Here is a 63,097-nt window from a genome sequence, read left to right as displayed (position 1 = left end):
AGTCGTCCCCTTCTCCTCCTGCTCCCAATCCCTCCCAGCATCAGAGTCTTTTCCAATGAGTCAACTCTTCGAATGAGGTGGCCAAAGTACTGGAGCTTCAGCTTTAGCATCATTCCTTCCAAAGAAATCCCAGGGTTGATCTCCTTTAGAATGGACTGGTTGGATCTCCTTGCAGTCCAAGGGACTCTCAAGAGTCTTCTCCAACACCACAGTTCAAAAGCATCAATTCTTCGGCTCTCAGCTTTCTTCACAGTCCAACTCTCACATCCATACGTGACTACTGGAAAAACCATAGCCTTGACTAGATGGACCTTAATCGGCAAAGTAATGTCTCTGCTTTTGAATATACTATCTAGGTTGGGCATAACTTTTCTTCCAAGAAGTAAGCATCTTTTAATTTCATGGCTGCAATCACCATCTGCAGTGATTTTGGAGCCCAAAAAAATAAAGTCTGACACTGTTTCCACTGTTTCCCCATCTATTTCCCATGAAGTGATGGGACTAGATGCCATGATCTTCATTTTCTGAATGTTGAGCTTTAGGCCAACTTTTTCACTCTCCTCTTTCACTTTTATCAAGAGGCTTTTGAGTTCCTCTTCACTTTCTGCCATAAGGGTGGTGTTATCTGCATATCTGACGTTGTTGATATTTCTCCCGGCAATCTTGATTCCAGCTTGTGTTTCTTCCAGTCCAGCGTTTCTCATGATGTACTCTGCATATAAGCAGGGGGACAATATACAGCCTTGACATACTCCTTTTCCTATTTGGAACCAGTCTGTTGTTCCATGTCCAGTTCTAACTGTTGCTACCTGGCCTGCATACAGATTTCTCAAGAGGCAGGTTAGGTGGTCTGGTATTCCCATCTCTTTCAGAATTTTCCACAGAATAGCTTTCTTTTAAAAATTCTTAGTAATTTTATTGAGATATAATTCACATACCATACAGTGTACCCATTTAAAGTGTACAGTTCAATGGATTTTGTGTATACACAGAATTGTGCAGCCGTTACATTACCAGAAGATTTTCACCACCCCAAAAAGAAACCCTGTATCTATTAGCCATCACTCCATACTTCCTCCCAACTCCTAAGCAACTACTTTATTTCTCTACAGATATGCACATTCTAAACATTTTTTTATAGCTAGAATCATACAATAAGTGGTCCTTTGTGACTGGCTTCTTTCATTTAGCATGTTTTCAAGGTTCATCTGTGTTATAACATGTAATATTTTATTACTGTCTTTTATTACAAATAATATGGTGGACAGATTACCACATTTTATTTATCTATTTATCACTTGAGGTATTTTTGATTATAACAAATAATGCTGCTTTGGACAGTCAGATACAAGTTCTTTTGTGAATATAGGTTTTTATTTCTCTTGGGTATATACCTAAGAGTTACATTGCTAAATTATATGAAAGGTCTATGTTTAACAACTTGAGATTGTCTTCCAAAGTGGTGGTATCATTTTTATATTCCCTCTAGCAGTGTATGAAAGTTTCATATTCTTCTCATCCTTTATACATTTATTATTATCTCTCTTTTTGATGATAGCTGTCTTAGTGAGTGTAGAATTATATCTCATTGTGGTTTTAATGTGCATTTTCCTGATAACTAATGATGTTGAGCATATTTTCATGTGCTTATTGGTTAATTGTTTATTTTATTTGGTGAACTGTCCATTCAGATCAATTTTCTATTAACTGGCTTGCCTTTTTGTTATTGTGATGTAAAAATTATTTATATATTCTAGTTACAAGTACCCCTATCAGATACATGATTTGTAAGAGTTTGAATCCATTCTATGGATTGCATTTTTACATTCTTGATGGAATTTTTAACTTTGCTGATATCAGATTTCTTTTGTTGCTTATGCGTTTTATCTAAGAAACCATTCCCTAGTCCAATGTAATAAAGATTTATGGCTATGTCTTCTTCAAGGATTTTATAGTTTTAGTTCTTACTTGTAGGTGCTTGATCTATTTTGAGTTAATTTTGTATATGAAGTGAAGCGGGTAGGGGAGGCGTCCAACTTCATTCTTTTGTATGTGGATACCAGTTGTCCCATCACCATTTACTGAAAAGACTATTCTTTCTCCCCATTGAATTGTCTTGCCCTCTTTGTCAAAATGAATGTACTGTAAACGTGAAGGTTTATTTCTGGACTTAGAATTTGTTTTCGGTTGATCTATATGTCAATACTTATGCCAGTACTGTGTTGTATTGATTGCTACAGATTTGTGCTAAATTTTGAAATCAGATAGTATGAGTCCTCCAATTTCATTTTTACTTTTGATATGGTTTCAGCTGTTCTGAGTCACTTGCATTTCCATATGATTTTTAGGGTCAACTTTCCCATCTCTGCAAAGAAGCTTGCTAAAGTTGTGATTAGGGTCTATTTCTTCTTAATATAGCCTTCCTCATTTCTCAGAGAGAAGGTTCAGCTGCTGTGATATAACTTTTTATTCTACTTTCATAGTTGCTTCCTAAACTTTCTTTTCTGTTGAAATTCTAATGTTAGCTATTATGTTTTTTTTTTAATTTCTGAGTTCCTTCTTGTTCTCTTATTGTTCAATTTCTTCAAAGCATTGTGGTCTTGTTTTGTAAATGTAATAAATTTTCTTAACTCTCAGTTCAGTTCAGTTCAGTCATTCTGTCGTGTCTGACTCTTTGTGACCCCATGGACTGCAGCACACCAGTTTTCCCTGCCCATCATCAACTCCCAGATCTTGCTCAAACTCATGTCCATCAAGTCAGTGATGCCATCCAGCCATCTCATCCTTTGTCGTCCCCTTCTCTCCCTACCCTCAATCTTACCCAGCATCAGGGTCTTTTTCCAAAGAGTCAGTTCTTCGCATCAGGTGGCCAGAGTATTGGAGTTTCAGCTTCAACATCAGTCCTTCCAATGAATATTCAGGACTGATTTCCTTTAGGATAAACTGGTTTGATCTCCTTGCAGTTCAAGGGACTCTCAAGAGTCTTCTCCAACACCACAGTTCAAAAGCATCAGTTCTTCGGTGCTCAGCTTTCTTTATAGTCCAACTCTCACATCCATACATGACCACTGGAAAAACCATAGCTCTGACTAGATGGACCTTTGTTGGCAAAGTAATGTCTCTGCTTTTTATTATGCTGTCTAAGTTGGTCATAACTTTTCTTTCAAGGAGCAAGCATCTTTTAATTTCATGGCTGCAGTCACTATCTGCAGTGATTTTGGAGCCCCCAAAAATAAAATCTGACACTGTTTCCCCACCTATTTCCCATGAAGTGATGGGACCGGATGCCATGATCTTCGTTTTCTGAATGCTAAGTTTTAAGCCAACTTTTTCACTCTCCTCTTTCACTTTCATCAAGAGGCCCTCTTCTTCTTCACTTTCTGCCATAAGGGTGGTGTCATCTGCATATCTGCGGTTATTGATATTCTCCCAGCAATCTTGAATCCAGCTTGTGCTTCATCTAGTCCAGCATTTCTTATGATGTACTCTGCATATAAGTTAAATAAGCAGGGTGACAATATACAGCCTTGATGTACTCCTTTCCCAATTTGGAACCAGTCCATTGTTCCATGTCTGGTTCTAACTGTTGCTTGTTGACCTGCATACAGATTTCTCAGGAGTCAGGTAAGGAGGTCTGGTATTCCCATCTCTTGAAGAATTTTCCGGTTTGTTGTGATCCACACAGTCAAAGGCTTTGGCATAGTCAATAAAGCAGAAATAGATATTTCTCTGGAACTCTCTTGATTTTTGATGATCCAACAGATGTTGGCAATTTGATCTCTGGTTCCTCTGCCTTTTCTAAATCCAGCTTGAATATCTGGAAGTTCACGGTCCACGTATTGCTTAAGCCTGGCTTGGAGAATTTTGAGCATTATTTTGCTATGGTGTGAGATGAGTGTAATTGTGCAGTAATTTGAGCTTTCTTTGGCATTGCCTTTCTTTGGGATTAGAATGCAAACTGACCTTTTCCAGTCCTGTGGCCACTGCTGAGTTTTCCAAATTTGCTGGCATATTGAGTGCAGCACTTTCACAGCATCATCTTTCAGGATTTGAAATAGCTCACTGGAATTCCATCACCTCCACTAGCTTTGTTCCTAGTGATGCTTCCTAAGGCCCAATTGACTTCACATTCCAGGACGTCTGGCTCTAAGTCAGTGATCACACCATTGTGGTTATCTGAGTCATGAAGATCTTTTTTGTACAGTTCTTCTGTGTATTCTTGCCACCTCTTCTTGATATCTTCTGCTTCTGTTAGGTCCATACCATTTCTGTCCTTTATTGTGCCCATCTTTGCATGAAATGTTCCCTTGGTATCTCTAATTTCCTTGAAGAGATCTCTAGTCTTTCTCATTCTATTGTGTTCTATTTTTTGCATTGATCGCTGAGGAAGGCTTTCTTATCTCTCCTTGCTATTCTTTGGAATTCTGCATTCAAATGGGTATATCTTTCCTTTTCTCCTTTGCCTTTCATGTCTTTTCTTTCTCAGCTATTTGTAAGGCCTCCCTGGACAACCATTTTGCCTTTTTGCATTTCTTTTTCTTGGGGATGGTCTTGATCACTGCCTCCTGTACAATGTCATGAACCTCTGTCCATAGTTCTTCAGGCACTCTGTTTATCAGATCTAATCCCTTGAATCTATTTGTCACTTCCACTGTATAATCCTAAGGGATTTGATTTAGGTCATACCTGAATGGTATAGTGGTTTTCTCTACTTTCTTCAATTTAAATTTGAATTTGGCAATAAGGAGTTCATGATCTGAGCCACAGTCAGCCCTAGGTCATAACTCTCTGGGAATATTAATTAAAGTTGATGAATTTTTAAGTCATTTTCTTCTGTTTCCTATATTATGTCTATTTCTTCCAGGTTTCTTTTTCCTGCTTCTTAGTTTTTGGTTTCTCCTTTTTACAAAAAACTTTCCTCATGTGTCTGCTGACCCTTGGTGCTCTATTAATTTTTTAGCGAAGCTCATGGAGGAGTAGATTTCACTCGATTTTTTCACTGGGAGATCTCCAAATGGCTCATCTAAATATTTCTCAAGGGTTCTGTTTCTCTGGGGAAGAATTCTTCAGCTCTTCAAGTTCTCACCTGATGATCAATGTGACCTGGGCACAACATGGGGGGAAAAGACTTCAAGTCTCATCCTTCTGTTTGCAGACTTTCATGGTTTTCATACCCTATTTTAATCTCCACTCACCATCCCACCCTCCATTGTACCTGATGTCTCCAACCCTAAAGGCTCTCTGGTTCAATTTCTACAAAAAGGAGTTGGGAGTGGGTAATTGCCTGGCTGTAATAGATGCTGGCGAGAGTGCTGAGGGATCTAAATGTTTTAAGTGTGGAGTGTATCAATTCCTACTTTTCCTCCTTATGCCAACACTCACCATATGCGAGGCCTGATACTTCTGTGCGTGCGTGCTAAGTTGTTTCAGTCATGTCCAACTTTGTGCCACCCTAAGGACCATAGCCCACCAGGCTCCTCTGTCCAAGGGATTCTCCAGGCAAGAATACTGCAGTGGGTTGCCATGCCCTCCTCCAAGGGATCTTCCCAACCTAGGGATCAAACCCACTTCTCTTAAGTCTCCTGCCCTAGCAGGTGAGTTCTTTACCACTAGCGTCACCTGGAAAGCCCCGGTGCTTCTGTATCCTGAGGCTTTGTGGGCTTCTGTGGAGTGGATTGACTTCCTTCTAGAGACACCTCACTTCTGCAGCTATACAGGTTTGCTTGTGTAAGTTTTACCACTCTACCACAAGCTTTCAGTCTTCCAAACTGTGTTGAACTCTTCTGTTCTTTAGTATCTTCTTTCCCATATTTATTGCCCTTTTAAAGTATGGATCTTTTCTGTATTGCTTTTTATGTCAGTTTAGTTGAATTGCAGGAAGAAGCATTTTTAACTAGGATTTAGTCCAGTCAATTCTACTCCCAAATATTTTTCACTGTTTTACTTCCTGAGGGAAGTAAAGAAACCTATGTAAAGGGTTGTCTCCTGCCATTCTACCCCCATGCCAGGAAATGGGCCTGCCATGAGTGGGAAGTCATGGCGATGGCTTGAATCATTACTCAGTGAAGTAATGAGCCATGCCATGCAAGGTCACCCATGATGGATGGGTCATAGTGAAGAGTTCTGACAAAACATGGTCTGCTGGAGGAAGAAATGGCAAATACCTCCAGTATTCTTGCTGAGAGAACCCCATCAACAGTATGAAAAGGCAAACAGATATGATACTGGAATATGAGCTCCCCAGGTTGGAAAGTGTCCAATATGCTACTAGGAAAAAGCAGACGGCAATTAATAATAGCTCCAGAAAGAGTGAAGCAAATGGGCCAAAGGAGAAATGATGCTAGTTGTAGATATGTCTCGTGGTGAAAGTAAAGTCTGATGCTGTGAAGAACAAAACTGCACAGGAACCTGGAATGTTAGTTCCATGAATCAAGGTAAATTAGACATTGTCAAGCAGAAAATGGCAAGAATGAATATCAGCATCTTAGGAATCAGTGAACTAAAATGGACAGGAATGGGTGAATTTAATTCAGGTAACCATTATATCTACAATTGTGAGCAAGAATCCCTCAGAAGAAAGGGAGTGGCCCTCATAGTCAACAAAGAGTCCAAAATATAGTACTGGCGTGTGTAAGGAATACGCTATGCACAGGCTTGTACTATAATTAACAGGGCTTCTTTCAAAAATAAGAATAACTTTCTCATCACTCCCCAGGTGAAGGGCTGGGAGCAGGAGAAAATACATCGTGGAAAAACATGTTGAAAACAAGATGTTGAAGTACTGATGTGACTGATAGAAAACCATTAGAGACTGTTCTCCTAACCAGAGCCTTGAGGGAGTTGCTGAGAAAGGTCATCATTAGCTGAAGGGCTAAACAGAGTCATGAAAGGCCTGAAGGTTTGACACTGAGGATTGTGCATTGTATGTCTTTATCCCCAATCTGAGATTGTAAAAAACAGATATCTCTAGAGCACGTACAAGGAAGTAGATGTTAGCAATAAAAAGCATGCAAGGATTAGGATCTGGGCTTTTGCCTGTGAGCAGCATCAGTCCCCTGATCCCCACCTTATTTCTGAGTCTTATTTTTCCTTATTCTTCTGTGGCACCGCTCCCTCAGGTCAGTTCATTGTTGGGCTGGTCCCAACACGGTGCAATCTCAAAACAGCAGAATGACCTCAATTTGTTTCCAAGATAAACCATTCACTATCACAGTAACCCAAGTCTATGCCCCAGCCACTAATGCCAAAGAAGTCGAAGTTGACCAGTTCAGTGAAGACCTACAAACAATCTAGAACGAACACACACACACACACATAAAGATGTCATTTTCATCACAGGGGACTGGAATGCAAAAGTAGAACGTCAAGAGATACATGGAGTAACAGGCAAGTTTGGCTTCGGAATACAAAATGAAGCAGGGCAAAGGTTAACAGAGTTTTGTGAAGAAAACACACTGGTCATAGTAAACACCTTCTTCCAACTACACAAGACGACTCGACACATGAATATCACCAGACAGTCAATACTGAAATCAGATTGATTATATTCTTTGCAGCTACTGATGGAGAGGCTCTATACAGTCAACAAAAATAAGACCTGGAGCTGACTGTGGTTCAGATCATGAGCTCCTTATTGAAAAATTCAGGCTTAACTTGAAGAAAGTAGGGAACACCACTAGGCCATTCAGATATCAACTAAATCAAATCCCTTATGATTATTCAGTGGAGGTGATGAATAGATTCAAAGAATTAAATCTGGTAGGTAGAGTGCCTGAAGAACTATGGATGGAAGTTTGTAACATTGTATAGGAGGCAATGACCAAAACCATCCCAAAGAAGAAGAAATGGAAGGCAAAGTGGTTGTCTGAAGAAGCTTTACAAATAGCTGAAAAAAAGAAGAGAAGTGAAAAGCAAAGGAGAAAGCGTAAGATATACCCAACAGAATGCAGAAGTCAAGAGAATAGCAAGGAAAGATAAAAAGACCTTCTTAAGTGAACAGTGCAAAGAAATAGAGGAAAACAACAGAATGAAAAAGACTAGTGATATCTTCAAGAATATTGGAGATATCAAGGGAATATTTCGTGTAAGGATGGGCACAATAAAGAACAGAATGATAAGGACCTAACAGAAGCAGAAGATATTAAGATGAGGTGGCAAAAATGCAAGAACTATCCAAATAAGGTCATAATGACCTGGATAATCACAATGGTGTGGTCACTCAATTAGAGCCAGACATCTTGGAGTGTGAAGTCAAGTGGGCCTTAGGAAGCATTACTACGAACAAAGCTAGTGGAGTTATTGAGCTATTTCAAATCCTAAAATATGATATTGTGAAAGTGCTGTACTCAATATGCCAGCAAATTTGGAAAACTCAGCAGTGGCCACAGGACTGGAAAAGGTCAGCTTTCATTCCAGTCTCAAAGAAGGGTAATGCCAAAGAATGTTCAAACTACCGTACAATTACACTCATTTCACATGCTAGCAAGGCAATGCTCAAAATCCTTCAAGCTAGGCTTCAGCAGTACACGAAGCAAAAACTTCCAGATGTACAGTCTGGATTTAGAAAAGGCAGAGGAACCAGAGATCAAATTGCCAACATTTGTTGGATCATAGAGAAAGCAAGGGAATTCCAGAAAGACATCTACTTCTGCTTCATTGACTATGTTAAAGCCTTTGACAGTGTGGATTGCAACAAACTGTAGAAAATTCTTATAGAGATGAGAATATCAGACCACCTTACCTGTCTCCTGAGAAAGCTGCATGTGTGTCAAGAAGCAACAGTTAGAACTGAACATGGAACAAAGGACTGGTTCAAAATTGAGAAAGGAGTATGACAAAGATGTATATTGTTACCTTGCTTAACAGGGTAACTGTTTATGCAGAGTACATCAAATGCCAGGCTGGATGAATCCCAAACTGGAATCAAGCTTGCTGGGAGAAATATCAACAACCTCAGAAAGAGGAACTAAAGAGCCTTTTGATAAGGGTGAAAGAGAAGAGTGAAAAAGTTGGCTTAAAACTCAACATTCAGAAAACTAAGATCATGGCATCCAGTCCCATCACTTCATGACAAATCAAAGGGGAACAAGTGGAAGCAGTGACAGATTTTATTTTCCTGGGCTCCAAAATCACTGCAGATGGTGACTGCAGCCATGAAAGCAAAAGACACTTGCTCCCTGAAAGGAAAGCTATGACAAACCTACATAGCATGTTAAAAAGAAGAGATCACTTTGCCAACAAAGGTCCATCTATTCAAAGCTATGGTTTTTCTGGTAGTCATGTATGGATGTGAGAGTTGGACCATAAAAAAGGCTGAGTGCTGAAGAACTGATGCTTTCAATTTGTGGTGCTGGAGAAGACTCTTGAGAGTCCCCTGTCCAGCAAGGAGATCAAACCAGACAATCCTAAAGGAAATCAACCCTGACTGAAACTGAATCTCCAATATATTGGCCACCTGATGTGAAGAGCTGACTCATTAGAAAAGACTCTGATGCTGGAAAAGATTGAAGGCAGGAAGAGAAGATGGTGACAGAGGATGAGATGGTTAGATAGCAAACTCTGGAAAATAGTGAAGGACAGGGGAGCCTGGTGTACTGTAGTCCATGGGGTTGCTACTAGTTGGACGTGCTCTGTCCATGCTTCCCTTCACAAGCACCCCACCCCTGCTGCTGCAGCTGCTAAGTCACTTCAGTCATGTCTGACTCTGTGCAGCCCCATAGATGGCAGCCTACCAGGCTCCTCCGTCCATGAGATTTCCCAGGCAAGAGTACTGGAGTGGGTTGCCATTGCCTTCTCCAGTAAATAAGAGAACCAGAATTTACACATAGGCTGTCTGACCCCAAAGATAGTATTGCAATAAAGTGACTCCTTGCCTACTCTTATGTTAAGTACTAGGACGTGAGCTGTAAGAGCAAAGATACCCAGTTTCAGAAACAGAGAAAGTACATGTCAGGCAGAGATGCCGAGCAAGAGTTACAGAGTGAGTTTCATTTGAGTTTGTGTGATAACCAGCAAAGAAAATCCAATATATCTTTCAAACAGTTCTCCTGAGACACATAGTTAGGGTGCTTTTATTTTAATTATCTACTTATTTTTGGTTGTGCTGGGCTTTCGTTGTATGCACTGGCTTTCTCTAGTTGCAGGGAGCAGGGGTGACTCTTCGTGGCAGCGCACAGGCTTCTCGTCGCACTCGCTTCTCTTGTTGTGGAGCACAAGCTCTAGACACATAGTCTTCAGTAGCTGTGGCTCACAATCTTAATTGTTCTATGGCATGTGGGATCTTGCCAAAGCAGGCCTTGAACCCATGTCCCCTGCATTTGCAAGTGGACCTCTATCCACTGTACCACCAGTGAAGTACTAGGGGGCTTTAAAAATGCTCTTTTTTAGTATAAAGAACACTGATGAGGGAGAAGGGCTCTTTAAGGAGACAAACAGAATTACGACTCATTCTTACTCTCCCTGGGGCACATTGTTCCACTTATTGCCTGTTAGCTGGCTACGAACAAGCTGTTGAAATCTCACACTACTATTTGCATCATTCTTTGACTCTTGATTTTTTTCCCCAACAAATTTATGAGACTTTTCCCCCATTATAAAAGTGATACAAGGTTATATTTGGAGAGGTAGGGAGGTAAATCGGAGAAGGCAATGGCACCCCTCTCCAGTACTCTTGCCTGGAAAATACCATGGACAGAGGAGCCTGGTGGGCTGCAGTCCGTGGGGTAGCAAAGAGCTGGACACGACTGAGAGACTTTACTTTCACTTTTCACTTTCATGCATTGGAGAAGGAAATGGCAACCCACTCCAGCGTTCTTGCCTGGAGAATCCCAGGGACGGGTAGCCTGGTGGGCTGCCATCTATGGGGTCACACAGAGTCGGACACGACTGAAGTGACTTAGCAGCAGCAGCAGCAGGGAGGTAAATAAGTAAACAAATATTTTAAGCTGTAAGGCAAAAAGAAATCAACCCTCAGTCTCATTGTCTCAAAGGCAACTATTCTTTACATTTAGCATATTTTTCTGTATCTTCTGTGAGTCATTTTTTAAAATGTACTTGAAATCATACTACTTATGCAATCCTCCTCACTGTGTGGTAGCCAAGTGCTTTGAATGGGACTGATACTACCTCGCAAGTCCAAGAGTGGTCCCTGATTGGCATAATTTAATAATAGTATCCTAGACTCCTTACCACAGTAATTGGTTTCAGAAGCATCACAAGATCCCAGATAGGCCTGCTGATGTGAATGAGGAAGTAGATTCTGTGGTGATGACCTTGCTACCATGAAGGAGACACCTTGAAAATAAAGTCAATCAAAGAGGGCAGAGCTTCATTATGTAATACACCTGAAACTAGCATACTGTTGTAAGTCAACTATATTTCAACTTAGAAAAAAAAAGAGGGTAGAACTGAGAGAATTATACAACCTAGTCCAGACAAGTATCGAACTTATCCCCTTTCTATCAGAAGCAGAAGCGTGCAGTTCTCTTAAAGTTGTTACACAAAAGGTAAGGCTTGTCTCACAGATTCTGATATTTTTCACTTCTAAGAGTCATTCATTAGAAACAGGAGCCTACACATCTTATAGGCTCAACTGCTTTATTTTATCAAGTAAGACAAACTTTACTAACCTACAAACTAAAACACATTTATTGTTAGAAATTGCTCATGAGTTCTCCAGGGGATCTTCCCAACCCAAGGGTCAAACCCGGGTCTCCCGCATTGTAGACAGATGCTTTACCATCTGAGCCACCAGGGAAGTCCTCACATTTATGAAAAGATAAGACTTTGGGCTGCAAGTGACAGAAAACCAGGGCAATGTAGGTTAAGTACAAAAGAAAACTGATTGGCTCACATAATTTGAAAGTTCAAGAGTTGGATATCACAAATGGGGATGACCGGGGAGAGAAGGTGTCAAAATTGTCATTTTATGACCTAGACTGGAATCTGAGTACTCAGTCTCCTGGGCATTGTGATTAGGTCAGTGATGTTCATTTGATGGAATCAGCACTTTGCCAGGATTTTTTTCCTAACTTATCAAGAAATATACTTCCATATCCAGTGAAAATATCCTTCAGGCATGGGTATAAAATAAAGACATTATTAGAAAAGGAAAACCAAAAGAATTTGTTACCAACAGACCTGCTAAAGGAAGTTCATCAGATAGAAGGAAGCTGGAATATCCAAGAATGCAGAAGAGAAACGGTAAATATTTGGGTAAACTTAATAGACTATTCTTCTCCTTTTGAGTTCTTTAAAAATAGTTGATATTTGACAGAGAAATTATAACACTATCTGATGGGGTTTATAATTCTAATACATGAAACAACTATAACATAAATAGTGGGAAGAGGACAAAGGGATTTATATGGTAATAATATTTCTACATTCCACTTGAAGTGGTAAAACATTGATTCTAAGTAGGCTATGAAAAGTTACTTATGTTTACTGTAAACACAAAGTGATCTTTAAAGAGATACATAAAACAGATGTCATAAATGCAATTGATAAATTAAAATGCAATACTAAAAAATGTTCGAATTAGTCAAAAAAGGCAGGAAAGGGGAACAAAGGGAACAGAGTAAGTAATAAAGTGGTAATAAATAAAGTCAGTAATAAATAAATCAAGTCAGTAATAAACACCTGATTACTATGTAACTGCATTAGGAAGGCAAGAATAACTGTTGGAGAAACTTTAGTTACCAGTCTAGTATTCTAGTGAGTGTAACTGTACAGTATATATTTATGGACCAAATCAGCAAAGGAGTCCCTTTTGACCTGGACGTCATTTGCAAAGGGCCTCCTATTTAGCCGCTTGATATCATCTCAGGAAGTATGTTCAAAGACAGAATTGTAGTAAATTCACCATGGAACTTTATAAATCTTTTATAATCCTATTATGACTTGAGGAATAGCACAAATGTTTGATTCTATTTTAGTGCTGAAATTTAATTTTTTAAGTAGCATTTAAAATAGCCATGATTTTTGCCACACCGTTTTGAGATTATTTTAATGCTAACATAGTATTTGGCTCCTCAAAACGGGAGAAACCTGAACACCTTCTCTTACTTCTGGGTAAATTCCTTTTACCGGGAATTTACTCTGTACCTGGTATTTTTACTAAGTACCATTGCCTTGCTAATCTTCACAAGTTTACATTGCAAACACTAAAATTTTCCCCGCTTCTAGGACGAAAGTGAAAGTCGCGTCCGACTCTTTGCGACTATGCAATTCTCTAGGCCAGAATACTGGAGTTGGTAGCCTTTCCCTTCTCCAGGGGATCTTCCCGACCCAAGAATCGAACCGGGGTCTCCTGCATTGCAAGCAGATGTCTAGGACGAAGACACTGGGATTTACACAAATTGCCTATAGAGCCATCACTCAAATTCACGAAACCTAAACGCCCCGCCTGCCGCCCCCACTCCCACCCTGTTTCCAATCCCAAGGTCGCGTTTTCAAGGCGGGGTGAGCCTGGCCGGATGCACTGCGCAAGCGCGGCCGCAGCGCACGACGGGAAAGGGGCGGGGGCCCTTTCGACCGTTCAGCGTCGAAACTGCTTTTAGAAACGTCGCGCGGCGGGCGTTCCTGAAAAAAGTTAGTAAGTCTGCTTAAGCGGTTGTGGCGTCGCTCTTTATTCATGTGCTTTACCAGAGGCGAGCGGAGAGTTTCAGCAGTCAGAGGGAGGATGAAGTGTCCGGGAGAGCCGGAGTTCTAGGAACCCAGCCTTGCCTGTGGATGCCGCCCTGTGGGGGTCGAGAACTCAGGGTCAGTCTCCCTGCTAGCGTTTGTCGTCTCCTTTAACTTTGTCCTCAGAGTCGGGGCGTCTTTGCCCCCCACTTTGCGCGTTTCGCTCCGCCTACTACCCCTGCGCCGTAACTGCTTTTCAGCCTTGGGTGTCTCTCTGCGGCCTCCGTTTCTGAAACATTTCATTAGATCACACCTGTGGCTCTACCTCGTTAAGGTAATTATTTTTTCAAACTTAAAAAATCTCGACACTCCTTTTGCAAATAGAATTGTACACGGGATGTTTGCTAAGAGAGATTTTCAAATTATAAGAATTTCGTGATTAATTCGGATTTGAAATTGGAATTAGATGAAGGTGCAGTCTTCATCATTTTATTTCAGTATTTTGCTTTAGTGTACAAAATTGAAAGTAACTTGGTTTCATGGATGGTTACGTTTTGAACTTTCTCAGGTTTCAGCCTGATATTTTTCAATTAAACTGAACCGAAAGCTCAAAAGTAGCTAAGTGGAGAGTTCTCTAAGGGTTGAATCATTAATAACATCTGACGATAGCTTGTATTTCTCATCACAAATATATGACAAGACGCCCCAAAAATATATAACACGAATTATATTACAGTTAGTCCTGATGGAATCAGGACTCACCACTTTGCCCATCTAAAATCTTAGTCTTAAATCAAGAGTATTACTCAGAGGAGTAGATTCCTTTGCTAAATAGTGAATTTACTTCTAGGATTTTCTGTGAGTGGACACATACTGTTCAGAACCCAAAAAGGATAGGCCCAAAGCTGTAATCTTCCTTACTAGTGATACATCAACTGTATTCACCTGGATGGAAAAATTATTTTCTATAGGTCTCTGTAATTTAGCAAATTAATGCTTTGGAGGTCTCCAAAATACCTAACATTTGATGTGTAACACAACTGAGTGTCTCTTAGGATTTTATTAGGTTTTTTTTTTTTTTTTTTAGTAAAACTTTACTTAAGAACTATGAATGAAATGGTTGCTGAACCCCAGAAGCTTTAAGTGCAAGGTTTTTATATTCAAAGTACTTTCCTGAGATGACTCACTTCTGCTCTTCTAACCTTATTTCCTTCCTCTAGCACTCCTGCATTTTGTCTCCAACAATATCTTCTTATAGCATAGTGAGTTAAGGAGACAGGAATTTTGGGTTGCCTAAGTAGTTGAAACTCCAGGGGTCCAATCTTGGAGGAAAGAACCTCTGAGACATAAGCCCCCCAAATTTGCAGACAAATATTCCCCTCCTCCACTCTTTGGGCTTCCCTGGTAGCTCAGATGGTAAAGAATCTGCCTGCAATGCAGGAGACATGGGTTCAGTCCCTGAGTCAGGAAGATCCCCTGGAGAAACGAATGGCTACCCACTCCAGTACTCTTGCCTGGAGAATTCCATGGACAGACCATGGGGTTGCAAAGAGTTGGACAGGACTGAGCAACTAACACTTTCACTTTCCACTTTTTAGCTAACTCCTGAACTGCGCATCTACAAAGCAAGACTCAAAAAAACCTAGCAGAAAACAGCAGTTGGGAGGATAAACACTTAAAAATAGGTTATAGTAGCTTCGCAAAGTTAGGAGCAGTTGAAATTTAAGCCCAGCTAAGGTAGAGGGGACTTGGTAAACATGTGGACTTTCAGTTGAGATTCCGGGGCAGGGGGAGGGGGGGTGGGCTGCAAACCCTAGAAGTAAAGGTCACAATTCCTAAGAGATAAGACTGCTTTATCGTGGAAAGTGTCCTCAGGGGTAGTCTTAATTTTATAATTATTGCCAGTGGCTGGGTTTTAGCATGCTAGAAGCTATTCTGATAGGCCTCGATTTATCTTGTCTAGGCATATCTTATTTTTAGTTCTCTCCAATAATGGCAATCCACTCTAGTACTCTTGCCTGGCAAATCCCATGGACGCAGGAGCCTGGTAGGCTGCAGTCCGTGGGGTCGCTAGGAATCAGACACAACTGAGCAACTTTCACTTTTCTCTTTTATGCATTGGAGAAGGAAATGGCAACCCACTCCAGTGTGCTTGCCTGGAGAATCCCAGGGATGGCAGAGCCTAGTGGGCTGCCATCTATGGGGTTGCACAGAGTTGGACACGACTGAGGCGACTTAGCAGCAGCAGTAACAAGCAGCAGAGCTGAGTGGGTTTAGAAGCTGAGTAGAATTTGAATAGGCAAAAATGACTTTGCAAGTAGGAGAAGAGTAAGAGCAGAAGTATAGTGGGGAGGAATGAAAAGATTAAAGTGACTCAGTTGGAAGCATCAGGTTTTATGAAGTTTATATCTTAAGGAAAGAAAAAAAATTAAGCATAGAATTATCTTCTGTGTCCCTTTGGGCCTCCTCTCTCCCCCTTTAGTGTGTAGTGTTCATCTGCATTATACATTAACAGACCTCCCCAAAAATGGGAATGCCTTCTGACATGTATTATTATAATGCCAATATATGTAATGGCCAATAATATTATTATGCCAATTATTTTTCCTCCCTCTAGCAATGGAATTTCCTAAAAGATTAGCATACTTTCCAAGCTCAGTGAGGAGTCATGGTGACTTACTGCTCACTTTCTACATGCTTATCTAGACTTTGTATTTTTGATGACCTTTATGTAAAGTGTCAGTGTGTTATTTTGACATATGATCCTTTGTCTTGAAAATGAATGTGATGGTGCCTTCATCTCCTAACAGATGAAACCATCCTCAGCACTTTCTGAAAGACTTTGCACTTTATAATCCTCAGGTTGGCTCAAATAAAATCCTCTCTCTTAGACTGACAATTGTTCAGTTTTTAATCAACAGGTTTTATATATGCAGTATTGTCATTTCCAGGAGGGAAGTGTATACATTCCCTGAGGAGGTCTGTTTACATATCTGGAAGTAACTTCTAATAGCTTGCAAATTCTTTGCAGCCTCATGGGTTTTTGTTTGTTTCATTGAAGTTGACACAGTATTGTGTTAATTTCAGGTGTATACCAGAGTGATTCAGTTATATATTTATAATATATATAAATACACAAACATATATATTTCCATAACTTATATTATTTTCCTGTATAGATTATTATTTTGGCTGTATGTATTATTACTGTGCTATGTATAAAGTAAATCCTTGTTTTATGTATGAAAGAAAGTGTTACTCACTCAGTTGTGTCCAACTCTTTGTGACCCCATGGACTGTAACCTGCCAGGCTCCTCTGTCCATGGGATTCTCCAGGCAAGAATACTGGAGTGGGTTGCCATTTCCTTCTCCAGGGGATCTTCCCAACCCATGGATCAAACCCAGGTCTCCTGCATTGCAGGCAGATTCTTTACTATTCTAGCCACCAGGGAAGTCTGTTTGATGTATAGAGGTTTGTATTTGTTAATCTCATCCTCTTAATGTATCCCTCCTTCCCCTCTTTCCCTTTTAGGAACCTGTTAAGCTTATTTTCTGTGTCTGTGAGTTTGTTTCTGTTTTGTGTATAGACTATTTGTATTATTTTTTAGATTCCACTTTAAGTAATATATTTGTCTTTGTCTAACTAGATCACACCATTGTGATTATCTTGGTCATGAAGATCTTTTTTGTACAGTTCTTATGTGTATTCTTGCCACCTCTTAATATCTTCTGCTTCTGTTAGGTCCAGACCATTTCTGTCCTTTATTGATCCCATCTTTGCATGAAATGTTCCCTTGGTATCTCTAATTTTCTTTTTTTTTTTATCTCTAATTTTCTTGAAGAGATCTCTAGTCTTTCCTATTGTTGTTTTCCTCTATTTCTTTGCATTGATCGCTGAAGAAGGCTTTCTTATCTCTTCTTGCTATTCTCTGGAGCTCTGCAGTCAGATGCTTATATCTTTCCTTTTCTCCTTTGCGTTTCACTTCTCTTCTTTTCACAGCTATTTGCAAGGCCTCCCCAGACAGCCGTTTTGCTTTTTTGCATTTCTTTTCCATGGGGATGGTCTTGATCCCTGTCTCCTGTACAGTGTCATAAACCTCTGTCCGTAGTTCATCAGGCACTCTTATCTATCAGATCTAGTCCCTTAAATCTGTTTCTCACTTCCACTGTATAATCCTAAGGGATTTGATTTAGGTCATACCTGAATGGTGTGGTGGTTTCCCCCACTTTCTTCAATTTAAGTCTGAATTTGGCAATAAGGAGTTCATGATCTGAGCCACAGTCAGCTCCTGGTCTTGTTTTTGCTGACTATATAGAGCTTCTCCATCTTTGGCTACAAAGAATATAATCAGTCTGATGCCAGTGTTGACCATCTGGTGATGTCCATCTGTAGAGTTTTCTCTTGTGTTGTTGGAAGAGGGTGTTTGCTATGACCAGTGCGTTCTCCTGGCAGAACTCTATTAGCCTTTGCCCTGCTTCATTCCGCATACCAAGGCCAAATTTGCCTGTTACCCCAGGTGTTTCTTGACTTCCTACTTTTGCATTCCAGTCCCCTATAATGAAAAGGACATCTTTTTTGGGTGTTAGTTCTAAAACGTCTTGTAGGTCTTCATCGAGCTATTTCAGATCCTGAAAGATGATGCTGTGAAAGTGCTACACTCAATATGCCAGCAAATTTGGAAAACTCAGCAGTGGCCACAGGACTGGAAAAGGTCAGTTTTCATTCTAATCCCAAAGAAAGGCAATGCCAAAGAATGTATAAAGGGTTCATCTGCATTATACTACCGCACAATTGCACTCATCTCACATGCTAGTAAAGTAATGCTCAAAATTCTCCAAGCCAGACTTCAGCAATACGTGAACCAAAAACTTCCAGATGTTCAAGCTGGTTTTAGAAAAGGCAGAGGAACCAGAGATCAAATTGCCAGCATCCGCTGGATCATGGAAAAAGCAAGAGAGTTCCAGAAAAACACCTATTTCTGCTTTATTGACTATGCCAAAGCCTTTGACTGTGTGGATCACAAGAAACTGTGGAAAAATTTGAAAGATGGGAATACCAGCCCACCTGACCTGCCTCTTGAGAAACCTGTATGCAGGTCAGGAAGCAACAGTTAGAACCAGACATGGAACAACAGACTGGTTCCAAATAGGAAAAGGAGTACGTGAAGGCTGTATGTTGTCACCCTGCTTATTTAACTTCTATGCAGAGTACATCATGAGAAACGCTGGACTGGAAGAAGCACAAGCTGGAATCAAGATTGCCGGGAGAAATATCAATAACCTCAGATATGCAGATGACACCACCCTTATGGCAGAAAGTGAAGAGGAGCTAAAAAGCCTCTTGATGAAATGAAAAAGGAGAGTGAAAAAGTTGGCTTAAAGCTCAACATTCAGAAAAGTAAGATCATGGCATCTGGTCCCATCACTTCATGGGAAATAAATGGGGAAACAGTGGAAACGGTATCAGACTTTATTTTTGGGGGCTCCAGAATCACAGATGGTGATTGCAGCCATGAAATTAAAAGCCGCTTACTCCTTGGAAAGTTATGACCAACCTAGATAGCATATTAAAAAGCAGGGATATTACTTTGCCAACAAAGGTACACCTAGTCAAGGCTATAGGTTTTCCAGTGGTCATGTATGGATGTGAGAGTTGGACTCTGAAAAAGGTTGAGCGCCAAAGAATTGATGCTTTTGAACTGTGGTGTTGGAGAAGACTCTTGAGAGTCCCTTGGACTGCAAGGAGATCCACTCAGTCCATTCTAAAGGAGATCAGTCCTGGGTGTTCTTTGGAAGGAATGATGCTAAAGCTGAAACTCCAGTACTCTGGCCACCTCATGCGAAGAGTTGACTCATTGGAAAAGACTCTGATGCTGGGAGTGATTGAGGGCAAGAGGAGAAGGGGACGACAGGGGATGAGATGGCTGGATGGCATCACTGACTCAATGGATGTGAGTTTGAGTGAACTCCAGCAGTTGGTGATAGACAGGAAGGCCTGGCCTGCTGCGATTCATGGGGTTGCAAAGAGTCGGACACGACTGAGCGACTGACCTGACCTGATTGACCGTCTGTGTGACTTCTTCAGAGAAATGGCTGTCTTCTGCCTATTTTTTAATTGGGTTATTTGGTGTTTTTTGATATTGAATTGTATGAGCTGTTTGTATATTTTGGAAATTAAGCCATCATTTGCAAATATTTGCTGTCATTCTGTATGTTGTTTTTTTGTTTTATTGATTATTCCCTTTGCTGTTCAAAAATTCTTTAGTTTGATAAGGTCCCATTTGTCTATTTTTGCCTTTTTTTGGCCTGGGGAGACTGATCTAAGAAAATACTGCTATGATTTATGTCCAAGATGTTTTTGCTTGTGTTCCCTTCTAGTTTTATGGCATCTTATAATTGGGTCTTTAAACCATTTTGAGTTTACTTTTGTACATGGAGTGAGGGAGTGTTCTAATTTCACTTATTAACATATAGCCGTCCAGCTTTCGTAACACCACTCGCTGAAAAGACTGTCTTTTCTCCACTGTGTTTTCTCACCTCCTTTGTCATAGATTAAATGACTATATGTAAGGTGGGGTTATTCTGTTCCACTGAGCTATGTGTATGTTTTTGTGCCAGTACCATGCTGTTTTGATCACTGTAGCTTTGTAATGTAGTCCAAAATCTGGAAGTATTATGCTTCCAACATTGTTCTTTGTGTTTTTGGTTGTGTATAAATTTTAAGATTATTTGTTCTAGTTCTGTGAAAATTGTCATGGGTATTTTCATAAGGATTACATTAAATTTTTAGTTTGCTTTAGGTAGTATGGACTTTGTAACAGTATTCTTCAAATCTAAGATCATGAGATATCCTTCCATTTCTTTGAATCATATTTAGTTTCTTTCATCAATGTTATGTAGTTTTCAGTGCATAGGTCTTTCACTTCCTTGGTTAAATTTATTCCTTAGAGTTTTGTGAAGGGGTTGCCATCATATCAAATGGGATTTTTTTTTAATGTAATTTTATTTATTTATTTTTAACTTTGGGCAGCACTGAGTTTTGGTTGCTTCACCCAGAGTTTCTCTAGTTGTGGTGAGTGGGGTCTGCTCTTTTGTTGTGGTGCACAGCCTTCTCTTTGCAGTGGCTTCTCCTTTTGCAGCACACAGGCACAGTAGTTGCAGCTCATGTGCCCCATTGCTCCTTGGCATGTGGAATCTTCCCAGACCAGGAATTGAACCCATGTCCCCTGCATTGGCAGACGGATTCTTATCTGTTACACCACCAAGGAAGTCCTTTTTACTCTCTTTCTGATACTCATGTTTTCTTTTAAAAATAATGTGAGTTTTCTGCTTCATAATCTATCCCTCTTTGGTTTAAATTAAAATTTGTTTAATTAACTAGCAGGAAGATGTTCCACATTTATTCTGTGACTATTAATAGTCTCCAGTGTATATGTGGTTTAGCTCCAGTTTGGGAAGATGGATGGGATGTTAAAAAGAGGTCTCTAGGACTTGTTACTCCTTTGTTCATCTTATTGAGAAAGGAAGTAATGAGTTTGTTGTTCATGTCTTCTGCTCTTTTTGTTTTTTGTAGTAGGTAAAGAAGTGTTATGTATCATTTTCTTCTGTCTCAAATATATTAGATTAGTTACATTTTCAAGGTACTTTCTATTCTTAGCCTGTATGATGACTGACCTGTTTGAAGGAATTCCTCGATATTCTATTTTTAATTGATCTTTAAAGTTAATATAGCACATTTACTTTTGAGTGAAGGGGGATCTACAATCTAGTAGTTAGTTTCCAGCAAGTTTTACTCTACTGATTGTATATAATGTTCAAATGGACTGAGCAGAGGCTGTATGAGTTTTTATTGCACTTCACCGTGAGGCCTTATTTAATTTTCTGCCTAGAGATAGGAGATTACAGTAAAAGCTGAGTTGAAGATCAGGGTGAGGTTGGTGGTTGAGTTCCAACCTCAAAAATAAAAGACGGAAGTTGGGGATTTTCAACATACTAACTCAGTATAAAACCATAGACCTGGAATCATTCCAGGAGGAACTTTGACAACCTTATCTGTTTTACTTTTCTCCTGCTCTCCGTAATCATTATTTGTAAAGCAGAGAGTTTCGTTTTGTCATGGAGGTGGTATAAGAAAAGGAATCCAGGAGACTTGTCCTGTGCAGTGAAGATTAGGAAGGGAAAGAGTTCCAGGAGAGTTAGAATTGGAGGTGGCAGCTGCAAGAAAAATGCAAAGTAGGCCAAGAGCCGCCTGCCGACAGAGGAGATGTAGGAGATGCAGGTTCAAAGAGGGAGACACAGGTTCCATGCCCGGGTCAGGAGGGCGTGGCTGCCCACTCCAGTGTTCTTGCCTGGAGAATCCCATGGACAGGGGAGCCTGGAGGGCTACAGTCTATAGAGCGGCAAAGAAGTGGACATGACTGAAGCTACGTAGCATCCAAGTAAACAAGGAGAATGCAAGGGATCAGTCTGTCCTTGAAAATAGAGGCCTTGGGACTGAACAGTTGTTGCCTGAAAACTGGGTTTACCTCTTTGTGGTTATCAAGCCAATAAACACAACCATGGCAAATACTGGGAGAAGGAAATACTTGTTATTACTTACTTCCCTGGTGGCTCAGTGGTAAAGAATCCACCTGCTAGTGCAGGAGATGGAAGTTTGATCCCTGGGTTGGGAAGATCCCCTGGAGAAGGAAATGGCAACCCACTCCAGTATTCTTGCCTGGGAAACCCCATGGACAGAAAAGCCCAGCGGGCTACAGTCCACGGGATAGCAAAGAATCAGAGGAGACTGAGCACATATACACGCAACAAGTAAGGAGAACACTGGGGAGCGCACCCAAAGCATTGTCTCCCCAACAGCAAAACTGGGAAAGTGTTAAACTAAAGTGGAAGAAAGAAAGCGAAGTCATTCAGTCATGACCGACTCTTTGCAACCCCATGGACTGTAGCCTACCAGCCACCTCCGTCCGTGGAATTTTCCAGGCAAGAATACCGGAGTATGTTGCTATTTCCTCCTTCTTCTTTAAACTAAGGGTACTTGCATATTCACGAAGGGGCTTGAACAGAGAAGAATTCAGCATAGAATTGGAACAAAGGTCAACAGAGCCCAAGGTTTAGTTGATTGAAGTCTGGAGGGTCAACATCATCTTCCCACCCTCCAGCTGGAAGGGAGCCTTAGTTCCTGTGGACCTCAAAGGTATTACTCCCTTGAGGAACCAGGACCCTGCCCCCACGGCGGCAGTGTTGTTTCTTGACTGCTCCTCCCTTGTTTCAGCATTGCCTCACGTGGCACTTGTGGTAAAGAACCCACCTGCCAGTGCAGGAGACATAAGAGATGTGGGTTTGATCCTTGGGTTGGGAAGATCCCCTGGAGAAGGGCATGGCAACCCACTCCGGTATCCTTTCCTGGGAAATCCCATGGACAGAGAGGCCTGCCAGGATACAGTCCATAGGGTCACAGAGTAATACACAACTGAAGTGACTTAGCACACACGCACTGGTGTTAGATTATCTAGTTCAACTCATTAATTTTGGGCTTCCCTGGTGGCTCAAATGGTAAAAAAATCTGGGGACCTGGGTTCGATCCCTGGATCAGGAAGCTACCCTGAAGGAGGGAATGGGTACCACCCCAGTGTTCTTCCCTAGAGAATTCCACAGACAGAGGAGCCTGGCAAGCCACAGTCCATGGAGTTGCAGAGAGTCAGACATGACTGAGCAGCTACCACCACCACGAGCAAGATCATTAATTACTAAGACCTGCTGAAGGGCAAGCATTGAAGCCAGGCTTAGATCACAAATGGTTTAGGCCAAAATGGTTCTCTTACGTCAAGAAAGCCATATGTGGTTCTCTTTCTCCTGGGACTCTAATCTGTCTGCTTTGCACGATCAAAAGACTCCTATAGTTCCTCAAAAGTTATAAAATGGGAGTTCTTTTTTAAGCTAAATGCACACAGTCTTCTATATTTTGATTTTGGATATTAGCTACTGTTAAAAAAAAATTCAACCCAATAAATTTGAAGATCTAATCGGTTTCATTCAGAAATCTGTCAATATCCCATCTAGTGAATAGCAGGATATTCAAGGAGCTGTACAAGGTGGAAGGTTTCATAGGCAGAAAGAAAGTAGGATAAGGAAGCTAAAAGAGTAGACTGTTTCAGACAATGCTTTGGGCAGATTACCTCATTAGTGCTGACCAAGAAATTAACTGACTGGCTTAAAATTTCACTGTTTGGAAAGTCTGAAACTGCAGTTCAGTTAGGTATTAAGTCTTGATGGGACTTAGCACAAATAAGTCCATCTTGGGCTTGTTGTTTCTTCTTAATACTATTTACCAAAAAGGAATTGATGGGAGGTGGAGGAGGCATTAAGTATAATGAGAAAATAGATTCAATACAATCATTTGATCCAATTTGGTGATTAGATGTGAGACTTTGGGAGAAGAGGAATTTATGGCTGTACCTAGATTTCTGGCCTGGAAAATTGGGTCTATACCATAAAGCTATTTCTCAAGAAAGACGACATGTATAAAGCAGGCTTATGGGGATAATACGAGAATTAAGTTTTTTGGTTTTTTTGGCTGCGGTGGGTCTTCATTGCTTCATGCAGGCTTTCTCCAGTAGTGAAGAAGGGGCGCTACTCTTTGTTGTGCGTGCAAGGGCTTCTCATTTCATTTCGGTGACCGCTCATGTTGCAGCATGCAGGCTTCCGTAGTTGCAGCTCATGGGCTTAGTAGTTGTGGCTCACAGCAGACTTAGTTGCTCCTCAGCATGTGGAATCTTCCTGGACCAAGGATCAAACTCGTGTCCCTTGCATTGCAAGGCACATTTCTTAACCACTGATCCACCAGGGAAGCCCAGGAATATAGTTTTAAGTCTCTTGAATTTGAGGAATGCCTGGAACATTGAAGTGGAGATATTTAATAGGTAGTTGGTTACCTGGGCTAGAGCTCAGGTATATAGGGGGAAAAGAGCATATAGATGATACTTGAATCCCAGATTGTGCCCATGAGCAAGTGAAAAGAGTCCTGAGGAATTGTGCTTAGAGGAACACAGATATTTAGAAGCAGGTGAAGTAAATGAGAAAAAGACTGGCAAAGAAGTTGGGGGAGAAATAGGTCTTGGAGTTATAAGAGTCAAGGAAGGACAGAATTTCAAAGACAAGAGAAGAATTGGTTAGAGGGAAGGCAGTAGCTTTAGAAATTGGATTTTTTTTTTGTTTGTTTTTAATATATTTAAATGCTTCTGTGAAAGGACCGGGAGACGCAGGTTTGATCCCTAGGTCGGGGAGATCCCCTGGAGGAGGAAATGGCAACCCACTCCAATATTCTTGCCTGGGAAATCCTGTGGACAGAGGAGCCTAGCGGGCTGCAGTCCATGGGGTCACAAAAAGTCGGACATGACTGAGTGACTGAGCGTGAGAGGAACCAATAATCAGGGGAAGGGGCGCCTGAGGGAATAGCAGTAGAGAAGACTAGTCTTTATGCCAGAAGAAGACATAGAAGTTTATTTACTGGAGAAGTGTAAAAAGCAAAGCTATGTTGCAGAGTAATGGATGAAGGAAGGGTACTGTGAAAGAACCTTTTGTGCCTCCAGAAAATTACTATATTTGAAGGAACTTTTAAAAATCAGACTCTTCATCAGTTCCTAATTTATTTTAGGAAACTGTTTCCCAAGGAAAAAACCCATTAGTTTGGAACTAGAGGATTTCTTTGCATCAGATACTAAGATGAAAGAATCACCAACAAGTGGTGAATGTGACAAGGCAGTGGCAACACAAGTGAAGAGGCTAGATGAAGTTAAGGTAGAACCCGACAATACTCAGGTAAATATTTCACCTTGTTTTCTATTTTCCAGGGTAGCATTTAATTAAAATTTTAGTTATGCAGATGCTAGTTTATTGGTTGAAAATCTTAATTTCTTCCCCAAAGCAGTTGACCAAGTAATGTAGAATGTGTGGTTAAGTGCCATAATAAGCATGTGCAAGAATGTGAGAGAAAGCTGGACTGTTTGGATGTGGGTATTGGGTTTAACAAAAAAAAGATTGCTTAGGGTATTATGGGTCTATCTGAGGTTAGTACATATTTGTTTTCATTTTTCTTAACTTGAAACAATACAAATAACTAGTTATATGCTTTTGTGCTACTATCTCTATTAATAGAATTATTTAGTACATTTTAAGTACTTAGAGTTTTTCTTTGTTTATCCAAATTAGATTCATTTTTATCCTTAAACTTTTTTAGACTAATCAAAAGCTAAAGAACCTATAAAGGATAAATTAGGTCAAGCTATAAGCGGGGCTAAATTTCCTTAGATTGTCTGTATATGGACCTGTTGAAATTTACAATGAAAAGCAATTTCATTTTAAATTTACTTCTAGTATTCTGTTTGCTACTGCTAAGTCACTTCAGTCGTGTCCGACTCTGTGCAACTCCATAGACGGCAGCCCACCAGGCTCCCCCGTCCCTGGGATTCTCCAGGCAAGAACACTGGAGTGGGTTGCCATTTCCCTCTCCAATGCATGAAAATGAAAAGTGAAAGTGAAGTCGCTCAGTCGTGTCCGACTCTTCACGACCCCATGGACTGCAGCCTTCCAGGCTCCACTATCCATGGGATTTTCCAGGCAAGAGTACTGGAGTGGGGTGCCATTGCCTTCTCCGAGTATTCTGTTTAGAAATAACATAAAGTAAATTAGTACCAAGTAAAGGGTATGACTCCCATTGGATGACAATGGGCAATATTAATATTGTCCATCTAGGAAATACCTGTTACTTCTTCAATTCTTGAACATTCAAAGACATAGAGCAAGTTTAGGTTGATTGCCTGATGCTCTGAAAAAAATCCTGCTTTGTAAGACTCATTCAGCCCAGTCTAAGAATTTTTGTGTTTAAGGTCCTTATGAAGACAATTAACTGTTAGTGATCAGAACAAGAAGGGGAAATAAGTACCATTATTGAGTATGTCTACCCTCTTTTTGTAATAGCTGCTGAGGGACTATGTTAACAAAAATTTATAAAATCGTATCTAGGTACAGTAGAAAATACTGTAATAATTAGTGGGTGTTACCAGCCAGAAGTCACCAGAAGGGGAGTATTTACTTATATACCATGGTTCAATGCAATAATACAATTCACTGAACAGACTTGAGCATAATATATCATTTTCTATTGATTGATTGATGGTTTTCATTATTTTCAACTTTTTTTTTTTTTTTTAGGAGTACTGTCAAGCCCAACAGCCCAAAACTCAGGAGAATGACCTGAAAATAAACTCTGCGTTTTCAGACAGTGGTAATAGAATTACTTAAGTTAATCATATTTATTCTGACGAATATGATGGCCAGTTTATTCTACTTTTTTAGAATCCCCTTGAATAGTGCATTGATTGTTTTGGGTTTCAAGTCCAGAAGAAGTAACCTCTAAAAGATAGTGAAAGAATACATACTTAATTTTATATAAATACTAATTTTTTTTCCTTCCTGTTTTGTATTTATAGCTCCTCAGATCACTACAGGCATTCAGCTTTCTCTGGCATCATCTGGCATGAATAAGATGCTTCCTTCAATTTCAACCACAGCTGTTCAGGTTTCCTGTTCTGGTTGTAAAAAAGTTTTTCAAAAGGGACAAACTGCTTATCAGAGGAAAGGTTCTACTGAGCTTTTCTGCTCCACACCATGCATCACTGAATACATTGCATCTGTCAGTTCACCAGCTCTTCCGAAGAGAACTTGTTCAAACTGCTCAAAGTATATAATTCTAAATTATGCCCTCTTTTACTTCCCTACATAGCTCTTAATCAGAATGTTGGTTGTAATTTTCTGTTTTTTTTCTGAAGTAATCACCTTGGTTTAGGGTAAAGAAGTTGCTTCTGCTTTTGGTTCCTGTAATAGATTGTTCAGAAGTAGTTTTTGTGTGTGTGTTTACTAAGAGAATTGCAGAAATTAAAACGATAGGAGTTGTGTTTCTCTTTACCTTTAAATAATGTGACTTCCAAAACTTATTTTCTTCTTCTTTACATTGGAAATTCTCTACAATTGGGGTTGCTGTGTGCCCATTCTGTTTTATCATTTAACTATATAGAAAGTAACTTACTAAAAAATTAATCATAATAAGTTACTTTTTGACCTTCCAAGGAGTAAAGTTTTATAATGCTTCTCTTGTAGTGGCAAGTGAAGTTGTTTCATAATTTTCCTTTAAAAAATTTAATGGCCTTTAGTAGACATAGATGTATGTATGTAGTCTCAAGGTTTCTGTGAACTATTATTGGGGTCTCTTTTGCTAACTTTTTTACTTATGTGAGACAATTTAGGTAAGGAGAAAAGAAGTAATAGTGATTTCATAACATCCAGAATTTTGAACTCTACACTGAGATATAAAAGGTTCAGTGCTTTGAGAGTCATATGGTATTATAAATCTGGTTTGTTATTTCTCATTAAATGCTAGTGTTAAACGTTTTAAATGTTCTTTGTTTCAGAACAAGAGAATATGTGAGCCACCAGTTTTACCACTAAATATGATTAAATGCCTTTCAAATAGTACCTTGTTTTGGAATCAAATTGCCAAGATCTGAATCTTGCTTCCTTAGTTCACATTTTGATACTATATGTGATCCCTGAGTGGCTTTATCGACATCATCTGGGAGCCTGTTAGAAATGTAGAAGCTCAGGTTTCCCCAGGCCTATTAATCAGAACTGCGTTTATCCCCAAGTGATTCCTAGACATGCCAAAGTTCAAACAACATTGAGAACTTCTTAGTATTCCCATCTGTCTTGTTAAATGTACATAAGAATTATGATCATTCAATAATATATTTAAGAGGTCAGAACAATACTGGCATGTAATAAGAACCCAGGAAATGTTGACTATCGGTGGTATTTTCTGAGCAAACTCACAAACTCTTCACATTGGTTGCTTTAGCTCCTCATTTGGCTGCTGCTTCAGAAGTTAGCCCTGGCTTCATCTTCCTCCCCAGAATTCTACTACGTTTTCTCTTGTGCTTTGTAAACCTTTTAACACTGTACTTTGTTCTTTTTCTTTTTTGCTGTGGGCTGTATGGCATTCTCTTCAGCATGCTTTCTTTCTCTGCAGAATCATAAAACTGGAAGGGACTTTAGAGATCATCCTGTTCAAACATTTTCTTTTGGTTTTGAGGAAGCTGAGGCCCTAAGAATTTAAGGTATCATGTTCCTGTGTTTGGAGTTTATCCGTTACACATCTTCAGCAGAGCTCCCAGGCAGATTGAAAAGGCTGAAGCAGGAAAGATTTAGTGTGTAAGTTGTTCTTTAAGGCAAAGAAATCCAATATGAACAAAAAAACAAGTTTTAACTTTATTTGGAATAAAAATGTTTTGATACAAAATACTTAATAGGTTTGGTGGAAAGGTAGTGATGCTTAGGCTAGGAGAGGCCATCCATTGTTCAGAATAACGTGTGCTTTTTTCAGAACTTTTTATTCTGCATTCATCTGTGTTCATTAGCATCTTGTATTGATATGTACTCAGAATTTTTAGCTGATTACCAGTTACCAATGAGGTTTTTTTTAATAGCAGTGATTTAAAATCTATTTTGAGTCAATGTAGGGTTTTTTTTGAAGATCAGTTGATTTACAATGTTGTGTTAGAGTCAATGTAGTTTTTATTCTGTTTCATGAGCCAATTGAAAGATAGCTTTGAAAATGACATTTTAAATCATGTTAGAAAGATAAGACCCTTTATTTATTTGGCCATACCTAAGGATCACAATAAACTGTGGAAAATTCTGAAAGAGATGGGAGTACCAGACCACCTGACCTGCCTCTTGAAAAACCTGCATGCAGGTCAGGAAGCAACAGTTAGAACTGGACATGGAACAACAGACTGGTTCCAAATAGGAAAAGGAGTACGTCAAGGCTGTATATTGTCCCCCTGCTTATTTAATTTCTATGCAGAGTACATCATGAGAAACACTGGGCTGGAAGAAGCACAAGCTGGAATCAAGATTGCCGGGAGAAATATCAGTAACGTCAGACATGCAGATGACACCACCCTTATGGCAGAAAGTGAAGAGGAACTAAAAAGCCTCTTGATGAAAGTGAAAGAGGAGAGTGAAAAAATTGGCTTAAAGCTCAACATTCAGAAAACAAAGATCATGGCATCTGCTCCCATCACTTCATGGGAAATAGATGGGGAAACAGTGTCAGACTTTATTTTGGGGGGCTCCAAAATCACTGTAGATGGTGACTGCAGCCATGAAATTAAAAGCCGCTTACTCCTTGGAAGAAAAGTTATGACCAACCTAGATAGCATGTTGAAAAGCAGAGACATTACTTTGCCAACAAAGGTCCATCTAGTCAAGGCTATGGTTTTTCCAGTATTCATGTATGGATGTGAGAGTTGGACTGTGAAGAAAGCTGAGCGCCAAAGAATTGATGCTTTTGAACTATGCTGTTGGAGAAGACTCTTGAGAGTCCCTTGGACTGCAAGGAGATCCAACCAGTCCATTCTGAAGGAGATCAGCCCTGGGATTTCTTTGGAAGGAATGATGCTAAAGCTGAAACTCCAGTACTTTGGCCACCTCATGCGAAGAGTTGACTCATTGGAAAAGACTCTGATGCTAGGCGGGATTGGGGGCAGGAGGAGAAAGGGATGACAGAGGATGAGATGGCTGAATGGCATCACTGACTCAATGGACATGAGTCTGAGTGAACTCCGGGAGATGGTGATGGACAGGGAGGTCTGGCGTGCTGCGACTCATGGGGTCGCAAAGAGTCAGACACGACTGAGCGACTGAACTGAACTGAAAGGAGATCAGTCCTAGGTGTTCATTGAAAGGACTGATGTTGAAGCTGAAACTCCAGTAGTTTAGCCACCTGATGCGAAGAGCTGACTCATTTGAAAAGACCCTGATGCTGGGAAAGATTGAGGGCAGGAGCGAAGGGGAGGGCAGGATGAGGTGGTTGGATGGCATCACCAACTCAATGGACATGAGTTTGGGTAAACTCCGGGAGTTGGTAATGGGCAGCGAGGCTGGCGTGCTGCAGTTCATAGGGTCGCAAAGAGTTGGACACGACTGAGCAACTGAACTGAACCACATGTCTTGCAGGATCTTAGTTTCCTGACCAAGGATTGAACTGTCGCCCTTGGCAGTGAAATCACAGAGTCCTAACCACTGGACTGCCAGGAAATTCCCGTGTTGTTTTTTTTTTTTTTTTTAAATAAGGCCGTAGTATATTAGAAGCCAGCAATCTAGTATGCTAGTAGCAGAAAAAGCCAGTAAGCATTTTAGACTTCCATGCTTCTGCCAGTGTAGTTTCTTCTGCCTTTTTTCCCCTCTGGCTAATTTCTTACTATCTGAAAGATCTTCCTCAGATATCTGTACCCTTGATCTGTTCCCATACCATTCCTTCCTCTCCTTTCCCCGACCTGCCACCCAGATAATTGTTCCATGGTCTGTGTTTTCATAGTGTCCATAACTCCCAAAACATTTTTCATGAAATAATGTTCTTAAAGAATTGCTATTGCTCCAGTTAGACTCTGAACCTCTGGACACTGGGGACTAGATCATATCCATCTTTGTATGCCCAAATCCTGAACACTCTTAGGAACACAGTGAACCCTAGGAAAAGATTTGTCACGACTCAGACACTGCATTCAGAGCTGCAGCTTGAACCAGTGAAATGACTGGCCTCAGGACAATGAAAACTGACGTATTATTTTGGTGCTGTTTAAGGAGGCAGAAAGCTTATAGTACAGATAGTCCCCAACTTCCACTGGTTCTCCATGATGATTTTTTGACTTTACAGTGGTGTTAAAGTAATACACATTCAGCAGAAACTTACTTCAAATTTTGAAATTTGATCTTTCCCTGGGCTAGTACAATGATATGCAGTATGATATTCTCACAATGGGAGGCAGTGGCAGTGAGCCCCAGCTCCCAATCAGTCACATGATCACAAGGATAAACAACTCATAAGCTTAAAATCATTATGTACCCCTACAGCCATTCTTTCACGTTTGGTACCATATTCAAGTTATATGATACATTCATCACTTTATAATAAGACTTTTTGTAGGATGATTTTACCCATCAGTAGGTTGTTAAGGTAAGTGTTCTAAACACATTTAAAGTAGACTAGGCTAAGCTATGATGTTCTGTAGGTTAGATGTACATTTTCAACTTATGATATTTTCAGTTTAAAATGGGTTTGTCTGGACATAACCCCGTCATAAGTCAAGGAAGATTTGTACCTAAAAATTTGTTAATATTGGGGTATTAAAGTAGTGTTGATTTCAGGAGTATTTCATTTGGAAAACTGTTATCTTAAAAGAGTGATATTCTGAAGGATCTAGGTAGCCAGAACTTTGTGTTTTCCTGTAGTAGCAGTTCTCAGATTTTCTGGTTTCTGGATCCCTTCACACGCAACAATTTTTGAAGACCCAAAGATCTTTATTTTATGTAGATTACATCTAGCTATATATATATTGTGTTAGAAATGTAAACTGAAGAATTTTTAACTATTATTAACTCAATAAATAGTGCATGTTGATATAAGTATTTTTTTATGAAAACAGCTTTTTTAAAAATTTAGTGAGCATTGTTTTATTAGTATGGCAAACTGCTTTACTGTCTGGCTGGGTTTTCATAACTGCTTCTGCATTCAGTTTGTTACAAAATGTTGTTTTGGTTGAAGTCTAAAGAAAATCTGACCTTACAAATAAATATTTGAAAAAGAGAGGAATGTTTAGCATTTGAGATAGTTGTAAATTTTTTTTGATACTACTTGAATGGTAGTTTCTTAAATGTTAGTTGTAATGTGGAATCTGAAACCACATCAGTGAATTTTTTGTACTGTCACCTGAAAATTTAGTGGTCTGTTTGTACTTAGAATGGTTCTTTTACCTGTGAATGATTTTTGCTGCATATTATCATCATTTGGAAATATGATTCCCTGAGGTATGCAGACTTCCAAACGTTGTCATTTCATTATGCAGTATTTTTAAATCACATTTGCTTTTGTTTTTTTTTAATTTTAATTTTTACTCCTTTTTTTTTTTTTTTTTTTGACTTTGTTTTTTTTTTTTTTTTTTTTTTGGCCTTGTCCTGTGGCATGTGGGATCTTATTAGTTCCCCAACCAGGGATCAAACCAAATTCAGATTTTCTTATTTCAAGGCTTATGTTTCTACTGTTTCACAATTCTTCAGGTATATGAAACAAGGGGAGAGAGTTATTTAAGGGAGTGGTTTAGGTTATGAAGAGAAAAAATAATTGCGGTAAAGTTTAATGGTGCCCTTGTTGTTTATCTTTTAGAGACATTTTAAATCTAAAGGATGTGATCAGTATTCAGCTGGAAGATACTACCACTAGCAAAACTTTTTGCAGTCAGTCTTGTCTTTCATCATATGAAGAAAAAAGAAAGCCAGTTGTTACCATATGTACTAGTAGTGTTTCAGCCAAGTGCAGCATGTGTCAGAAGACTACTACTGTAAGTTGCAATATTTCTTAACCTTTAGGGATTCTGAATATTCTGCTTAAATATCAGAGTTTTTACTGGGTCTTTTTTTTTTTTAATCCTAGATTCAGTACGAAGTGAAATACCAGAGTGTGAAACATAGTCTTTGCTGTAATGCCTGTTTTTCAAAATTTCACTCCACTAACAACCTCATCATGAACTGTTGTGAGAATTGTGGAGCTTACTGTTCCACTAGCTCTAGTATGTTTCATATACTTCAAATGGAAGGACAGTCTCATTACTTTAATAGTTCAAAGAGTATTACAGCACATAAGCAGGTATGAATAAAGATCACTTCATTTTGAATTTGATTGTATAAGACTCATGTGAGAAGTGAGACAGTTGATTCCCATTAGTTGGCTTGTGAATGTTTCCACCTTAGGAAACGGGGGGTATAGATTTTAGTACCATTGTAATTATTTTTAGTTGGTAAGATAATGAAAGAGGTGAAAGAATAGTTCTTTTTTACACAACAATTCATTATAAAAGATGCATGGAGATTTTCCTGAAGAATCTCAGGGTGATCACCTTACCTTGAAGAAAAGGCAAGCAGAAGGAAGCTTATTTATAAACTAGATAGCAACAATAACAATAGCCTATTGGTCAGTAAGACTCAACCACAGAAATGTTTTTTTTTTTTTTAATTCCATATATTTAATTCTTACACCTCATAAGCAAGGCTGAAAGATGAATCAAGAATGTCACATGCTTTTCTGAATCAGGAATCCTAGTAGGCAGTAAACCAATGAGAAATAATCCTCTGTTTCTGATGGGAGAGCCTTGGATGTGTGGCTCTGAGAGCAGAGAAGCTGGCCCTGCTCTACTGGCTTGAGATAACACAATTAGTGTTCTGAGTCCCTTTCATGAGGTGGACTGTCACACGTCTTGCATATTCAGATACTGTTTTGAAATACAACTCTATCCCTGTAAATTCTTCCTTAAAAACAAGCAATTGAAGATGGGAGTCTCAACAAGCCACAATTCAGATAGGTCGTTTGGGAGTCACAGCTTTTCTGTGGCAGAATTCCCACACCATGAGAGTATCCTACCTTGGGACCAGAAATGGGAGAACAAAGGGCATAGAACTCTTTGTCTGAAAGCAGTTAATACCATTCCTTCTTTTCTTTCTTTACTCCTCACAGTCAGTAAATAGACCTCCCATTTTAAGAACCTATATTTGAGTATTCAGTTATTCAGCATGTGTAATAGGGTACAACTGATTTGGCTAGATGAGTTAAAAGGCACATCTGACACAATGCCATGCTACATTTAAGGTATTGTATGATTTTGATAATGGAGAAAACCCATACTGTTAGTGAACTGTAGTCAGGAATTAGATTAAGTTTTGGCTTTCCCACATGAGTAATATGTTAATTATATCACTATTTGTTGGTTAATATTAAATATTGGTGAGTTGTTACATTTCTCAAAATATGAAAACTCATAAGGGACAAAAATAGTAATTTTCAAAATTATACTGTTTTTTGTTACATTGTTCATTTGCCAACATTCTTTCATAGAAAATCTATTATTTGTATTTGTCTTTGCATTTTGTACACCTAAAAGCTGTTTGATTTCATTACTGTTAGTGTTAACTAACCATTTCACCAGAAAGAGTAGGTGGTGAACCTCTCAGTTTCTATCCTTTTCCTTTGCACACTTAACTGCTTACAGAAGGCACTATGTTCTGTACCTCTCACTGCTTGTATGTAGCTTTCTTAGAATATGCTTGCAATTTTTACTGTGAAGTTAGGCTAGAAAACAGTGATTCCCACGGCATTTTGTAATGTGTGTCAGGCACTTTTTTCTGACTGCTCCTTAGCACCAGTGGAAGGCTTTCCTTGGTTGATGCCCAGGTTGGCATTAGGGAAGGATCTGTAATTATAAGGCTTGTGTTCATTTATAAAGTTGGTTTTGATTTCTTGGAATGAAGAACATCTTTTATGAACACTTCATTGCTTGCATATGTGTTGTTATTGCTATTAAGATACCTAACAAATAATACAAATAATTATCTAGTAGATTAATCAGTTTCCTTTCATTTTAGTTATTACAACCTATAAGGGCCTTTTTTCTGGTTTTTAAGAAAGTACAAAAATGTGACTTCGTTGTTACTATAATATTTCAATTAAGCAATGGTAGTGGGTATAGGTCATAGAGCAGGAATCTGAACGTTATTTTACTCTCTTAACAGAAACCAGCCAAATCACTTCCATCTGTTCTTTGCAAATCATTGAAGCCCACAGATGAAATGATTGAGACTACCAATGACTTGGGGAAGACAGAGCTTTTCTGCTCTATTAATTGTTTCTCTGCTTATAGTAAAGCTAAGATGGAATCTTCTACAGGTATTATTTGCTTAACAGTTATCAGAGATTTAGTAAATGTTGAACAATATTACTGCTTTCCCTTAATTTATAACTTTGATTCGTTGCCAAATTAAGCTGACTTAAAACAGGTAGTGGCTGGAGTTGAGGCCTGGGAGGGTGAGGAGGAAGCAGGGGGGAAAAAAAAATCTAAAACTTGTTTCAAAGAAAGATTTTCCAGTGTTTTTGCATGAAAGGAAGACCACTTCATCACAAGATTTAATATTTACTTGTAAAGATTGTATTAGAATACAGAATCTTCTACTTAGCCCTGCTTTATAAAAACAAGGCTCTGAGTTACATTTTTCACATGAAGCAGAGCTAGTTGAAAATACTTTGATGTTCACTAATAGAAAGGGATAGATAATCCAGAGCCAAATATGTATTCCACCAAAGAGTCTCATATGGGACCAATAGTGATAATTTCACAGACAGTGGAATGAATAATTCCTCTGGGGCTTATGCATCGTGCAGGTGGACTTACTATAGAAATCTCTGCAATACTGAAGATACCAACCCAGCTCCTTCATAGTGAAGCTGATGAATCCTGGAATGGTTAGAAATGATACCGTTAGGAGATCCTATAGGAATCTTTTTTGTGTTCTTCATGGGTAATTTCACAGTAAAGATTTGCTTGAAACGTCAAGCAAATAATACGAAAGGACTAAGAAACTGTGCAAACGTAAAAGATATGAAAAATGTAAATTATCACTTTAATGTTGGTATTAATGTTGTCCTAAAGAACCTGGCTATCCATAAGCCCTAATAAAAAGTACTCCAATATTCATCAATACTTAAAGCTATTAGATACTTATGTTATTCATTGAGATACTTGTTATTAAACAGTGCTTTCTGATTGGTTGATTCTGCCTGGTTTATAAGAAATCTTTTCATTTTTATCAATAAATGTTTCAGTGGTATATGATGCTTCAACGAATCTCCCTTCTCCAAAGAAAGATGCAACTCCAGTTATAAGCAATATAGTGTCATTGGCAGAGACTCATGATGCCCTGCCCATTGTGAACTCAGATGTATTACAAGGTAAAAATTGATGTGAAGACATTTGACATATACACTGTTTTGCCATACTTGATTATAGAATCTCTTTATTCTAAGTTTCCTTTCAGTTGTCTAATATGAAATAAATAATTGTAGTTAATGATACTATTTTATAGATTATGGTGTAATATCTTGAATTTATGTTTTAACAGGTACAGTTTCTTCAGTAACAGCAAATGTCATTGAGGATGTAAGTTTTATTTTTAATTGTTTTTGCTGCTGCCTTTTTTTTTTAATTAATTATTTTTGGCTGGGCTGGGTCTTTGTTGCATGGGCTCTTCTCTAGTTGCTGTGAGTGGGGGCTGCTCTCTAGTTCCAGTGTGTGGGCTTTTCACTGCGGTGACTTCTCTTGTTGAGCACGGGCTCTAAGCACGTGCGGTTCAGCAGTTGTGGTTCCCAGGCCCTAGAGCTCTGGCTCAGTAGTTGTGGCACACAGGCTTAATTGCTCTGCGGCATGTGGGATCTTCCTGGACCAGGGATTGAACCCGTGTCTCCTACATTGGCAAGCAGATTTTTCACCACTGAGCTACCTGGGAAGCCTACTAACTGCCTTCTTTTTTAAGCTTTCCTTTTTTAAACATATGATATGTGTATTTGAACATATTCATTCCTGTTTTGATCCTGGAGCTCAAAAACATAGAACAATAAACACCTTTTGGTATTCACATTCAGGTTCTTAGATCTCAAGTCTGACTTGAAATTATTAATAAGAATACTGAGTTATAATAATTGTTAATGTTTCCTTCTTTAACTGTTTGAAAACTGTTCAAACAAATGTTGTCTTTTTCTCCCAAGATTTCACCCAGTGAATCAAGTAATAGTGTGGAACAGCCAAGCCTTTCATCACCGTCATCTGTAGTCAGTCAGCATACGGTTGCGTTAAATACAGAAGAACAAAAAGATCATATGTTAAACCAAGATGCTACAAACAATATGAAATCCATGAAAAAAAGTGACAGACTACGTCACCCAAAATTTACATCCAAAATACAAAAAGTTAAAGGTAAATCACGAAGTATTAAAAAATCTTATTTTCAACGATTAGAAAACAGTATTAAAAAGGATGTAATGTTCTGTTATTCATGCCAGTTGTTCTGCCAGAAAAAATTTAACTATGGAAGAGAGTCACTTAAAGCTCAAGGAATTTCCCATTGGAAAAAAACTCTGGAAAAATTCAGAAAGCATGAAAAAAGTGAAATGCATTTGAAGTCATTGCAGTTTTGGAGAGAATACCAATTTTGTGATGAAGCTGTTAATGACAGTTTATCTAGTCATTCAAAGCAGATTGAAGGAAATAAAAAGTACCTAAAGCTTATAATTGAAAATATTTTATTTCTTGGAAAGCAATGTTTATTCTTAAGAGGAAATGACCAGTCTGTTTCATCTGTGAATAAAGGCAATTTTTTAGAATTGTTAGAAATCCGAGCAAAGGATAAAGGAGAAGAAATATTTCAACTTATGAATTCACAAGTTGACTTCTATAATAGTACACAGATTCAAAATGATATTATTGAAATAATAAAGACTGAAATATTGCAAGATATTATACATGAGATCAATGTCTCCTCAGCTTTTTCAGTTATATGTGATGAGACAACTGATAGTGCCACTAAAGGGCAGTTCTCAGTTTGTGTAAGATACCCGCAGAAAACATCAAAGGCTGTGTTAATTAAAGAAAGATTTTTGGGTTTCATAGACGTTGAAGAGATGACTGGGACCAACTTACACAGGAGTATCAAAGCTTACCTGCAGCAGATTGGAGTTGATTTGAGTAAACTACGAGGCCAGGCCTATGATAGCACCAGTAATTGGAAGGGAAAATTTAAAAAAGTTGCAGCAGAATTTAAGAAGGAAGAGCCAAGAGCTTTATACCTGCATTGTTACACACATTGTTTGGATTTAGCAGTGATTAGGTTTTGTAAAGAAGTAAAAGAGCTCCGAAGTGCTCTAAATACTCTCAGTTCTTTGTTCAACACTATTCATGGGGAAATGTCGGTAAATTTTCAAAACATTAATAAGCTGAGTCAAAGCAAAACATGCAAGAAACACACATCACAACCATGTTGGACAGTCCGTGATAATACATTACTGTCTATGATTGAGGGTCTTCCAGAAATTATTGAAACGCTAGAAGTTCTATCAAACCATTCTTCAAACACAAGTTTAGCTGATGAATTGAGTGATTTGTTGGCATTGGTTTCTAAATTTGAATTTATCTTTTGTTTGAAATTTCTTTATCGAATACTGAGTGTTACAGGAATTCTTTCCAAAGAGTTTCAAAGTGAAACAATAGACATTTTTTCTTTGTCTTCAAAAATAGAAGCAATTTTGGAGTGTTTATCATCTGAAAGAAATGATACTTATTTCAAAACTATCTGGGATGGAGCAGAGGAAATATGTCAAAAAATAACCTGTAAAGGTTTTGAAGTTGAAAGACCTTCATTTCAAAAAAGAAGAAAAATTCAGAAAACTATAGATCCTGGCAATTCAGACAGTATGTTTTTTCCTACCTCAACAGAAGAACAATACAAAGTTAATATTTATTACCAAGGCTTGGATACTGTATTGCAAAATTTAAAATTGTGTTTTTTAGAGTTTGATTATTGTAAAATGAAGCAGATTTCAGAACTGTTACTTAAATGGAATGAACCCTTAAATGAAGCAACAGCCAAAGAGGTCCAAGAATTTTATAAATTTGATGCAGACATCATCCCAGAACTTAGATTTTATCGGCACTATGCAAAGCTTAACTTTGTCCTGGAATATGATTTTATCAACTTCAGCAATCTTGGCCATTTATTTATTCAGCATGGTCTTCACAATAATATTCCTTGCATATCAGAGCTATTATATATTGCTTTGTCTTGGCCAGTTACTTCAGCAAGTGTTGAAAACTCATTTTCTACACTGTCTCGTCTTAAAACATATTTATGTCGTACCAGGGGACAAGAGAAGTTTAGTGGCTTAGCCCTAATGGCTGTTGAGCAGGAATTGGTAGATAAACTGATGGAACCTGAAAGGCTCAATGGAATCGTGGAAAAGTTTATCCTTCAGGTGAAAGAAATATAGTACTTGCTACCTTGAATTCACGTGAGAGAATTTTTATTTCTGTTGTTTATTACAGTTTTTACTTCAAATGTTTGTCTTTTTAGGAAAAAAGGTTTTTCATCAGAACATGTAGCATTTACTCGGTTTAAAAATTCATGACATAGAATGATACATAGTGAAAAGGCTCCATCCCTTTTTAAATACTCATTTCCCCCTCCACAAGTATTCTCTGTTTCTCTTAAATATCCTTCTGGAAATACTTAGTCATAAATGTACTGTGCAATACACACTGTTCTTCAGCCTGCCTTTTTCATTTAACATGACATTTTTGTCATGTTCCATATATCAGTACATAGAGTTTCTGAGTCTTTTTTTAATAACCAATAAGATTTAATTGTATGGAGGTACCATAATATATTGGAGCAGTCCCTACTGATATACATTTTCTTTCCAGTCTATTTCAGTTGCAGATATTTCTGCATTTAATAACCTTGTACATAGGTCATGTTGCACATTAGTGAGTTGCTATAAAATAAAAATTTAAACTGGAACTATTAGGTCAGAAGATTTACACCTTTTTACTTTTCATAGATATTGGCAAATTGCTTTCTATAAGGATTGTATCATCTTATAGTCCCACCAACAATGTGAGAGTGCCTGTTTCCTCAAATCTTTATTAATAAACATTTTGATCGTTGCAAAGTGTTATTTGAATAATGATATGTTGACCACCTGTTGGAAAGAACTGACTTTGGAAAAGACTGTGATGCTGGCAAAGACTGAAGGCAGGAGAAGGGGACGACAGAGAATGAGGTGGTTGGATGGCATCACCGACTCAATGGACATAGAGTTTGAGTAAACTCTGCAAGTTGGTGATGAACAGGGAAGCCTGGTGTGCTGTAGTCCATGGGTTCACAAAGAATCAGACACGACTGAACTAAACTGACTGATACTAATCTCTGAGGAGATGAAATCTCAGTGGAGTTTTTTGTTTTCACTTAAAAAGAGTTTTATAGTTTCTGGTCTTACATTTACGTCTTTAATCCATTTTGAGTTTATCATTGTGTGTGGTGTTAGGAAGTGTTCTGATTTCATTCTTTTACACATCCCTGTTCAGTTTTCCCAGACCATTTATTGAAGAGGCTGTCTTTGCCCCATTGTATATTCTTGCCTTCTTTGTCAAAAATAAGGTACCCATAGGTGCATGGGTTTATTTCTGGGCTTTCTATCTTGTTCCATTGGTCTATCTTTCTGGTTTTGTGCCAGTACCATACTGTTTTGATGACTGTAGCTTTGTAGTATAATCTGAAGTCAGGAAGGTTGATTCCTCCAGCTCCACTCTTCTTTCTCAAGACTGCTTTGGCTATTCAAGGTCTTTTGTGTTTTCCATATGAATTTTGAAATTTTTGATCTAGTTCTGTGAAAAATACTATTGGTAATTTGATAGGGATCATATTAAATCTCATTTGAATTTCCTTTTCTGTGAAATCTCACATTTAAACATTAAAACTAAATTTTACTGTGGTTTTGGTTGACACATAGCTGGATGACAGTAGGAATTCTTAATCTATGAGAATGTGACTTTTTTGGAATAATTCTGATAGAACTCTTTTTCTGTCTTTACACTTGGTGTGCATCATCCCATGCATATATAATTTTATACTTAATACATAGCCTTGCTCCACCTGATTATAAACTTTATATAAAACTTTTAAGTTACATTCTACTTATCTTCCTGGAGTTGGCCTTTTTCACTTTGAGATGTATACATGGGTTTCTAGTTGATACATTCTGACTGCTGAATTTGGTTTTGTCTAGTGGCTCAGTCCTGTCCGACTGCAGTCCACGCACTGCAGCAGGCCAGGTTTCCATGTCCTTCACCGTCTCCTAGAGTTTGCTCAAACTCATGTCCATGGAATCTGATGCCACAAACCAATGGATGATGCCAGTCTCATCCTCTGTTGTCCCCTTCCCCATTCCATTATATGAATATACATGTTCATCCTTTATTTAAATAGGCATTTTATATCATCTGATTCTGTATTTTTATAATACTGCAGTGATCCTTTTTGTATGTGGTATACACTTGTACATCCAGCAAATATTTTTTCAGCATGTATGAAACACCAGACACTGTTCTAGGCGGCAGAGATCCGGCAGAGAATAAAATAAGGCCTTGACTCCCATGAAACTTAGATGTTAGAGGAGGTTGCTTAGCAACTCATATAGATAGATGATAATACAGAAAATATTTTTATGCTGCGTAAGATAAAAGATGAGGCTTTGAAAGAGCTGAGGCCACTTAGGTTGTTCAGTTGCCAAGTCGTGTCTGAATCTTCAATGAGTCAGCTGTTCGCATCAGGTGGCCAAAGTGTTTGAGCTTCAGCATCAGTCTTTCCAGTGAGTATTCGGGGCTGATTTCCTGTAAGATTGACTAGGTTTGATCTCCTTGCTGTCCAAGAGATTCTCAAGAGTCTTCTCCAGCACCGCAGTTCTAAAGCATCAATTCTTGGGCACTCTGCCTTTGTGGTCCAACTCTCTCTTCAGTGGCCCACAAGTTGGGAAGGTCTGTTCTAAGGTACTTACTTTCTAGTAGACTTGATGGGTCAAGACTGTGCATTAGACTCCTAGTTGAACCATTTTTCTACTCCCACCCGTAATATCTGTATCTGTTGTTCAACATCCTTGCCAACATTTAATATTGTCAGTTTACTCTTTAAAAAAAAAAATCCATTGATTTCTACTTTAATAGAAGGGAGTTAATCTTTAGTATTCCATGCTTATTGCATACATTTTCATTTCTTTCTGTTTTGTATGAACGTGCTTAACACTGTGACCTTTCCTCTGAAGTCTCCTTTGCCTACCATGCGTTTGTCTCATTTTCATTATTTTCTAGCAGTTTGCATTTGTGATTTCAAAAGCTTGGGTGTTTTTTTCCAAATGTTATATTACTTTTTAGTAGTGTAAAGTCAGTAATACAAAATTTAGAACTAAAAAAGAGGAAAATGAGAACTACAATAATTAAAATGGGATTCTTGGTAATTCCCTGGCGGTTCAGTAGTTAGCACTCTGCACTTTTGCTGCTGCGGGTCCAGGTTCAATCCCTGGTTAGGTAACTAAAATCCCATAGTCTATGCAGTGCAGCCAAGGAAAAAAAACCAGCACTTTCTTTGTTGAATATTTATTATATAACCTTAGTACTTTTCTCAGTGCTTATTGTTATTTCTCTTTTCACAACCAGTCCTTTTATGGAAGAAACTTAACTCATAGAAGTTAATGATCACATAATTAGTAAATGTTGGGTGAATCTAGGATTTGTACCGAGACAATGTGACTCCAAAACTCACGCTTCTAATCACTATGTTCTACTACCTTTTATATGTTATTATCACAGATGTTCTAAATAAAAAATTCACTACCAGGAGTACATTGAAGAATAGAAGATGACAGAAATAGCTGCATACTCTTATTAATCTCCCAGATTCCTTCATAAAAGCAAAAATCTATGCATGGCATCTGTAGCAAGCCTTGGTGACACGGTATCCCCCCAATCCCAAAATAAGACCAGATAGTGACAAACTCAAAAGCAGCTGTAAAACCTGAGTAGTGCCAGCTATCTGTGTGGAAGGTCATGGACAAAAAGCAATGGGACATCTGATGGCCTTGAGAAAAGGGGATCTCCCAAAACATTGCCACAGGAAAGTGTGGCAGGCCAGTTTCAAAGCAGCCGCAAAAAGTGAAGGTTCCTGCAGCTGCTAATATGCAGGTGTTTAAGAGGATTGCTAAACTCCAAACTTGTCTTGAAACTAACAAATGTAAGTTTTCTTCCAAAACAACGTTTTCAAGGAGAAACTGCCGGCTCTAGACACCGGTTTCAGCAGGAAGGGACAATAGGGGCAAAGGAAAGAACAGAGTGAAGTGGGGGAGAAACGAAGCAGCTGTCAGAACTAGGTCATTTATTTCAGTCACTTTGAGAAAATAATATATTTCATGAACCTCAAGAATAGAAAAGTTATTCTGTCCCTTTTTAAAAAGTATGTAAAACTGATCAGTAGAATTGTGGAATATGATAGAAAATTATAAGAATATAAAACTAAATCCTTACAAAACAACCTGTTTCAAACGAAGGTTAAATGGTAAAATTGTAAAAGAACAATGTAAACTAGAATTAGAAATGCTCGGGTGAGTGGATAAAAGGTATAAAAACAAATGCAAAGAATTCAGGAAAAGTATTAGAAGTTGAATAAAAGTCAAAGTGAAAACGAGAAGGAACTCAAAAGTGAATAAGCCTAAGAGAAATAGATGGAAAGAAGGAAAATGTTTTAAATCGGGAAGAGTGATACCTCATTGAAAACCTGATATCCATTAAAAAGTCTGCGAAGAAATCCAAAGCAATGGACAAGAGCAGATACTAAAACCTTGGTGCAGGTTATTATGCTGTTGTCTATACAGCCACCCTTCTTTCCTCAGTCTTGTGGTGACGAAGCTGGAACACCGCACGTCTCTGCTCTAAGTGCATGCTCAGTCATTTCAGTCGTATCCGAAATACAGGACTCTCTAACCCCATTTCTGTTCTAGCTGTATTAGCCTCTGCCAGTAGGGGGTCACTAGAGGGAGAATGCAGGTCGGAAGGAAAGAGCATTATGTTCCATCCTGTCTACCTTCTGTGGGCTTTATTTCTGCTTGTGATTCTTGTGAGCATTATTCCAGCCAGTGCTGTTACATCCAGCACTTCCTTCCCTAGCCTCAGCTGAATCAGGTTGCAGTTTTTCTAACACTTGAAGCACTTTGATCATGCCTACTGTCAGAGATATAAGCAGCCCCTTTTCAGGGATCTTGGTCTTAGGTCCAAGCTCAGAGACCAGCACAAGCATCATCCCTCCTCATTGTCTTAACTTTCAGCTCTACGAGGCTCTTCTAATTCTCCTTTCTTTGTTCTCTCATTTCAGGATATTAGGTGCTCTCTCCTTGGGTTTCCCTGGTGGCTCAGTGGTAAAGAACCTGCCTGCCAAGCAGGGGACACAGATTTGGTCCCTGTGTTGGGAAAATCCCCTGGAAAAGGAAATGGCAACCCACTCCAGTATTCTTACCTGGAGAGCCTGGTGGGCTATAGTCCACGGGGTTGCAAAAGAATCAGACACAACTTAGCTACTAAAAAACCACTACCATGATATTTTGATGTTCTCTTTTTATCCCTTCAGTAACCTATTTATACTTAGTATGTTTTTATATTCTGTTCAGATAACTAGTATGGCTTCTGTTCTGAATGAACTCTGACTGATGCACTGAATCAAGAGAACTTGCTTGAAATTAGAAATACTTTATATACTGGAAAGACACACTGTACACCTAGGAACATTGACCCAGAAGAGCCAGTACTGAGTCATGGCCTAAAAAAAAAAGAAACAACTTTGAAAGGGTTTTTTAAAAGAAAAAGTCCCTGGGAGCCCGGGCCCTCAAACAAAAGCAAGGGGAGGTCACTTATAGGGAAGATAAATCTGATCATTTTCATACTTTCTGATCGTGACACCATGTTAAAAGATAATGGAGTACCATGAACTTAGGATTTTTCTCTTTTTTGCGGGGGTGGGGTCACACCGTGCGAGATCTTTGTTTCCTGACCAGGGATCAGCCACGCACCGCTGCATTAGAAGCACAGAATCTTAACCATGGGACAATCAGGGAAGTCCCCAAACAGGATTTTATATCCAACCAAATGGACTTTCAAGCATAGAAAGTCACAGGCTACCATCAGTAGTTAGAACAATAGTGTTCTAACTCCTAGAACATTATTTCCATGAATCCTCCATGAGTAATCTATTAGAATAAGGTTCAGATAACCAGATTAATAGGAGAGGCATTAATGTAAGAGGTGATAAAGCTTTGAGAGAATTAAATGAGTAAAATTAGACTATTACCTTAATGATTACTTATGCTAATATCAGTAATACAGTCAGACATTGTGTACTTCCTAATTGATATTAGCACTAGCTTTGGACTGCAAGGAGATCCAACCAGTCCATTCTGAAGGAGATCAACCCTGGGATTTCTTTGGAAGGAATGATGCTAAAGCTGAAGCTCCAGTACTTTGGCCACCTCATGCGAAGAGTTGACTCACTGGAAAAGACTCTGATGCTGGGAGGGATTGGGGGCAGGAGGAGAAGGGGACGACCGAGGATGAGATGGCTGGATGGCATCACCGACTCGATGGACGTGAGTCTGAGTGAAATCTGGGAGTTGGTGATGGACAGGGAGGCTTGGCGTGCTGCAATTCATGGGGTTGCAAAGAGTTGGACACGATTGAGCGACTGAACTGAACTGAACTGAAGAACGGCATCCTCAGCTTTCTGAATTTCCGTTCCATAGGACTCTATCAGGCTGCTAAGTATTAATTTCAACTTTTTTTTTTTTTTTCCTCTCCCAGTCCTAGCAGCCTGTAATACTTTCTTGGTGCTCTTGAGCCTTTCTAGTCGTATAGTTCAGATAACTCATGTGGTTCCAGTCTCCTGACTGGATGTTGCCTGATATAACACTAGCTATGAATCTTACCAAATAATTCAGTCTGGAGTCTTGTCAAAACCCTAGATCTAGCTGCTTGTTTACTGGAAATGTAGGTGGTCAGAGGAACTTACTAACATCAATGGGATTAACCAGCAAAGTCCAAATCCTGGGAAACTGCACAGGATAAACACTTCTAACAAAAACTAACAAGGAAAAAATGGCAGAGGATCCTCTAAAAGAGCAATGGGATTTGAAAAAGGATACATGTATATGTATACCTGAAAAAAAAAAAATTATATTACAGTCCTGGGGGTAATGTCACTGATTTGTACACTTAAAATGAGGGGATTTAGGGACTTCCCTGGTGGTCCAGTGGTTAAAAAGGCGACACAGTTAAATTCCTGGCCTGGGAAGATCCCACATGCTGTGGGGCAACTAAGCCCATGAACCACAACTACTGAGCCTGCACTCCAGAGCCCATGAGCCGCAACTGCTAAAACCAGGCGCCTAGGGCCCATGCTCTGCAACAAGAGACGCCACCGCAGTTGGAAGCCCGCACCCACTGCAACTGGAGAAAGCCCAAGTGCAGCAACGAAGGCCTAGTGTAGCCAAAGAGAAAATAGTTTTTCAAAAGAGAATCTTATGATATATGAATTATATTTCGATAAAGCTGTTATTTTAGAAGTAGGAGTCATATATCAACAAATTGTGTAGACCATGTTTAGACCTTTAAGCAACTGAAAAAAATGGATATTTATAATGACATTGTGGTTATGTGTTTTTTAAAAAGTCACCTTTAGAGAAAAGCTTAGTGACTACTTAAGCTGTTAGTCATGAAATTACCAACATGTAATCTGAGGCTTCAAAATAATCAGAAGAGAGGGAATATGTGAGGATCAAGATGAAAAATTTGCCATGATTTCATAGTTGTTGAGTCTAGGTGATGGGTACATTAGGGATTCATTGTATTGTTAACTCAGTTTTTACATGTGACATTTTCTATTGTAAGAATGTTACTAAATGGTGAACTATTTCCCATTGGAATTCATGCCAGGAATGTAAAGATGTTTTAATACTAGGAAATTTATTTATGAAATGCAACAGAATAATATATCAAATTAAGAAAATGATATCAAATACTATAGCATTGCTAAAGCTTTAACTTTTGTGCCTGATTTTTAAAACTTTGATAAAATTAGAACAAAAGATATTTTCTGTTAACAATAAATTGTTGGTAATATATTAGTAGGTATGTAAAGACCTAGACAGTAGTAGGTATAACATTATCAGTTCAGTCGCTCAGTCATATCCGACTCTGACCCCATGAACTGCAGCACGCCAGGCTTCCCTGTCCATCACCAACTCCCAGAGCTTGCCGAAGCTCATGTCCACCGAGTTGATGATGCCATCCTACCATCTCATCCTCTGTCATCCCTTTCTCCTCTTGCCTTCAATCTTTCCCAGCATCAGGGTCTTTTCAAATGAGTCAGCTCTTCACATCAGGTGGCCAAAGTATTGGAGTCTCAGCTTCAGCATCAGTCCTTCCAATGAATATTCAGGTCTGATTTCCTTTAGGATGGACTGGTTGGATGTCCTTGCAGTCCAAGGGAGTCTCAAGAGCCTTCTCCAACACCACAGTTCAAAAGCATCAATTCTTCCGTGCTCAGCTTTCTTTATGGCCCAACTCACATCCATATACGACTACTGGAAAAGCAATAGCTTTGACTAGATGGACCTTTGTCAGCAAAGTTATGTCTCTGCTTTTTAATATGCTCTCCAGGTTGGTCATAGCTTTTCTTCCAAGGAGCAAGCGTCTTTTAATTTCATGGCTGCAGTCACTATCTGCAACGATTCTGGAGTCCAAAAAAATAAAGTCTCTCACTGTTTCCATTGTTTCCCTATATATTTCCCATGAAGTGATGGGACCAGATGCCATGATTTTAGTTTTCTGAATGTTGAGTTTTAAACCAACTTTTTCACTCTCTTCTTTCACTTTCATCAAGAGGCTCTTCAGTTCTTCATTTTCTGCTATAAGGGTGGTGTCATCTGCATATCTGAGGTTATTGATATTTCTCCTGGCAATCTTGATTCCAGCTTGTGCTTCATCCAGTCCAGCATTTCTCATGATGTACTCTGCATATAAGTTAGATATGCAATATGAAATTAAAAGTATCAGTATGAATTATCCACCAGTTTACTGAGTGCTTACCATCTACTAGAAACATTAAAAAGTAGGAAAGTAAAAAGTAAGCATCTTATCCATTTTTATATCTAGGAAATGATGTTAATGTTGTTCTACTTCCTTTCTAGGCAGGCCAAATCTTCTAGGGAGATGGCAAGGGCAATAAGCAAGTTGAAAAATAATTCTAGATTACTACAGTCCCAGGCCAGCTCACATGGAATACTGTTCAAGTGAGTCTCCCTATGAGCCTCCTTGGCTCTTTTTTTTAGTTCATGGTTTTCTTCATGCAAACTTACAAAATAGCCATTAAACCAAGATGGATAAAAAGTTATCCGATTTATTACTTCCAGTGACATTACAAGAATCTTCAGGAGAAGAAGCACCCTGAAAGTATCCAACATGCATGTTTAAATTTATATATGCATATAAAACCAAAAAGCTCTCTCTCGTTCTCTTACTTGACTCCACCTGAGTTTCTACCAGTGTGTCCCTTGAAGAAGTCTATATCAACTCCAGGGACTACCCACTTTGCTGCCTCAAATAGGCTTATGCTTTTACATCCATCTTGTTTAATTATCTTGTACTGGTGCCTGCTCAGTTCTTCCTTAGTAGCAGTTATAACCATTTTTTGTTTTCTTCCAAATATGTGGAAACTTCATTTTCCTTTTTAATCAAAAGTATGCCCCTCTGCCCCCAAAAATGTGCATGTGTATTATTTCTGTTTCTCTGAAGAACACTGAGATGTATATAACCATTCCATCAAAGAAAATGAGTGCAGGACTTCCCTGGCGGCCCAGTTAAGAACCTGGCTGTCAGTCTGACAGAGGTTCGATCCCTGGTCTGGGAAAATTCCACATGCCATGGAGCAACTAAGCCCATGTACCACAGCTGCTGAGCCTGTGCTCTAGAACCCATGAACGACGACTACTGAAGCCGGTGTACCACACAACTAGAGAGCAGCCCCCACTCACCACAACTAGAGGAAGCCCATGCACAGTAACGAAGACCCAGTGCAGCCAAATAAGAAATTAAGGATGTTAAAAAAGACGAGTGCGTGGGAAACCAAAGACAGTCTTTTCTTGAAAAGAAAAAAAAAAAAAAAGACTGCTAGAACTCCTATCTAAAGCAATTAAATTTAAAATATGATATTTGTGTAGGAATAGATAGTTCACTGGACCAGATACATAATGAAATTTAGTATATGATAAAGGCAGCTGAGCTAGTGAAGGCTATTTTGATTATCAAGAGACAGAAGCAACTCAAACTAGCTTAAAGAAACATTACTTCAGTGAATTGTGAAGCTGAATTCAGGTAGAACTGGAAACCATGGAAACAGTGTTACCACAGCTCCTCCTCTTTATCATTAAGCTCTACTCTTTGTTCTATATTGGTTTCACTTTCAAGGAGTTCTCTCTAAGGTAGATAGAAGAAGATGACCAACACCAAGTCTAGCTTTTTGCCTTTCTCCATGGTGCCCATTACCTAGCCAACAGAGCTGATGGTCCCAGACAAATAGGAACTCGGGAAAAGATTACATAGTTGGGGAACATAAGAAGAAACACAACAAACTGACTAAATTACAGTACAAGAAGATAAAAAAATATATACAGAACAAAAAACATACATAAGCAGTAGCCTCAAGGAGAGAAGGGATAATATTGAAAACATCTGTGCATTCACGAACAGTTGCTCAGTCGTGTCCAACTCAGCAATTCCATGGACTGGAGCCCAGCAGGTTCCACTAGCCATGGGATTATCCAGGCAAGAATACTGGAGTAGGTTGCCATGCCCTCCTCCAAGGGATCTTTCAATGCAGGGATCGAACATGCCCCTCCGGCTTCAGCATTAGCAGGTAGACTCTTTACCACTAAGCCACCTGGGAAGTCAATTGAAAGTGTGAAGCAACGCTTTCTAACACCATACACAAAAATAAAATGGATTAAAGATCTAAACGTAAGACCAGAAACTAAAACTCCTAGAGGAGAACATAGGCAAAACACTCTCCGACATAAATCACAGCAGGATTCTCTATGACCCACCTCCAAGAATATTGGAAATAAAAGCAAAAATAAACAAATGGGACCTAGATAAAATTAAAAGCTTCTGCACAACAAAGGAAACTATAGCATGGTGAAAAGACAGCCTTCAGAATGGGAGAAAATAATAGCAAATGAAGCAACTGACAATCTCAAAAATACACAAGCAACCCCTGCAGCTCAATTCCAGAAAAATAAACGACCCAATAAAAAAATGGGCCAAAGAACTAAATGGACATTTCTCCAAAGAAGATATACAGATGGCTAACAAACACATGAAAAGATGGTCAACATCACTCATTATCAGAGAAATGCAAATCAAAACCACAATGAGGTACCATTTCACCCCAGTCAGAATGGCTGCTATCCAAAAGTGTACAAACAAAAAATGCTGGAGAGGGTGTGGAGAAAAGGGAACCCTCTTACACTGTTGGTAGGAATGCAAACTAGTACAGCCACTATGGAGAATGGTGTGGAGATTCCTTAAAAAACTGGAAATAGAACTGCCATATGACCCAGCAATCCCACTGCTAGGGATACACACCGAGGAAACCAGAATTGAAAGAGACATGTGTACCCCAGTGTTCATCGCAGCACTGTTTATAATAGCCAGGACATGGAAGCAACCTAGATGTCCATCAGCAGACAAATGGATAAGAAAGCTGTGGTACATATACACAATGGAGTATTACTCAGCCATTAAAAAGAATACATTTGAATCAGTTCTAATGAGGTGAATGAAACTGGAGCGTATTATACAGAGTGAAGTAAGCCAGAAAGAAAAACACCAATACAGTATACTAATGCATATATATGGAATTTAGAAAGATGGTAACAATAACCCTGTATGTGAGACAGCAAAAGAGACATATGTATAGAATAGTCTTTTGGACTCTGTGGGAGAGGGTGAGGGTGGCATGATTTGGGAGAATGGCATTGAAACATGTATAATATCATATGTGAAATGAATCGCCAGTCCAGGTTGGATGCATGAGACAGGATGCTTGGGGCTGGTGCACAGGGATGACCCAGAAGGATAGTATGGGGAGGGAGGTGGGAGCAGGGTTCAAGATGGGGAACACGTGTATACCCGTGGCAGATTCATGTTGATGTGTGGCAAAACCAATACAATATTGTAAAGTAAAAAAAAAAAAAAAAAAAAAACTGAACTGAAGGTTAAAAAAAAAAAAAAAGCGTGAAGCAAGAATAAAGAATTACAAAGGGAAACTTAATAGTAGGTACAAAAATTTGTAATAATTGAAATAAAGAACAGAAAATGTAGATTGGAGAAAATAATTAGAGAATATACCCCCCCAAAAAAGAAAAGGAATCTAAATGTTTAACTACAAAAAAAAGAAAAAAATACGAAAGCAGCCAGTAATGGAGGAAATGAGGGATGAAGACCTATAAGGCATACAGAAAATAGCAAAACGACAGAAGTAAGTCCCTCTTTACCAGTAATTACTTTAAATGGTTTAAACTCTCCAGTCAAAAGACAGAGTAGCCGAAAACAAAAAAACCACAGTGAAGCACCATTTCATACCCACTGCTGCTGCTACTGCTACTAAGTCGCTTCAGTCGTGTCTGACTCTGCGACCCCATGGATGGCAGCCCACCAGGCTCCCCTGTCCCTGGGATTCTCCAGGCAAGAACACTGGAGTGGGTTGCCATTTCCTTCTGTAATGCATGAAAGTGAAAGTGAAGTCACTCAGTCGTGTCTGACTCTTCGTGACCCCATGGACTGCAGCCCACCAGGCTCCTCCACCCAATGGGATTTTCCAGGCACGAGTACTGGAGTGGGGTGCCATTGCCTTCTCCGTCATACCCACTAGAAGGGCCATAATCAAAATGTTGAAAACAGCCAAGTGTTGCTGAGAAATTAAAACTGTCATACACCTGCTAGTGGGAAGTGGGCACTGTGGAAAAGAGTTTGGTGGTTCCTCAAAATGTTAAAGTTATCTTAAAACCCAGGAATCTCACTCCTAGGTAGATATTCAACTGAAAACGCATGTTTACGCAGAAACTTGTGCATGAATGTTCATAGCATCACCATTCACAAAAGCAGAAACAGCCCAAGCATCCATCAACTGATAAATGGATAAACAAATTCTGTTTTATCCATACAATGGAATATAAGCCTGTGCACCACAACTATTGAACCTGTGCTCTCGAGCCCAGGAGCCTCAACTACTGAGCCCATGTGTCTAGAGCCCGTGCTCTGCAACAAGAGAAGCCAGTACAATGAGAAGCCTAGATACCACAACTAGAGAGTAGCTGCCACTTGCCACAACTAGAGAAAAGCCCAAGCAGCAACCAAGACCCAGCAGAGCCAAAAATAAACAAAAATTTTAAATAAATATTACCCAAAAAATGTTTAAAAAAGAGAAATCATATAGGTGAAATAACTTCATAAACTAGAAATTTATATTGTATAGTTTACTGAGTTTTTTCACTTATAGTATTTCATTTAATCTTTATACTATAATTCTGGGAAATAGCCTCAATAAACAAAGGTACTGAGACTCAGAAAGTTAAAGTGAATTAACCAAGGTCCTTAAGGTCACATAAAGTATTCCTTATAAATTTTTCTGTGGCTTAAAACAATCTATACAAAAGGTTTTAAAGATAAGACGTTACAAATGGTTAACTAGCTTTCTAATACACATACCCATGCCCTGCTCTGAAGACATAATTCCAAACAGTGATTTAAAGACTTTTTTGTGTTTGTATTAACAGTTACTTTTTTTTTAGCTACACCAGGTGGCATGTGGGATCTTAGTTCTCTGACCAGGAACTGAACCCATGTCTCCTGCAGTGGAAGCTCAGTCTAAACCACTGGACCTCTGGGGTAGTCCCCAATGGTTTCATATGAGATATATGAGGAAAGATTTACTAGAACTCTCTCCAGTTCAGACAGTTCAAATCTGGATTCTCTAAAAATAAATTCATTTCTTTGAGACCAATATATAAGGAGTGGGTTGGACTTTGAAGATTACTAAGCATTAAAAAGCAGACATTATTACTTTGCCAACAAAGGTCCGTCTAGTCAAGGCTATGGTTTTTCCAGTAGTCATGTACGGATGTGAGAGTTGGACTATAAAGAAAGCTGAGTGCTGAATAATTGATGCTTTTGAACTGTGGTGTTGGAGAAGACTCTTGAGAGTCCCCTGGACACCAAGGAGACCCAGTCCATTCTAAAGGAAATCAGTCCTGAATATTCATTGGAAGGACTGATGCTGAAGCTGAGACTCCAATACTTTGACCACCTGATGTGAAGAACTGACTCATTTGAGAAAGACCCTGATGGTGGGAAAGATTGAAGGTGGGAGGAGTAGGGGATGACAGAGGATGAGATGGTTGGATGGCATCACGACTCAATGGACATGAGTTTGAGTAAGCTCAGGGAGTTGGTGATGGACAGGGAAGCCTGGTGTGCTGCAAGTCCATGGGGTCGCAAAGAGCCAGACACGACTGAGCGCCTGAACTGAACTGAATGCTGGGAGACTTACTGAGAAAGAAGAAAAATATACAACATGAAGAAACTCGATTTGGTAGTAAGATGAATTACATTTAAAATGACACTTTTCTCAGAAGTTACCCCAAAGTATTTAAGTCTTAATGTAGATAAATTTGAAGCTCAGTTCAGTTCAGTCATTCAGTAGTGTCTGACTCTTTGCAACCCCATGGACTGCAGCACGCCAGAACTCCCTGTTGATCGCCAACTCCTGGAGTTTACCCAAACTCATGTCCATTGAGTCGGTGATGCCATGCAACCATCTCATCCTCTATCATCCCCTTCACCTCCTACCTTCAATCTTTCCCATCATCAGGGTCTTTTCAAATGAGTCAGCTCTTCGCATTAGGTGGTCAAAGTATTGGAGTTTTGAGGGCAAGTGTTAGAAGGGGATGACAGAGGATGAGATGGTTGGATGGCATCACTGACTCAATGGACATGAGCTTGACCAAACTCTAGGAGACAGTGAAGGGCAGGGGAGTCTGGCATGCTGCAGTCATGGGATTGTAAAGAGTTGAACACAACAGCAACTGAACAACAACAACAAATGTGCTTGGGATAAGACTGCTAGAGATTTTACTGGCCATTTTTGTTCTGAAATAGGCCTCTTTATCAGAGTGTAACTTAAGTTCTAAGTAATATTTCTTAATATAAACATTTTTCTCAGGCTCACCCTTTTTCTAGGGTCAGCCTGTAATCTGCATTTTTAAGATTAGATTTAAATCCTAACAACATACAGATGTTCGCATTTTCCTAATAGGGACCTAACCTCATTCTAAGAACTGAAACACTGTACAGCCCAAACACACACACACTCTTCTTTCTGGTTGAACCAAGATCACCCGAAACTCCCGAATTTTCTCTCAGAATCCAAAAACTGACTGTCCTAGCCAGATTAGCAGCCGTTACGCAACACAACGAACCCTTACCTTTGCATCAGCAGTGAGAGCGTCTTCGTCTTCTATCCCTGTAGGGATGCATTTCTTGTGCAGTGGCAGAGATTCCAATTTATCTACAAGGCAACGGAGGCCTTCAAGCTCAAAATGGGTCAGGTGCACCTGTCGGTCCTTTCGGGGGCTACACTGGGAATCCCACACTTGGCCATTCTGGGAACCCCGGCTAGAGTCAGAGGATGAGTCCCCAGACAAAGTTTTCTTCAGACTTGGAAGACTTCGGCAGGTTTTGCCCAGTCCATCATAATCCAGGTTGACCCCATTGGCCACAGGGCTGGTGAGGATAGAACGTCTGCTGCTCAAGCGCTGGGGCTCTCGGTCTACTGCTTCCTCGTTCCCGTTTCCAGACTCCAACCCATTTAACTCCAAATCTGCCAGTATGAAGAAAAAATGTGGTATGAATGTGCCACTTGGCCATGTGATCAACAAGAGATAGTACGGGTAGTACGGGAGGGGCCCTGAAGTTATAAATGACAAAGTCACCCCAGTTTAAAAATGGTCTTCCCTATTCCAACCCATTTGTCTACTGCTGAAAATCAGTTACAGGTAAAAACAGGATCCTGAGTTAGTAGGACAACTGAGGCAACAGTCAACTGGATTTTTAAAAGATTGGGAAGGGTGCAGTCTTTAATAAACTGTGCTGAAAGTAAGTTACCCATGAAAATAGCTGTAAGTGAGTTTCAAGTTCAAACTTAATTTAAGGGTTATGATCTCATTATCTTTTAAAAGACTAGTACTAATATGAAGCACGCTGGCTTCCCAGGGGGCTCAGTGGTGAAGAGTCTGCCTGCCAGTGCAGGAGACACGGGTTCGATCCCTGGGTCAGGGAAGATCCCCTGGAGAAGGAAGTGGCAACCCACTCCAGTATTCTTGCCTAGAAAATTTCATTGACAGAGGAGCCTGGCAGGCTACGGTCCATGGGGTTGCAAAAGAGTCAGACACGACTTCGTAACTAAACAACAAAAACATGAAGCACATATATTTAAAAATCACCTTTGTTTAAAATTTTGGCCATAAAATTAAGCTTTGGAATCAAAATCTTAGCAACATGGCTAATAAAATAACATGAATATTTTTTAAAAGAAAGATTTTGATAGTCAAAGTTTTGAAAGAAGAATTTTTAAATGTTAAGTAGTCTTTTATTATGAAAGTAATAAATGCTGACTATTAATAATTTAGAAAATACAGGAAGGTGCAAAGAAGTAAGTCATCCTTTATTTCTCCACCCTTGGAGAAACAACTGTGTGATGGATTGTCTTTCCATCTTTTTCTATACATATGTGTATAACTAAAACTTGACATATTTTTAAACAAAATTAGGATCATGCTGTATATACAATTCTGTATCCTGCTTTCACATATTGTTGAGCATGTTTTATTTTCAAATGACAACATCAATTATCCTCAGAGGAAATGCTAAGGCCAAAAAGTATTTTGCTTACATGACCACAGGATATGGCAGTGTTGGCTCCTCTTTATTTTCGAGGCATGGAATAGCCTAAAAATATATAACTGAAACTACCTTGACATCCAATAAAATATTTCTCCTGATGTAAGTTAGGGAGACATTAAAACTCAGAAGAATACACATTTTAGAATCTTACCAACATGATTTAAGTTGTAACATTCCCATTTATTAACTCTTAGATCATGAGCAAGTTTTTTAATTTCCTTGAACCTTGATGTCACCATTTCTAAAATATGGATGATATATACACCTCACAGGTAATAACTTAATGTATACAGACTGCTTAGTTTGGTGCCTGAAATACAGTAAGAGTAACTCTGATGATGCAATCCTAGTTTTTCTTGTGCCAAAGACCATTCTTTACACAATAAAACATGTTAAGACTTTTCCAGCCCACACAGAGCCGCTTGCAGGATCTTAGTTCCCCAACCAGGAATTGAACCTGGATCACGGCAGTGAAAGCACAGAATCCTAGCCACTGGACCATCAGGGAATTTCCAACTGATTACTTTTTTGAAGAGCAAAGTACTAACACCAGATGAGATCCAGAATATTCATTTAGCCCTAATAAATCACATCTGGGTAGGAAGATCAACTGTAGCTGTATTAAACTTCAATGAATGGATTCAGTACTTCTAAGTAGATAAGTAAAAAGATAAACCATAAAAACGAAACAACTGGGGAATAGCCTGTGGAATATCCCTGGCCTTATCCTCAGTCCTGTAGAGTAAGAAAGTTCATGTATGTGGAACACTTACCCACGCTAAGGGACTCTTTCTGAAATTCCTTAGTTAGGTGAGAGCGGTTGGTTATGCAGTACACGTATCGCTCCAACACGTACCAACACATCTCATAGTAGAATGGATAGCAGAACTTATTAGGAACCTAACGTGGGAACAAAATAATGAGAAAATCAAGCTAATAACAATTTTTCAGGAAAGAGAGTGACAATCACTCCAATAATTAGCCCAGGAAATACTCTAGTTAACATGTAATCCTAGGTTGCCATGTGGAGCAAGAATTTAAATGAATCTCTCAACTTAAAAAATGTTGGTCTTGGGAAATCATCACTAAAGATAACAGGTACTTGGAAAGACCATTTAGAACTATCAAGAAGCTGTCTTGTTGAGTGGGAATGCATCAAAAAGAAGTTTTGAGACAATAAAATGTTATTAAGGCACAATATACTTATTGTATATATCAACCATTCTTGCCTGTACCTGAATCAGAAGGCCATGAAACACAGAATATAGTGGAAAATGTTTTTATTATGTCCTTACATACATGAAAGTACGGTTAGAGATGCATTCCCAAGCTATACCTCATCTAGGACACCAGATTGAGTATTTCCTCCCACTATTAGCTCTCAGCTTGCCTGCTTCACAGTTTGTACTCTACCAAGATGGTATGTCCGCAAATCAGGTTACTATTCCATGTGGCCTCATCAGCTGCTATCTTTAGCTTTCTTTCCATTCTTCCCCAAAATAGTAGGAAATTATTCCAGGTGAATTATAATAAAAATAATTGCCCTTTAGATTTATCATGGTCAAGGAACCCACAAATCAGCATGGATCAATCACTGAGCAAGATCAACCATGGAGATGATCTTGAATACATGCATACCCTATCTTACTGTGCTTTGCTTTACTGAGTTTCACAGATATTGTGGCCTTTTTTCTTTAAAACAAATTGAAGGTTTGTAGCAACCCTGCATCTGTCAGATGATGACTAGCACTGTTCAGCAATAAAGTGTTTTCTTTTCCTGTTTTAACTCTTGTCTATCTTTATTTTTTTTGTTTTTTTAATTAATCATTTTTTAATTGAAGGACAACTGCTTTACAGGATTTTGTTGCAATAAAGTATTTTTAAATTAAAGTACATACTTTTTTTTAAAAGATATAATGCTACTGTACATTAACAGACAACAAGTAATGTAAAATGACTAAAAGACTATGTATAATGTGAATATAGCTTTTCTATGCACTGGAAAAAGAAAAATACTCCTGTGATTCAGTTTTTGGCAGTATTCACTTTCCTGCAGTAGTACTGAACCAAACCTGCCAGATCTCTGAGCTGTGTTTGTATATTCTGCCTGTCTTCTTTCAGAGAGGGCTTCTTTCAAAAGGATAAGGAAAGCAATACTTTTAAGATTGATCTGAATATGTAACTCCTGAGAATGTTCCCACCTACTTTTCAAAGCTCCATGTCAGGCAATCTTTCCAAATCGAGGAGACTCAGATGGACATCCCTTTTCAAAACCCTTCACTAGGTCACAGGGCATCACTGGGGAATAAGATCACTTGCCTCATTGCAAGGCAGGAGAGACATGTACTTCTCATTAGCTTTCCAATGCAAAGGCTTTAGGCTCTGAATCTTAGTCTTTGATGCCACTACAGCTTCAACAACTAGAAGAAGTTTCTCCTCCCTTGTTTGAAAATAAAATTAATTTACTTCAGGTATAGCAGGAGGGAACACAAGAATTAATAGATAATTGACCCCCCCTCAAATTAAACATAATACACTGCGCTTCTGTTTGCCTTTTAAGTTTTAAAAAATAAAATAAAATATAAAATGGGCATTACATTTTTAATTTTCACTTGGAACTCAAGAGACTGAACTAATAATAGCCAGGACACCATACACCCAAACTACCCCATTACATTTTACCTATGCTGCTAGACACCACAGAGCACATCAATTTCTAAGGCTGGGTTAGAATTTTTGAAAAAAAGTTTTTAATATTCATTATAAAATTATTGAACCTTTAAGCACTATCAACAGTCTTACCAATACTCAGTTCAAATAGTATATTTCTACACTGGCATGGCAAAAGTAGCTAACACTGCATTAAATTTATAACATATTCTACATCCCCTTGGAAAAGGAAATGGCAATACACATTCTCTCTTACGTTAAACTCTGTTAAGTTTAAGGAAGTTGGTAACATAATAAATGTATGTCAGGTTGGTACTGGCAATGTAAAAGCTTGGGTGTAGAAAGCAAAAAAAAAAAAAGCCTCTGTGGACATATGTAGAGGACCCAGTGAAATTTCATGGAGACACAGAGAGTTCCTTATTTGGAAGGAAAGAATTAAGTCATATTTAGGAAAAATGGAATAGTATGTCAGATACTGAAATTTGACATTTTCTGATAAAGTCTAGGAAAATTAGATAGACAAACCAAGATTCGTTATTACCAGATTAACAGTCTGCAGGAGACTTTTTCATGCAGAGTTAAGGTGCTCATTTTACCTACAGTATTGAATATATATCCTCCCTTTCTTCCCTCAAACTGAGCAAACAATTAAGCAATGGGCATAATGGCAATTTTTGGCCAAAAAAGGGAATGCTTTTTAAAAGTATTTTCAGATTGAATCTTACAACAAGATAGATAGTATTATTGCAAAATGATTTTGAGTCAAATAAGAGTATTTTACTATGAAATTATGTGATTTTTCTCTTTTAAAACATTTTAACTATTTTTACTGTTACTTTAATTTCTTTTTTTTTTAACACTTAAAATTTTTTATTTTACTGAAGTATAGTTGATTTACAATAGCAAAATGACTTAGTTATATGTATATACAAATGCCTTTTCAGATTCTTTTCCATTATGGTTTATCACAGAATATTAAAGAGCTGCTCCCTTTGCTATACGATGGGACTCTGTCGTTTATTATTTATAACACTTTTATCATCCACTAAGTACTTCTTCAGAAGTTGCCTCTTTCATCATAACAACCGAAGAACAGATGATATGATTAGTAACCTGTGGAATTCAGTGCCGCTGCTGCTGCTGAGTCGCTTCAGTCGTGTCCGACTCTGTGCGACCCCATAGACGGCAGCCCACCAGGCTCCCCCGTCCCTGGGAGTCTCCAGGCAAGAACACTGGAGTGGGTTGCCATTTTCTTCTCCAATGCAAGAAAGTGAAAAGTGAAAGGGAAGTCGCTCAGTGTGTCTGACTCTTCTCGACCCCATGGACTGCAGCCCACCAGGCTCCTCCGTCCATGGGATTTTCCAGGCAAGAGGACTGGAGTGGGGCGCCACTGCCTTCTCCATGTTACTTTAATTTCAAACTTACTAAACTACTATTATATCTTCTGTAGTTTCACTACTTTTAACAAGCTATAAAATTCTATAAAATTCACTTCTATAAAATTTATTTTAAAAGCACTGTATCCTCTTTTAATTCTAACAGGGCAATCTCTGTAACTCCAACAGCAACAATCTTGTCTCTTATGTATAATATTTATATAATAGGTAGCTCTAACCAAAATACATGTTTCAAAATAGGCACCAAAATGATTAACTGATCATTAGTCAGTAACCATTCCTTCTAAAAATTATGACTTCTTCGTTAATCATTTTTTGATTTTTAATCCTGAAAACTTTCAAATCCACCAAAAAGTTTATAGACCAGTACCACTAAGACTTTCATAGCTTTTCCAAGATTTGTCAATCATTAACATATCACACTTTTAAGTGGTGGGGGGTAAGGCAGAATCTAACTAAAAGAATTTTGTGACATAAGGAAATTCTATGAAATCAAATTTCAGTGTCCATAAATACAATTGTATTATATTTGAGCCATCCTCACTTGTTTAAGTGCTTCATTCTACAAGGCAGAGTAAGTGCTTGTAACACATACTGTATGGCCCACAACGCCTAAAATATTTACTGTCTGGTTCTTTACAAAAAAGTTTGTCAACTCTTGCCTTAAGGTATCTACTGCATGTAACTTTTCCCCTATATATCCTGGATGATTTATCAGCTATGTAACACCCTGTGGGAAACTGACAAAATAAGACACACAAATCATTTTCTACAAAGTTTAATTCTGTCATGGAACCTCAGTTGAGAAAGGCAGTGTACACATTTATATGTTAAAGTACAATAGTGTGAGTGTTACACAGTAAGAGTAAAAATAGATATATGAAACCTCTTCGCATTTAATTCTTAGTTACTTACCCGTGTTCGATCTTCAATGTTGTATATTTTTAACTGCATGGGGATATTGAAGCTATGCAAAAAATTGCCTCCAAACACCAATGTGTCTGTAGGAGTATACACAGCGTGAATCCAGCCTAGGAGAAAGGGAACGGAGGGCAGAGGCTGTAAGCACTCACTGTAGTGTGGCTCTCTCAGAGGCTAGAGTAGACAACTCACTTTTCTCCATCTTGCTTACCTGAGGGAATGACGAAGGTATAGCCCTGCTTGAGCTCAATGCGTTGGCAATCTGATACCCGGTCACCCAGAAAGATGTCTCCCTGTTTCCCTGACAGCAGCCAATTCTCGTACAGCTCCAGGCTGTGGGCTGTAGGGAAGATGAGCCAGAAGACCTGTGGGTTAAAAAACTTCATTCTGTTAACAGCCATTGACATGACCCAGTCGTCTCCCTCAACTGATAAAACAGGTACAAATGTAAGACCAACAGGTAGAAGAGAAGCAAGCAATCCTCCAAGCCTACAGAACCTGACCATTTGGGAAATTCTAGAGGCCTCAGGGAAGTAGACCTTTCTGTCCTCCACTTGATCAAACAGCATTAGGGCTTCCCTGGGGTTTGATTGTAGAACCTGGAATCTATACAGGACTCAGAGTGAAGGAGGGCATTAAGCTTGTCACCTAGGCAGTCCCTTCCTTGCCCCTAGCTGGCTGGCCTCAGTTAGTTAGGTATACAGTATCTTCAAAAGACAGGCCTAGGTTGCTTGATTCCAAGGTGGTAACCAAGATCAAAAGGACAAAACTCAGGACACCATTTAAATAGATTTAAAGTAAACAAAGTGACTCTGGATTTGGAGATACAGCTGTTCTAATTCAGCCCTCACTTAAAAGCATCATCTGTTTTCATTCCAGTTCTACTTTTCTCTCATAAATGCTTTTACTTACAAGAAAAAAAAGGGTAACAATAAGAGTGTAATACTATAAACCTCTGATATTAATTCTACATTTCCATTCTCAAACAGCATTCAGAAGCACTCTCAGAAGCAGGAATATAAGGCTTTATGAATGAGAATAATCTTTCGAAATCTATTTATATCCCCATACAGGACTTAAAGGCTTCCTCTGGCTGCATTTCAGACCAATGCCTCTATCCAGGAAAAACTGGTCTGGATCCCAATTGACTGATTTCATTGTCAGTCTCGCCGCACTTTGTGTTCCCTTCTACTATTTACTATACTTCCATGTCGAGAAGCTATCTTTTCCTCTTAGAACCACTTCCTTGCCTTCATTTGGAGAATTCTGCTTTGGGAATCTAGAAACAGGACTGTTGAAATTTACTAAGTACTGGTGCCAATATTGGCAAAAGGAAAATGGGCTAGATGGATACCAATTTCTACTGGATTCTAGCCAAGAAGTCTGACTCTTTGCGACCCCATGGACTGCACCCTACCAGGCTCCTCTGTCCATGGGATTCTCCAGGCAAGAGTACTGGAGTGGGTTGCCATTGCTTTCTCTGAGCTACAACCTATGGAGCTGCAAAGAGTTAGACACAACTTGTCGACTGAGCACACACATAGGACTAGTTGGCATAGCGTAAAGCGGGAGAAAAGAACAGTGATCTATCAGTGACTAACAGAAGTGAGTACCAGGCCCAGATCACAAAAGAAAGAACCAAGGTAATTAGAAGATGATAAATTCATATATCGCAACATTTCGGAATTTCAATTGAAAATGTGAAGCAGAAGTTGAATTTATACAAAAATATCAAAATCAGAATGACCCTTGTGGCAAATGAGAATTAGTAAAGTGACGTGTGAAGCTTCCAGGAAAACACATGCAGAAATGGCCTAGTTACCAGATGGGATAAAAGCAAAAGAAAGCTGTGGAGTCTAATATGAAAAAAGCCTATTTCCTGAAGGTAACAATATA

The 63,097-nt window shown here is 39.0% G+C and overlaps 2 protein-coding genes and 1 non-coding gene across 14 annotated transcripts; 1 reads left to right on the top strand and 2 right to left on the bottom strand.

Moving 5' to 3' along the window:
* The first annotated feature begins 13,532 nt into the window (after nt 1–13,532).
* ZMYM1 (zinc finger MYM-type containing 1) lies at nt 13,533–40,131 on the top strand. 12 transcript variants are annotated; one of them, XM_040231734.1, is made up of 10 exons: nt 13,533–13,761; nt 25,277–25,440; nt 26,833–26,905; nt 27,111–27,360; nt 32,900–33,074; nt 33,167–33,379; nt 35,296–35,449; nt 36,383–36,508; nt 36,679–36,716; nt 37,322–40,131. In XM_040231734.1, the coding sequence occupies exons 2-10, from the start codon at nt 25,345–25,347 to the stop codon at nt 39,593–39,595; spliced, it is 3,399 nt and encodes a 1,132-aa protein (XP_040087668.1). In that variant the 5' UTR covers nt 13,533–13,761; nt 25,277–25,344; the 3' UTR covers nt 39,596–40,131. The 12 variants fall into 12 exon arrangements, with proteins under 12 accessions (XP_040087668.1, XP_040087674.1, XP_040087667.1 ...); XM_040231733.1 differs by having other exon boundaries at nt 13,534–13,649; nt 26,833–26,902; XM_040231744.1 differs by lacking the exon at nt 33,167–33,379 and adding an exon at nt 28,766–28,884 and having other exon boundaries at nt 13,535–13,761; nt 26,833–26,902.
* An 8,041-nt stretch (nt 40,132–48,172) lies between these two features.
* Nucleotides 48,173–61,639, bottom strand: LOC120856438 (lysine-specific demethylase 2A-like). The gene is made up of 5 exons (XM_040231732.1): nt 61,413–61,639; nt 61,196–61,311; nt 56,987–57,113; nt 54,737–55,131; nt 48,173–48,208 (listed from the first exon to the last, which is right to left on the bottom strand). The coding sequence occupies exons 1-5, from the start codon at nt 61,606–61,608 to the stop codon at nt 48,197–48,199; spliced, it is 846 nt and encodes a 281-aa protein (XP_040087666.1). The 5' UTR covers nt 61,609–61,639; the 3' UTR covers nt 48,173–48,196.
* On the bottom strand, nt 56,650–56,721 carry TRNAE-UUC. Its single transcript has one exon. It is a non-coding gene; the product is annotated as a tRNA-Glu (tRNA).
* Nucleotides 61,640–63,097: the final 1,458 nt, after the last annotated feature.

The sequence above is a fragment of the Oryx dammah genome, unplaced genomic scaffold, assembly GCF_014754425.2.
Source record: "Oryx dammah isolate SB20612 unplaced genomic scaffold, SCBI_Odam_1.1 HiC_scaffold_28, whole genome shotgun sequence".
NCBI lineage: Eukaryota > Metazoa > Chordata > Mammalia > Artiodactyla > Bovidae > Oryx > Oryx dammah.
Note: the sequence above shows the minus strand (reverse complement) of the source record. Positions and strands in the feature narration are given on the sequence as shown.

Bases quoted from the DNA above. Each gene is read 5' to 3' on its own strand.
- ZMYM1 (XM_040231733.1), top strand. The intron at 26,903-27,110 runs GTGGTAATAGAA...TTGTATTTATAG, and splicing joins AAACTCTGCGTTTTCAGACA to CTCCTCAGATCACTACAGGC. The intron at 27,361-32,899 runs GTATATAATTCT...TTTATCTTTTAG, and splicing joins ACTTGTTCAAACTGCTCAAA to AGACATTTTAAATCTAAAGG.
- LOC120856438 (XM_040231732.1), bottom strand. From the start codon at position 61,608: ATGTCAATGGCTGTTAACAGAATGAAGTTTTTTAACCCACAGGTCTTC. The intron at 61,312-61,412 runs GTAAGCAAGATG...CCTTTCTCCTAG, and splicing joins TACCTTCGTCATTCCCTCAG to GCTGGATTCACGCTGTGTAT. The intron at 55,132-56,986 runs GTAAGTGTTCCA...TCATACTGGCAG, and splicing joins GAAAGAGTCCCTTAGCGTGG to ATTTGGAGTTAAATGGGTTG.